This window comes from Capsicum annuum, chromosome 9, assembly GCF_002878395.1.
Source record: "Capsicum annuum cultivar UCD-10X-F1 chromosome 9, UCD10Xv1.1, whole genome shotgun sequence".
NCBI classification, from domain to species: domain Eukaryota; kingdom Viridiplantae; phylum Streptophyta; class Magnoliopsida; order Solanales; family Solanaceae; genus Capsicum; species Capsicum annuum.
The window spans coordinates 89,411,028-89,483,116 of NC_061119.1; the positions used below are offsets into that span (position 1 = coordinate 89,411,028).

Sequence of the window (72,089 nt, forward strand, 5' to 3'; positions counted from 1 at the left end):
TTTTGGTACCTCCTACACTCTGTGCTAGTATTGTTATTGTTTTTATTACTTGGGAGGTAATGCATTATTACTTTATACATGACTAGACTAGTATCATATAGATAGTGTTTCCTTTCTTATTATTCTTATTCGTTGGCCTAGACAGATAAAGCCTTTGGTTGATTCTCTCTTTTTAGTGGGGTTAGATAGAATATTGGGTGGTTTATGAACATGAAGAAAGGTTTGGCCTTCCATAGTATTGTTGTAGTTCTAGAGTGGGACATTCAGTTATAATGCCTATTTCTGATATTGAAATCCTAAGGCTCACTCATATAGTAGTTGGGATTCAAGTATTGGCTATATTTTTTATAGCCTATTTTTAAGGTTTACCAGTTTGGGATCCGTTCTTCCAATTTGTCTAGTTTATCTCCCGGTAGTGATCTTGATGTTGATGTCAAGAGGTCTTTGGTTTGCCTTTTTATTTTTTTGTGCTTATCTTCTCGTGATAATTTTTATCTTGGCATTGGTGTGGAGTTGAATACACCATTATTGTTGTGATGTGGTTCATGACCCAATCAAATTAAAGTGGAATATAGTGGAAGGATTCAGAAAATCCTTATTTTGACATTTTTTCAACCTAGTGTGACATTATGGGGTGATTATCATTAGTGATATATGCCTATGGGTATTCGTTGTCGTAAATTAAGTAATGGATTGACCAATTTCTAGCTAAGGTTTCATTTCTCTGAGTTTCTAGAGTTCTGGTTATCACTAGTACTGCTTGCATCCTTGGTGAGTTCTTAGGTATGCCTTGGTACATTATGCCATTCATCAGAAATAGAGTAGATTGTTTGTGTCATCAGCTAGTTGTTTTTCTCAGTTATGATTTTGCTCTTAGGAAACACTTTAGTTTCAAATCTTGTGAGAATCATTAAGGATATGTCTGACTGATGGGAGTGAGGTTGATTTAGGTGTTTGGCCTTGGTTCAAATTTATTGGCTCAAGTTTTGGTATTTAACTCTTTTGAATCGCGGCTTGAGGGTTATGATAGATTTTCGCATTTGGATGCTTAGTTGTCAACAAGATTGGTCTAGGTAGTTGAGATCAGTAGTTCAAACTCGGTGCTGAAATTTAAGCTATGAGTTGTAGAGCTTGGTTGTAGCCTCCATTTCCAGATTTATGTTTGTTGAGCATTCGTTAATGGAATAGATAAGCCTACTTATAACCTATCGATGTAGTTTTCTTCGGTTCGAAAAGGGTATGATTGATAGATGCTTGAATGATAGTCCATTTGCACAGGATACTATTTTTTACTGGTCTTAACCTTAATTCTGAATTTTTGTTGGAATTCAAGATTGTCTTCTCAGTAGAAGAAGTGTGCTTAAGTTGGACTTTACATGGTTTCACCTACAGTTCGTGGAATATTCTGGAGCAGATCATTCAATTTTGAGAGTTATAGCCTAACTATCAATTTTGAGGGTCATTCGGACTAGTTATAGCTTTGGAAAGAGATCGCGGGAATTGACCATAGCTATTTGTGTGTCCAAGTAGCACCTTATGGCTTCATTCTTTTGCTTGCCATTATGGATCTTTAGTGGATCAGCTCCATCTTTTTGAGGATAATGTGATGGGATTGTGAGGATAAGACTCAGATGACATTTTTTGCGGTGTGGAGTAAATAATTGGTTAAGGAAGGCAAAAATAAGGATTATATTTGGATATGGGAGTCGGTTGCATGATTCATGTCTTAGATTATCTTTAACGTGGTTGTCCTTGTATTGGTGTGATATCAGTGTGATGTAGTTTAGATTTGCATACATCAGCAGTTCTCAGTTCAGTTGGAGACCAGATGGTTAATGGGGTTGATTTCGGTTATTTGGAAAGTTAAGTAAGAAAGCTGGTTGAAAAAGCAATACCTATATCAAAATCCCTTTGAAGCATTGGTTTGCCTTAGAGGTTATCTGCGGAATCATGTTCTTTAAATGTGGACCAAGTACTTCATCATTTCGAGCTTCTGTGCTTTTTCTGTCCATTGACTTTTCCAAAAGAAAGTTCTTTTAGTAGTGTATATTATAATGACTCTCTTGGTCATTTCCTCAATTTTCATGCATTTTTGGCATGTCTAGCCTTCCCGCAATGGCTATAGGTCATTTATAACTTTTTGGAACTATTAGTTTGGTTATCGAGTAATTTATTTAGGTCTTAGGCTCATTTTTCTATTTTAGAGATATCATTTTTAAGGGATTGATCTCGTACCAAAACCCCTAGAAAACAACCTCGAATAAGAATTTTGATAACGTCATTCGCTCCAAAAGTTTGATTTTAGCTGGGGCACCCTTGGTTAAAGTCTTGAGGATTCTAGACTAGTTTGAGCTATTGGGTAGAATTTACTTAAAGCGGAACTATGGGTGTGGGTCCATAGTTAGTTGGAAGGACCTTAGAAGAAAATTTTGATGGTTTCTTTTAGTCTGGAATGTCAAATTTGGTATGGTAGCATAGTTATTTTCATGGACAGGGTTCCGAATGAATCTCGAACACCTGATCGGAGTCCATTTGGACTTAGAAAATTTGGTGCCCGTCATCATCTAGTACAATCACTTAAGATGACCTTTGGTTGCTTAAGAAATCAGGGGATCACTTTAGTAATTAGCCTTGGAACCCATCTAATCTCTTAATCGGAGGACTAATTGCTTAAGACGAAGTCGCTTAAGCGATACATGACCACTTAAGTAAAGATTGAATTTTCGTGAAGGATTGCTTAGCGATCATTTGACTGCTTAAGCAGTGATCGCTTAAGTGATCATTTGGTCTCTTCAGTGGCAACCGATGGTATTATATCTCCTTCTTCACCCATTTTCTCCCTTATTTCTAAACTTTTTTCCTCCATTTTTTAGGGCATGGGACATAGAAAAGTGTGGGAAATCATCCATTGAAACTACGGTAAGTTATCCCAACACTCCTTGGTCATTTTTAATTATTTTACCCATCAAATTCCATCTTTTTTCAATGTAAATTCTTAGAGCCTAGGTCTTAAAATCCTTAGAATATAGGGGCCGATTCGGTCCCTGAGTTATGCTCTGGTTTTTGCTCAACTTTTGAGTACACATTCCTTGTCTTACGAACGATCTCATGATGCATTCAATTTTTGGTTTCACTTTGTCAAGACCTAATTTATGAGTCATGATGGCACCTACTAAACCCCGCCAGTAGGTAAGCCAATATTATAACCCAGAGCTAAAGTGATGGGTTAGAGCGGTATCGAATGCCCAACCTAGGCCAAAATCAATGAACACAATTTATAAATAAGCAAAGTGTTCTAAATAAATAACTGAGTTAACACATGAATACCTATTCCATGACCTGGTAGAGCCATTACAAAAGTATCTAATATCAATAATACAACCCAAAAGACTCAGAATATAGTAAATACATCAGTCTCAACATAGAAGACTGAATAACAATAAGATAAATGGAAATGGGTAACTCTAAATTTCAAGAGCTCACCCTATTTCCGAAGGATCAACTCTATATGAACAACGGTCAACGACAAACGCTAGTAGTCGGATCTGCACCAAAAAGATACAGAAGTGTAGTATGAGTACAAAAACAATGGGTACTCGGTAGGAATAATCGTTTGATTGAGCCAAATCATGACATAAAGATAATATAATGTAAGATAATTATAACTAAGTCAATGTCCAAGATCGAACCTGAATCATCTCTATTACCATTGTACATAAGTAGCAAATAAACCGAAATAATAGCAATGACATAACGTTAAGAGATCAAACATAAGCAAACATAATTACAAAATTGGCTCCCATATGCCAATTGGTGCGAAAAGTAAAGTACCGATCACAGCATCCCATACTACTGGAGGTACAAAAAAAGATAGAATAATTACCGCATACAACATTTACACAAACCATCACCATAACTCAACCATCATCTCACAATTCAACATTATTCGACATTATACCATCAATTAGCAATTTACCAACAATATTCCACAATCCGCTAGTTAGCCATTAATTTCTCCAATCACTACCATATTTATCATCTAGCCACCATCCATACACTATTCACCATTTTTACCAACTAGGCATCCTCTATCATTAGCCATCATAATATTAACCAACATCGTTTTCAACATCATATTACAACAAGGACTACTTATCATCAATACAAAATGAAACTGGGAGAAAATATAATTAAGACTGAAAATTAAACCGGTCATAAGTATCATCAAGACTTAGAATAGAACAAGTCATAAATATCAACAACACTCAAAATTGAATCGGAGATAAATATCAACAAGACTCGAAATTAAACCGATCATAAATATCAACAAGACTCAAAATTCAACCGGTCATAAATATCAACAAGACTCTAAATTGAACTACTTATAAATATCAACAAAACTCAAAATTGAACCGGTCATAAATATCGCAAGACTCAGAATTGAATCAGTCAGAAATATCAATAAAACTTGAAATTGAATCGGTCATAAATATCATAACCATCATCTTTACAAATTCATTAACAGCATAAGTAACAAAGAAACAAATCCTCAAATCACCCACATAATGATTAAGCATCAACATTTCTTATTATTTTCTCAATAGGCCTTTTCAAGAGTCTAAAAAGCATAAAGGTTCACCAAAACTGGCATGCCATTGCCTAAGGTAGGTTAAGAGTCAACTCTAATCCCCAAATTCCAATTTAAGCAAATTTCTACCTGATTTAGGCTTCAGGTATATAATTTCACTTTTAGATGTTAAACTGTGCATGGTTCATACTATTGATATATTTTGTATCTAGGATAGATGTAGGGTCGGGGTATCCCCTGGTCTTCCTTGATACCCTTGGTTCATGCAGCTAACATGCACTGGGGCTATTTCAGCAAGGGGAACTAAAACCATATAGCCCGTGGGTGCCTATTTATGACAGTTGAGCTACACAGACCAAGATAATGTTTAACTACCATGCTAAAACTTGTTCTCTACCCTAGCATCGACTATATATATGTATGCAAAAATGTGAACATGAATAGTTAGTTTGAAATTGAACATTTGACTGACACTAGTTTATCCTTATCCTAAGTTACATGTTAGTGCTCACCCCACGAACCATCTTGGAACATTGTATTCTAATAAGATGCAGGATCTGAAGGAACTTTTACTTTTCCTGTGCAGTGATAGGTGATCTTAAAGTCAGTTGTTTATGGTGAAGAGGTAAGCTTCCATTCTCCAATAGGCTTGATCATTCCATCAGTTTTTCTTCCATAAATTATAATTGCGACTTCACATTGACTTTGTCATTGTCAAGGTCAGGGGCATATCTCAGCATATGTTTTTTTCTTGTATAGAGTCTTTGTGGATTACTGTGAACTGGATATTGGTTATTGACATTCTCAGACTTTGTGTTATAGTTTACTCTATCTTTTAATATGTTCGAAATACATCCGCTGACTAGTGTATTACGTTTTATTTAGATAGGCAAAAAGAGGTGTTCTTTGGTCCTCGGAGGACTTTAGATACCCGTCACAGATAGGTCCTAGTTTGGGTAGTGACAGGATCCTACTCAAATACTATCACTAAGTCCACTGGAACTAAGGAAACTTCATTAGAATAAGCATCTAAGGCCAATCTTCCCTAAAGCATGACTGACAAAATCACTCCCATCTAACTAGTGTAGTTGTAAGAATTCCTATATTAAGCATGAGACATTAAGTCTAATCCATTAAGGATCGAGAAACAAGCTAGGCATTTCACTATATGTGTCCAAATGACCAAAATGATTCAACTAACCATAAGTCTTGGAATCATCAACCAAAACCTAAAACCCCTCCCAATCTAACAAGATATCACAGTTATTCTATGACAAAGCTCATTCTAACAAGGGATAAACCTATCCTACCTCAAATCTACGAATGCTCATCAATCCGCTAAACCTTCATTTCCCATTACAAAAAGCCTCTTCAAGATATCAAGCTATCAAAAACATAATTTATTCATCAATACAAGTGTAAAAATACCAATATTGCACCATTATGCTTCGGGTCCAAAAAAATAACAAAAACCCTAAGTGGGTCCCACTTATGGAAAATACATTTCTAAGGTCAACCCAAAGTTCAGACACCATGAAGGAATCATAACCCTTGAGAAATAGGTGGAACTTGAGCTTATTTAGGGCTAAAATCAATCCCTCAAGCTATTTTGGGATTTTAATCAAATAATCAAGAAATTCAAGCTTGATATTGAAGGGTTCTTACCTTAAATCCGTTGTTAATAATGAAAATATATGTTAATCAAGGTTCCAAGTCACCTAGCAGGTCAATTTTGAGTTACCACACTTATTTTGAGGTTTCTGGGTCTCAAAGATGAAGGGAAAATGCCTCAAACGCATCTTGGGGTCCATATATAGCCCCTACAGGTAAGGTGATATCGCTATAGCGATCCTAGGGGTTGCTATCACACTAGGGCGATTGCCATAACCCTTATATTGATCACCATACGCCAGCACTAGCAAAGTCAAAACATGTTTTTGACCCTCAGAACTCATTCAAACTCTGATTTTCCCAAGTGAACTATGTAACCCCATTAAATTCGACATCCCAAAATCGTTGGTGAAGTAGGATTTTCCATTAGAGTTCGTTTAGACTAAATTTGGGTCCCATAGCCATCCTTACCATTTTTTCCACTTTCTGACCAATAGGTCAAAATGAGTTCAGATTCATTGGGACCCAAACGAAAGGTCTACCTAGCCTAAAATCAACATTCCAGATCTTTTGGTGCAATAAAAATTTACATTTGATATTGTTTTGATGAAGTTTTTGTTCGGTGGCCATTTTGAACCAACAAAGACTTTCATATAGGGAACTGATTCTAAAAATCAAATGAACTACTCGTAACCAAACTCTCAGTCCCAGGAAGTCATAAATGACTTGGGAGACTATGGGGAAGCTATAATAGCAGAAATAAGAAGAAATATGAAAAATGACCAGAAGGGTCATTACAATATCCACTACTAAAAGAACTTTAATCCCTAAAAGTCAAGGGATAGAAAGAATCTCAAAATCATGAAGGTATGAGGTACTGGGCCCGTATGCTCCGAGCCTGACTTCATAGATAACCTCAACAAAGAGAAAACACTTCTAAGGGATTTTTCCGTTGGCATCCCTTTTTCAACCAACACTCTCACTTAACTTTCAAATAAAAAAAACTTAACTTCAACCACAAACTGGCCTCCAACTAAAACGAAAAGGCTGATGCACACAAACTAAATCACAACACATTGATACCATCTCGATACTGACACAAATCAATAAAGACTCATCCAATCTAAAGCCAACCAAGACATTAGTCATACCACCGACTCCAAATCCAAATATAATCTTTCTTTACCATTCCACACCTGCTACCTACTCCTAACCAGGAGGAAAATCACCTGAGTCTAGGAACTGAAGTTGATCTGCTGAAAATCCATATGGGAAATATTAAAATAGGGTCATAAGGCATTTTTTGGCAACCCAAAAAGAGATAATCAAAGAATGTATTCTCCGCCAATATTATAGCTAGTCTAGATAGTTAGCAAACTGAGATCCAAAAGATCAAGGCTTAACTACCCATCACTAAACAATCTGCTCCAAGATGTCCCATCAACCAAGCATAAAGCCATATTATATCCAACTCAAGTATATTACTCCCACCAAGTATATCATCAAAAATTCTCAATGAAAATTGGAAACTCGAGGTTAAAAATGAAAGAACCAATATTGGGTCCATAGTCTATCATCCGAATAATTATCAACTATAATTCACCAAAAATTGAGAAGACCAAATAGGCAACCACGGAGTAGGCACAACCATCCTAAAAACAAAATCCGAACTGAAACCAGTCTAAAATGAAGTTCACACGCAAGCTCTATAGCACCAAGCTAATATCTTAAAACTAAGGAACTGCTCGATCTCAACTACCCAAATTGAACCTGTAAATGGGTAGGCATTCATACTCCAAATTTATCATAGCTTCTAAATTGCCATTCCAAGGCCCTAAGTCAAAGTTAAGCCAATAAGTATATATCAATGCCAACCACTCCAATTGACTTTATCATCTAAACCTGACATATCCAAGTTAAATCATACCAAGCCGCAATCTAGTCATAGCTGAAGAACAAAATCACAACACAGATAAACCATCGATTGAAAATATGACATCCAACTCTATATCAGCTAGAGTGCACGAAATGTAGCTACAAAATTGAAACCATGCCAAAGGCTAAATGACTGACTGAAAATGCAAATAACCCACTTCATACCACTAGAGGGCATGAACTATCAAAATATATTCAAAACTCCTCAAGACTGCAAACCACACTAAAAATGGAAAAAACTCTAGCAACTCATGGGAGTCGCAACTTATGAGGAACTAACCAGTCCACTACTTCATCTCAGCAAAGAATAGGCATATACACATATCATCAAGAAGAAACACTCCACCAAGCCTCATTAGGCCAAAAAAACTCTAAAATAGGGATTTCCTTAATCCACCCAAGAATCATATCATCGAAGAAAAAATATACCAATCTTAAAACCAAGGTCAAAGTCAAGACCACCACTAGAAAATCAACAACTCAAGATAAAGAACATCTAATTTGCAACCTCAAGAAGCGATCATAGGAAAGGCCACTTGCCTTTAACTTTCCAACTATACTTAAGACAAAACCATATCACAGCAAGAAAGAAATATCCAATTTCCATGCTAATAATAAGGGTAAACCATAACAACGGAACGAACCCAATAAATCGAAGAGATGAACTCAAGACCTCTCAATCTCAAATCAAAACCACTATCGGGTGATGCACTAGCCACGAATAAAGAACGAACATCAGACTATTCAATCTTACAAAGGGCTAAATAAGAAGAGATAGCCAACACAAAAGCTATCGCACCCAAGAGGCAAGTCTAGAACTCAATATCAGGCAATATGAATAAATTGCCAACTATAAATCTATATCAGAACTATAGAAGATCAACTTACCTTTGATATCATAATACATTCTCAAATCAATCTAACACAACTAACTAAGAGGGAAAACAATAAACCTCACCGCGCTATGGAAAAGAAATCATCCAATCGGGCAATATCTACTCAAGCCACCGAGTAAGAATCGCAAGGAGAAAAAAAATTACTTGATAACACTAGTCTATAAAGATACCTAGTAAGGATTAATTACATCAAGTAATAACATAAAATAATATCAACAACCTCAAGTAGTCATAGTAATAATGATAGTAACATCAACATTAATATAATGAATAGGAGGTACTAAAATGAACATCAATATCATGTACCTCTCTAGGGCCATAACAAGGCCAATGTGCCAAGTTAAATGGGACTCGAACCCAAAAGTTCCACCCATAGGAAGAAAAATATTAGTACAGATCTATCCCATCCACTGCTAATAGAAATAAACCACGAAGTAGTAATATAATCACGAATTCAATAATAAGGCACATAATAACCAACCTGAACTCATCAAGGTATCTAATCATCAAAGGGTATGAAAACCCCAATACACAAAATAAAAGATAAATTTAGGAAATAAAATCACACCTATCATAGTGAAATCTGAATAACATGCCTGATGGGTATAAGAAAGAGTAAATCTGAATGGGTCCAAATTTAGACCAACTGGCAGAATCATCAAGTGAGGCACTAAGCGCACTATCTCTAACTGAAGGTGCCACAATCATCATAAGGCTTATCAAAATAAGCTGAAAGACTAGCAATCCCATATCGGTTACACTCTCTATACCAATAATCGATCTCTCTATAATCGTAACAATCTTCTAAAGCCCAACATGGCGAGAACACAAACTGAGCTTGAATGGCTGGCCATCTGACACTGAGAGCACTTTCTACTACCAACGATCATCCTTCACACAATCATATCCTTTCTCAAAATCTCTAGGCTTGCAAGGAGTATATGCTAACTATGTCTGATCAATGAACTCATATTTGGGGCGTTATCTGGACCTAGTCTTATCTCGCCACACCCGAAATAAGATCTCAGACAAAATACCAATAGCATTATACTTATTGCATGGTCTCTTACCCCTATATCCATAAGTCTCAATACATTCTCTCTATAGGCCTCGCATTATCCATAACCTGAGAGAAAGGAAATTTTACTGCTATTAAGTGCTAGTATACCAAATGAAGTAGAAATGCTAAACCTCTAATGATTCCATGCACCATGTCATGCTCAGAATAATATAGCGTAAAAATATGATAGGCCCAATCCAGAACCCCAATCTCATACTTAGAAACTAGTCCAGAACCCTAATGAACACCAACAGGCCCAACTCTGGCCTGAGAACTGCTCAATAACATGAATGTTATCCATAACTGAGAGGGATCTACAATCATGACTTCGATCCTCAATAATGATCTGAAGTAGTCTAATGTTGACGCTGAAGATCTTTGATATCCATCTCTGACTCTTTAGTCCAATGCTACACCAAAACTTTGGTAATACGTGTTGAGATTTCATCTGCATCTGTCACCAACGTCGCCCATCTTACATCATTCATCGGGGACAGAATATAGTTAAAGAATGTGCTTGAGGTTCATAGCAATGTGGACACACAATAAGAAGTCAAGAAGAAAATTTTCTAAAATGTGTGTGTACCCTCCCGAAAATAGTTTACAAACGTCTTCGCACTGATCTGCCGGACTCTACTAAACACTTAGCCCTTGTACTAATACACCAGTAAAACCTAGCTCTGATACTAATTTGTCACGACCCATTTTCTTAGGTCATGATGGTGTCTACTATAACCCACTAGTAGGCAAGTCAAACCCGTAGTCTGGAATGGCTAATAACGGACTACTAAATATATAAAGAAAATAATTATGGAATAGATGAAATGATGAAGCAATTACATAATATAATCCCAAAAACTGGTGGTATCAGTTCAAGAGCTGCTAATAATACCAGAGTACAAATTGAAGTTCAATTGAATACACTAATATAATATATTTCAATATAATATACAGACTAGTCTAATATATAAGAGAGAGATAGGTAATACTTCTAATGTCAGGAGCTCACTCTAAGTCCCTGAACTATGGCTGCTTCACACAATGCACACATATCCACGGTGATAACTCGTACTATGATTTACAGGTTGTAGAAGTATAGTATGAGTACCAAAACAATGTGTGATTTGTAGGCATCATTGACCAACTAAGCTAAGTCATGACATATAGATAATATAATGCAGGATACTCATAAATAAGTCCAGGTATAGAATCGAACTTGAATCATCCCATTCATCATTGTATATAATAAGTAATCAGAATGGAATAACAGTATAATGTAAGGCATCCACACATGCCAATATCGCTATACATAACAAGTAATAAATATCAGAATAACAATATAACATAAGGCACCAATGCATGCCTATATCGCTATATATAAGAATTGGATAATTTGGAATAATAATAAATCATAAAGCAATAAAACAGGCAATTACAAGTACAAAGTTGACTCCCAAACACCAACTGATGCATAAAGTAAAGAACTCATCACAGTGTCCCAAACCACTAGAGAGTACACCCAATAGAAATGTAAAGGAATCTAATAAACAATATATCCAAACTCCATCGTTATGCAACCGTCAATCCACATTTACCATCAATCGATCAATTTATCAATATTCTATAATTATAATCAATATTCATAATTAAACGACGTGTGAAAATATATGCATAACCAGAACAATACCATCATTTAGACAACTATAGACTCAATACAAACTAATTGTTATTTATTAGCTAGCCAGTGGTTACTTACTAATCCAATTAATCACTAGTCATTATATACCTTCTAATTGTTATTTAAATACTATTCACCACATAATCACTATTCATGAGTCAACAACTCGTCATTCTTCACCAACTAATGTATAACTAGCACATAGGCAAAATTCATTACTAAGCCATGTTTATCAACTAAACGATATTTGTTTCTATCCATCACAAACTCACTAATCACCATTGATCTAATAACGATCACCAATTACTAACTATTTAATTTATTATCTAAACGCCATTTAGTAACTAGCATCACTAATCCACAAATCCTAGTTTGGAAACTAGTCATCATCATCAACTAAACATTACTATCAACTAAACATCTTTATTATAAGTCTTCATTTACTCTAAACATTATTATAGCTTAATCATCATAATTACTAGTCGTCAATACCACTAGTCCTTATTATTGCTAAGGTTCAACTATCCATAAGTCATTATTAACCTCTTAATTAATATTCACCACTAATCATTTTTTCAACCTTCAATTAACAACTATACCACTTTATACCTTCATCACTAGAAAACTAGGGACAACATCTCTAATATCAACACTATACCAAACTATACATGAGCACTAATAACATATAGTATCCATAAATAGGTATAGCCGGACTCGAATAGGTAGATGTACTCATAGGCACATCAATAATCATTATCCGGCCTTGTCGGGTATCATCATATTATCTTAGTATCCTCCGACCTTGCCGGGTATCATCAACTCATCACAATATCCTCCCGCTATACCAGGTATCATGACATCATCATAATATCCTTTGGCCTTGCTGGGTATCATAATATCATCATAATATCCACCGGCCTTGTCGTGTATCATTATAATATCCTCCAGCCTTATCGGATATCATCATATTATTATAATATCCTCCGTCTTTGTTGGACATCACTATATCATCATATTATCATCCGACCTTGCTGTGCATCATCATAATATCCACATTAATATCAATAATAAAGAGCAAGCCCCATGAGGGCTAAAGTAAAGAACAAGCCCTACGAGGGATAAAGTAAAGAAAATGCCCCACGAGGGCTAAAGTAAATAAACATAAAAAGAGAAGCAAGAAGAGCATACCTCCATATTTCCTCATTCATCATCAATGTCACATTATCAATAAGTGTATATATATATATATAACATGAATGTTACAAGCAATAAGTCAATAATCTAGTTCATTGGACCATAAGCGTAAGCATTAGAATTATCATGAGCATTGGGCCACAAGTAACCTATTCATTGGCCCACCATTAGCATAAAGAAAGTTTATCACTAACTTGAGCAATACCAAATCCATGTCATAATCTATAGCTTATTCATAGCATAGTCGATATCGTACTTTATAGATTATGCCATGCTACAGTCAAGGGCCCATTCAATAAGTTGTTCATTGGCCCAATCAATAGCCAAGCATTGGCCTAATCAATAGCCCGAGTAATAGCCACCTGTGGCTTAATGAATAACATGGTCATAGGCTTCTTTAATAGGATAAACAATAGCTTATTATGGTATCATCAATAAATTTACTACCAAGGTTCCTCAATATTTCCTCAAGGGGAATTTTCTAGGCATTTCATAAGCACCTATGGGTCTCATAAGTACTACCTAAATCTTGACTTAAGGTGGGTCAAGGCCCACTTCTAAATCCCCCAATATACCTTCTAAGTTTATTTTTACCCTGGACTAGGCTAAGGTATATAATTCAACCCTTAAATGTATAGCAAGACGCCATTAAATCCAAGGTAGGGATCCTACTCAAATCTATCACAAAGTCCATTGGAACTAAGGCAACTTCATTATAGTAAGCATCTAAGGCCAACTTTCCCTAAGCATGAGTGACAAGGTCACTCTTATCTAACTAGAGTAGTTCTAAGCATTCCAATATTAATCATGAGACATTAAGTCTAATCCATTAAGGTTTGAGACAACAAGCTAGGCATTTCACTATATGGGTCCAAATGGCCTAAAAGATCCAACTAACCATAAGTCTTGGAAAATCGTCAACCAACACCTAAAACCCTCCCAATCTAACAAGATATCACAATTATACTATGAAAGAGCTCATTTTAACAAGGGATAAACCTAACCTACCTCAATTCCGATGAATGCTCATCAATTCGCTAAGCCTTCATTTCCCCTTCCAAGAAGCCGCTTAAGATGTCAAGCTATCAAAACCATAATTTATTCATCAATACTAGCGTAACAATACCCATATTTCACCATTGTGTTTTGGGTTAAAAAATGATACCAAAAAACCCAAGTGGGTCCTACTTACAAAAAACATATTTTCAAGGTCAAACCAAAGTTTATACACCATCAAGGAATCATAACCCTCAAGAAATAGGTGGAAACTAAGCTTATTTGGGACAAAAATCAAGTCCTCAACCTATTTGGGGTTTCGGTTAAATAATCAAGAAATTCAAACTTGAAATTGAAAGATTCTTACCTTAAATCCAATGTTAATCACAAAAATATATGTTAATCAAGCTTTCAAGTCACCCTCAAGACTCAAGTTTGAGTTACCACACTCATTTTGAGGTTTGTAGGTCTCAAAGATAAAGGGAAAATGCCCCAAATAGGTCTTGGTTTCCATATATAGACCCTACAGGTAAGGATATATTACTTTCGTGGTCCTAGGGCTGACTATCATGCTAGGGAGATCTCCATAAGCATCATCGCGATCGCCATGCACAGGCACCAGAAAATTTAAAACTTATTTTTGACCCTCGAAACTTATTCAGACTCTGATTTTCACAAATAAACTGTGTAACTCCATTAAATTTGATGTTCCAAATGCATTGGTGAAGTCATATTTTCTATTGGAGGTCGTTTAGACCAAATATGGGGCCCACACCCATACTTACCATTTTTCATTTTTCCCACTTTTCGACCAATTGGTCAAAATAAGTCCAAGTGCATTGGTACCCAAAGCAAAGGTCTACCTACACTAAAATCAATATTACGAATATGCTGGCGCAGTCAAAATTTGTATGCGTGATTGTTTTATTAAAGTTTCTTCCTGATGGCTATTTTGAACCAACGACTTCTAAAAAGAAAATTATTTTTAAAAACCAAACAAACTACCCGATAACCAAATTTTCAATCCCAAAAAGTCATAAGTGGACTTAGGGAATCTATGGAGAAGCCCTAATAGCAAAAATAAGCGAAAATATTAAAAATGACCCGAAGGATCATTATAGGGTAACCGTAGAAGAAAACCACATGCTCTCAAATACTTGGTCTTCACCTACTGGCAACATAGGCTATGAGCTACAAAATTTGCTACATCCTTCCCTATACCACCCTTTATTAATATTGTCTCAGATCATGATACATCTTAGTCACTCCAGGATGAATGGAATACCTAGAATAGTGAGCCACTTCCAAAATCAATCTAATCCAATCACTCACTCTCGACACACAAACTTGGCCACTAATCCTCAAGACACCATCTAGATAAAGATAGGCATCCTTAGCCTCACTACTCAACTCCTTATCCTGAATCACTCTCAATCAAACATCATCAAATTGGTGAGCCCGAATCTGCTCCAACAAGGAAGACCTAGCCTCCACAAATGCCAAAATACACCCAGGAGTCAAAATATCAATCCTAACTATCTGGTTAGCCAAAGACTACATCTCTATGGACAAATTCCTCTCCAAGGTAAAAAGATGTGCCAAGATACCCATGCTAGTCGATGTTCAGGTCAAGGCATCTGCAACCATATTAGCCTTGCCCGGATGACAAATAATAGTCAAGACATAATCCTTAAGAAACTAAAGCTAATAGTGTTGTCTCATGTTAAGATCTTACTTGGTGGAGAAATACTGAATGCTATAATGATCCGAGAAAATCTCACAACAAACTCTATACAAGCAGTGCCTTCATAGCTTAAAAGCAAATACAATAACTCACAACTTCAAATCATGGGTAGGGTATTTTCTCTTATCGGCTTTCAAATGATAAGAAGCATAAGCAATTACCCTACCTTCCTACATCAACATAGCACCTAATCCAATACTAAAAGTATTAGAAAAAAAAGGAAAAACCGATGCCCTCCTTGGGCAGGGTCAAGATAGGAGCTAAAGTCAACCAATCCTTGAGCTTTTAGAAGCTCGCCTCATAATCATTGGACCACTGAAAGGAAATATTCTGCAAAGTCAACTTGGTCAATAAAGTTGCGATAGATGAAAAACCCTCAATAAAATGCAGATAGTAACCTTTTAAACTGACAGAACTCCAAATCTTGGTCGAAGAAGTAGGACAATCCCAATCATGAACTTCTGCAATCTTGGCTGAATTAACCATAATACCATTCTTGGTCACCATATGACCTAAAAAAGAGAGACTTAAACCAAAACTCCCACTTATAGAAATTAGCATACAACTTTTCATCCCTCAATCTCTAGAGCATAATCCATAAATGCTTCTCATGATAGGCCACATTCTTGGAATAAACCAAGATATCATCTTTAATAACAATAACAAAAGAGTCAAGATATGGTTCAAATACCTAGTTCATCAACTCCATGAATGTGGCAGGGGCATTGATCAACTCAAAAATTATAACCAAGAACTCATAATAAATGTATCAAGTTTGATAAGCTATCTTCAGAATATTTGAAGCTCTAATCCTCAACTGGTGATACTCAGACCTTAAATCAATATTTAAAAATACCGAAGCACCCAAAAGCTGGTCAAACAAATCATCAATATGAGGAAGATGTTACTTATTCTTAACTGTTACTTATTCAACTGTAGATAATAAATACACATATGTATCGACCCATCTTTTTTATTCACAAAAAAGATAAGATCACCCCAAGGTGATACTTTAGGTCAGATAAATCTCTTATCCAACAACTCCTACAATAGATCCATCAATTCTTTTAACTCTATTGCAGCCATCCTATAAGGAGAAATAGAAATGGGCTTGGTGCCCGACTCAAGATAAATAAAAAAGTTGATATTATGATTTAGAGACATACCAAGCCCATCCATTGATAAAACATCCATGAACTTACGTACAACTTGAACAGAATCCAAAGAAGAAGGTAAAGAAACACTAGTATCATGAATATGAGCCTAATAAGACAAGTACCCCCTCTCAACCAAGCGATGATTCTAAATAAAAGATACAACTCTCTAGGACCCAAATGAGGCACACCCTTCCAATCTATCCTTGACATATACGATGAAGCTAAATCACGATCTTAGCATAACAATCTAGGACAGCATGGTATAAAGCCAACCAACGCATACCCAAGATGATGTCAAAGTCAACTATATCTAAGATAAGCAAATCTACCCAACTCTCACACCCAACAAAATTCATAACATAAGATTGGTACACCCGATCCACTAAATTCATAACATAAGATTGGTACACCCGATCCACTACTAAAGAGTCTTCTACAGGCGTAGATACACTGATAAGAATGGCAAAAGGCTCACTAGCAAGATCTAAACCCAAAGAAAACTATGCAGATACATAAGATAAAATTGATCCTGAATCAAATAACATAGATGCAGATCTAAAAAAAAAATGGATGATACCTATGATGATGGCATCGGAAGCCTCTACCTTCAGCCTAGAAGGTAAGCATAGGCTAACCACATCCACCATCTAATTGGGTAGTCCCTCGACTACTACTATGGGCATCATTACCTCTCCCTTTTCCACCCCTAGTAGAACCTGTACCTCTCACAATCGATATAGGAGTAGCTCTAAAGATGCTGTAGGGATATTTCCTGGACAAATGGCTAATCTTATCACACATATAACCATGTGGCCCAGCTCAATAGAAGTAGGTACGGCTGAACTAGGACGGCCAGCTAAAGCTGTCAAACCAGAAGACCCACTACCTAAACTCTGTAAGTCTGTCTGCATTGGTCTACCATGGTACCCATGGAAGCTTTTAGAATCTCTACCTTAAGATATGTGACCTTTAAACTCACATTGACGATGCATCTTTTTGGTGCCTTCCTGAGATACTCAAAGAATACCTCAGTCATCTTAGCATAATCAATAATACTATGAACTGATGCTCCATATACTACCATCTGAGTTGTATCAAATTAAAGAAAAACATCCAACCCCTTCACAAACTTCTGAATCTTTGCTGACTCAGTGACAATACTGGCATAAGAATATTTAAACAAGGCATAGAATCATACCTATACTCTATAATAGTTATGGAACCCTACTCCAAGCGATCAAACTCATCTCTTATTTGATCTATCAAACTGAAAGGCATGAATTTATCCAAAAAGGCCGCTATAAAGTGATCCCAAGTTATCTCTAGAGAACCAAGAGGTCGGCAACCAATAAATGACTTCAACTAATCTCTAGTTGCATCTCTCAACTGGTAAGTAGTATAAGTAACCTCATGCGACTCAAGCAAACTGAGGTTATACAACTTCTCAAATTATCCACCAATAACTCATAGGCATCATTGCCTACAGCACTACTAAACCCTAGAAGGATCCAAAGGAATGAATCTCTCAAACCTCTTTCAATCCTCACAAGACATATCTACACTCGCAATAATAGGAGGAATAGTAAATATAGTTAGTTGAGAACCCATCTGAGGTCACATCATAGAAGAAGGTTGAACTCCTGACCATGGAATACTATACTCAGATTTCAGCACTAAAGGAAGAACCACACACAGGGTTTGTGGAGTACCATCAGAAGATATTAGTATAACAGATGGATCCATAATTAACACAGAGGAAAAACCATGAGTAAACTCTGGCATAGATGGAAGTATAATACTCAGAGTTAAAAGAACACCAAGTGCACTTAAAGGAGCACCGAGCCAACAAGCAAACTAGCAACTCCTCCAAGGCTAAGGTAGAAGAACTCGGTGGATCCAGAGTAGGACCTATATATGTAACATGCTCATCTTAAGGCGAGGGGAGATTCCCCTAATGCTATATTTGGATGGGGCAGATCATTGTGTCGAGCTTAGCCATGACTCACAACTGATGAGTGGTGAAATTACCACTCATTTACATCTAAAATTTGTGCACACTACTATAATTTAAAGGTATGAATGAGACAATTTTGTTAGTTAAATGCACTAATTTCCACATTTTCTAGGTACACAGGTGATGAGATAGGAAGATGTGGATTTGAGCTGAAAAAGAATCAAAAAGAATAGAAAACTGCACATCTGAAAACCCTACACACAATCAGGCCCAGTTACCTTGATCATGGTCTGAGGAACGCGATCGTAGCCAGTCAATATTTGTTATCCTCCAACACCATAATGATATGACCATGGTTGCAGTAGCCGCAATTGTGAACAAGTTGTAGCGATTGCAACCTGGCAAGTTTATGCCAGGCAATTCTATCATTTTACCTAGCCAACCCCAAATCCCTTGTAATGATAAAACCCTTTCCCATTGGATATCTTACACTTTCCCATTGGAGATCTTACACTTTGGACAATTGAATTTTTGCAACTTTATAACCCTACAAATTGGGGAAACTTTTGTTTTTGAATTCCTAATTGTATTTTGGTGAAATAGAAGTGTAGATTGAAGAATATTTTCATTCTCTATCATAATGGATTCTTTGAATGAACCTTATGGTATATTATTTCTCTTTACTTCATTAGTAGCTAAATGTCACGACCCAAGGCTACCCCCTAGTCGCAACAATGGTGAGCGCTGAGTAAAGTACTAATATAATACATGAGTGGAAGATAAACTAACAAGTTACTATAAAACTGAATATTAAAATATGCAAAAAGAATATGTCTGAAATATATGATAAAATATGGGAAATCAAACTAACTATCTGTGCAACTGATAAAACTAAAGAACTGACTGACTGTCTAACTGATTGTCTGATTGTCTGAAAGCCTTTAAACTTTCTAAGGAGTTAATGGGACAAGCCCCCAACTAACTTAGACTAACTGAATGAAAAGAAATACTGAAATAACTGAGAAAAACATATCACTCCCTTGAGGGATGAGGACTTACCACCACTGCTGCTGAGTAATGCTAAGCTGTCTAAGGACGATCGAGAAACTATGCATATGAACCTATGATATAAGACAACATAGCGCAAAGAAAAGTATGTGGTCAGTACTTTGAATGTACAGGTATATGAGATGAGGACTGGCTGAAATGTATGGGTAACTGAGCATGAAATCATTAACATGTAATTTTTGAGAATTCAATACCAAGTAAAAACATATTTCTGAAATGGTCTGTAAACTGAAAGACTGAAATATATGTAACCGATTAACTGGCAATCTGTACACTTGGTCAAGTAAACCTGAACTAAGATACACTGAAATACTAAATGAAACTATGGGAGCTATCATGTAATTGACATAAACCATTTGAGCTATCAGGAGTCCAATGTCTGACCCATGTTGAGAGGGATATTCTATCTTTACCATTGGAGTAGAACCTGAACTGGAGTGATGACTAAACTGAGCTCATATTGGGCAAGTGGAAACACTCTCTAGCAAGGCCCCTAAACCTATGGTGGCACATAGTTTCTTAGAAAGTAGGATGTTCTAAACCCATACTTCCCACTCGGTGCTAAATCCTACTCTTAACAGAAAGACTCTGAACTGCTAACTGGTGCATGCACTGATAACTAATAACTGACAAGCTCAGGTCACGGTATTCTAAAAATAACAGTGCATATGGATTCTGAGGCAATTATAAACATATAAATTGATAATGCTCAATATGATCGTGGAATTCTGAATATGATATTAAAACCATAGTCTGACTGACTTGTTACTTAAAAATGGAAATTATTTAAAACAAATAGGTATCGGGAGTTTAAAACCCGCCAGCACTGAATGACCATAAAATGCAATAACAAAGCTTAACTATAGTATGGGATCATGGTTCAAAGACACAAAACATAGACATTTCATCAAACATGTAAGAAGCATGAATTTGAACATAGGAATGTCCTAAATATAAGGAATCATCAGGATTACATGGCTAAATTCATAATTTGGGGATTTATCCAAAAACCAATTGAACATGACATGGGGATTGCAACACTCAATTCATGATATGACTCATTCAACTTGAAAACACATGTAACCATAACTTGTAATAGAATTGACAAGAGATTCATGGATTTATTTCATGATGAACATGGATAAACTTGTAAATTAAACCAAAAGAGGATTTTGATAGGTGGAAGGTACCTATGGATAAACATCCCACATACCTTAATAGATGATTTCTTGAAGATTCTTGAACTTGGGGAGCTTGAATTCTTGATTTCTTGGGGAAGAAAGAGTTGAATTTGTTCTTGGGAAAAGGGGAGGGTTTTCTTGAGAGAAATTTGAGTGAAAGAGGCAAATAATACCTTTTTGGAAGCAGTAAATTATGTTAATGACGGATTGGGTTGAGGTCAAATAACTCATATGCCCCTTAGATTAAAGTCCAAAAGGCTGGATGGAACAATATGGGTGCACCGCGAGCTCCAGACTGGTGGGGTAAGCCCCGCACAACGGGCTCTAGTCCGGCAGATAAGATAAGGCATTGCGGGCTCTGTCCCAGTGGACTAAACCAGGTTTTCCGAGCCTATCTTGGTGGATTTACTATTTTTGTCTTCCAAACACAGCCCTAAGCCTGTATAAAAATCTCAAAACTCAACCAATATGTACTTTTAACAACCCCAAACATAAATCAACTCAAAAATTAATGTCTCAAGGTCGGGAAGGCAAAATAAAAATCATCAAAGTTTTGGGGTCTTAAAAGTGACTAAGTCCTTAACACTTAGTGAAAATTTCAAGCCTTGGGCCCCTTAGGCAATGCAACTAGGAGCTGAAACAAGCTTAGAACATCACGGGGTATTACAATATCTCCCTCTTGGGAACATTCGTCCTCGAATAAGACTGGTTTAGCTGGGGATACTAAGGAAACTTAGATCATAATACTGAACATGCATGACTTATAACATGATTACCTAACTGAGTCTAAAGCATGATACATGAATTGAACTAATTTTGTGAATCCATGCAATGATGTGAGAATGGGTACATAGCTGAAACTGAGAACGGAAAACAGTCAATCTAAGGAAAAATCGTTACCTAAAGCTGAATCTAAGTTTGTAGAGAAAAGATGAGGGTACTTGGTTCGCATATCTTCTTCTACTTCCCAAGTATCTTCCTCAACAGACTGATTCACCAAAGGACTTTAACCAAGGGAACTTCTTTATTCCTTAGCATACAAATCTGATGATCAAGGATCGTAACTGGGACTTCTTCGTAGAAAAGGCTATCCTTGACGTCTTTATCTTCTAAAAGAACAACTATAGTTGAATCACCAATATATTTCTTTAACAAAGAAACATGGAATAGTAGATGTATGAACACCAAATCTACAGGCAACTCTAGCTCATAGGCTACCTTCCCAAAATGGTTTAAGATTCTATATGGGCTAACATAGCGGGTACTGAGTTTACCATTCTTGCCAAATCTCTTCACTCCCTTCATGGGAAAAATTTTCAAACAGACCATATCCCCAACCTCAAATTCAAGATCTCTTTACCTTACATCTGTATAAGATTTCTAATGGCTTTGGGCTATCTTCTTCCTCTATCGAATCAACTTAACCTTCTCCATCACCTCAGATACTTAATTTGGACCTATCAAAGCATCCTCACCTTCTTCAAACTAACCAATAGGAGATCAGTCATTTCTAACTCCACAAGATAAACTGAGTTAATTTTCTGAGATACTATGACTGAGAAATTTTTGTATACCCATCTGGATATAATAGATTTACCCACTGGGGTAGACACTGAGAAAGGATCTGCTAATGTTTTGGGACTAGCACTTAAATCTAGAGCTATATAAGGTAAGGAGTCATCAAGAAAAGTAAAGCTCTGGGATCTAATAGTGCAGAAACATACAGATGGAAAACCTGTAATATACCCATAACCATATCAGGAGAACTTTCCTGATCATGCCGAGTCTGGAGATTATACAGCCTATTCTGACACTGCCTACTTGTGGCATTGGAAGTGTCACCCTGTTGTGTCGGGTGACCGACTGGTACTGTTGAAGAAGTAGTTTGGCCCTGCTGGCAATTATTTTTGCCCCTCTGCATCACTACCGAACACTCTCGGATCTTGTGTCCTAGCTTGCCACATCCAAAACATACATCACTACCCATTCTACACTCACCCTGGTGGTTCCTACCATTTTTCTAACAAAGTAGATTAGCGCGCCTACTATTGACACTGCCCTGGGACTTAGATCCTGGTGCCCTATCCTGACGTCTTGCCTGAACTTAGGCACTAACACACTAGATGAAGATGGAGCTGGGGATAAAATTTCTAAAGGAACTGAGAATGGTTACCACTCTCTGACCTTGGATGAGAAAAGTTGAAACTATTTATTATGGCCCTCTTATTCCCACTCTTTCTCTCCTTGCTCTTCTCTTCCACAATCTGCTGATTATGAACCATAAGTATAGATAAGTCCATCTCCTTAATCAAAATAGTTATCCTACACTCCTTAACCACACTATCAGCTACACTAGATACAAACTTACTCATTCTAGACCTATTATCCGTCACCATGGTAAGAGCATACCTTGCCAACTAGTGAACTTAAGTGAGTACTCTTTCACAATCATACTACCTTTCTTCAAATTATTAAACTCCTACACCTTAGCTTACCTAAATCTAAGGGAAAGAACCTGTCTAAGAAAGTTATAGCAAAGTCCTCCCACTCTACCATCCCTACATCAACACCATGGTCCTTCTTCCACTGCTTAAACCAGGTGTGAGCCATATCATGCAACCGATATGCAGCTAAATCTACACTCTCACTAAAGGTGAAGCCCATGATATCAGTCACCTTCTGTACCATATTCATAAACTCTTGTGGATCCTTTTCTGACTTGGAACCTAAAAACAAAGGGGGATTCATTCGGGTGAAATCTCGAATCCTAGATGCAGCTGTATTTACCACTAGATTGGCTGGGGAAATTGCTTGTTGGTTATTTTGAGCATATAATGAATGATCCAAGGTCATAAAAGTGGCCCTGAATTTGACATGAGAGACATGCTTATTCAGGGGATCTTCTTATAAAGGCAGTGTTGCGGGATGATCCTAATTCTTTCTTCTGTTGTTTCTTTTGGGAGGCATTATCTAAAATTAGAATGAAGGGTAAGTTAGAAAGAGGGATTAAATTAAGTTCATTTTCCTTCATACAACATGAACACGAAAAGAAGGGAACTTTCCAAAAAATATCTCATAGCCTCTTGTCCAACAGTATGGCGTGCTTCACACCTATGTACAAGACTCTACTCAACGCGGATTTCACACTCCCTAGGAGACTTTAAAACCTTAGGATTTGATACAAAGTTTTTTTATGACCTGAGACTACCCCCTAGTTGCAAAAAAGTTAGTTACGACCACAAGGGTCATAAGCTAACCCATAAGCTGGTACCTACTGTAAGCACTGAGTAAAGTAGTAATATAATACATAAGCAGAAGATAAACTAACAAGTTACTATAAAACTGAATACTGAAATGCACAATAAGAACATGTCTAAAATATATGATAAAATAATGAAAATAAAACTATTTGTTTGAGTAACTGATAATACTGAAAGAACTGACTGACTGTCCAACTAATTGTCTGACTGTCTGAAAGCCTCTAAACTTCTTAAGGAGTTGATAGGAAAAGCCCCCAACTAACTCCGACTGACTAAACTTAAAGAAATACTGAAATAACTTAGAAAAAAATATATCATGCCCTCGATGGATAACGACTCACACTACTACTGCTGAGTAATGCTAAGATGTCTAAGGATAGTCGGGAAACTGTGTGTCTGAACTTATGTTATAAGATAACATAGTGTAAAGAAAAGTATGTGGTCAGTACTTTGAATGTACTAGTATATGAGATGAAGACTGGCTGAAATGCATGTAATATCTGAGAATGCAAGACCAAGTATAAATATATTTCTAAAATAGTCAGTAAACTATAAGACAGAAATTTGTATAACTGATTAACAAGAAATCTGTACACTTGGTCAAGTAAACCTGAACTAAGATACACTAAAATAATAACTGAAACTGTGAGAGCTATCATATCACCGTCATAAAACATGTGAGCTATCATGGATTCTAACGTCTGACCCACATTGAGGAGGGTTGTTCTATCCTTGCCATCAAAGTAGAACCTGAACTGGAGTGATCACTAAACTAGCCCAAATTGGGAAGGGGAATGACATGCCATAAAATTGGGCCATGTTGTGTGGGAATATCAAGCCCAACTTGGACCAGAGATCACCCCGTCAACCCAGTGTCACCATCTATTCAATTCATAAGTGTCAGATAAACTCTGACCAAATATTAATGTAGCAAAAAATAAAGCTAATAGCCAATACTTAGACAATATCTAATATTTTATTAATGGAAACAATCTAGCCAATAAACCCAAGTACACAGTCATCTACAAAACATCTAAAATCCAATGTCTAAAATATGTTGGAACATGCCCCCGACAAAAGCCAACACTAAGTCAAAATAAATCAATTGTATGACTTAAAGTAAAAGACTGTGAAATGTATGCCTTCCAGAGCATAGAAGCTCACCACTTTAATGTTAACTCATTATCCACCTGAACACTTCATCACTGCATAGAACAACAAGAAGAAGCTCTGTAACCTATGTTGCATCGGGACATAGTGTCCAGAGATGGTTAGCGATTGAAGCGCTAGCATGTATCTCGAGGATAAGGATAAAATAGTGCATTAGTTCAATCCAAGTCAAACCATCATATAAAATGACATTTATATTAGCATAGGTATATATGAATAGACACATACACATGTTTATATATAGCATACCAAGTCATGGAAGGAGTCATAGCAATCTTTCTTAAAGCATTCATTCATGAGACATAGAGTGAAGAACTTTTAACCTTTCCCCTTACCAATTCTAGAACATTAAACTTCTTTGTTAGATTAGTCAAGGGGATCCAAACCTCAAACCAACTCAACTAATTCAATTAAATTCCTTAGGCAAGGGACTCAAACCGCAAGCCATTCATTGGACTAGGGACTCAAACCACTAGTCATTTCATTGGGTGAGGGACTTGAACCATAAGCCATTTATTAGACTAGGGACTCAAACCACTAGTCATTTCATCGGGTGAGGGACTCGAACCACAAGCCATTTATTGGACTAGGGACTCAAACCATTAGTGATCTCATTGGGTAAGGGACTCAAACCACAAGCCATTCATTGGACTAGGGACTCGAACCACTAGTCATTTCATTTCCATTATTAGACGACATTTGGACTCTTAACACCTTATAGTTCATGCATTAACATCCATTCAATCCATTTCACATTTAAAGACTTAAAATATTTGCCCACATCAACACAATATGGGACCATAGGGTCTTTATGGGAGTATTCATCGATTAACCACTTTATTAGGTTAATGCCTTCATTCAAATCAACTTTCAATTCAAAGTATAGTCATCAAGACCCTTACAAGCCATTTAAGATTCATTAACCTTTATATATATATATATATATATATATATATATATATGTGTATATATATATATATATATGTATATAAAGAAAGAAAGGAGAGCGGTGGTAGTAGGTGGAGGATCGTCCTGCTTCCGCCGCTTCTTCTTTGTATAATTTTTTATTTTCTCCATTTTAATTTATTTTTCATGTTTTTTAATTGAATATGTACTTAAATAATACACAAAATTATTTTAAATTGCAATAATAGTGACTTAAAATATTTAACCACTTAAAAAAATTTAATTCATTCTCCAAATGCTATCACAGTTACATAATACAGAGGGAGTAACATATATTATTTGAAAATTAATTAGTATCAAGTACTATAATCACAATAATTAACAACTAAAAATATGTAAAAAAAAATATATATATATATAAAAATTGATTGATTTTCTTAATTCCACCAATGTCACATAACTGAGATAGAGAAAGTACCTTATATTATCTGTAAGTTATGTAGAAGTATCATAAATCACAATAATTAAATACTTCAAATTTTTAAAAGGCATGCAAAAATCTTAAAATTACATTAAAAAAATTGGTTAACTCTCCAAATTTTATTAGTGTCCCATAAATTAAAACAACAAGAGTAACATATCTTATCTAAAATCTATAAAAAAAAAAAAAAAAAGTATTATACATCATTATAATCAATATTTTAAAAAATAAAAATCATGAAAAATTAATTGACTCTCAAATATTTATATGTATCACAAAAAAGTAGCATATGTTGGGCTCTTATGTCTGGTGTGTATCTATATCTATAATCTATAATATATTAAATGTGTGAAGAGTTTAAAAATATTGTTTGAACTTCTTACCCTTCATTAAAAGTCTTTCCTTTAGACAAAAATGTCTTTTCACAATTTTTTCCTATTATTTATAAATTAAAAATTAATTAAATATATTATAGTAAAACCTTTCCTTATTAGAAGTTATTTACTTTTTAGAATTCTAAATCAATTAAATTTTATTTTTAAGAAGATTTGGAAAATCTAAAAATGATTATAAAAGTGTTAGAACAAAAAAAATTTAAGAAGTACCAAATTTTTAAGAGTATTAAATATGTAATAAGAATGTAATCAATGATAGTGTAAATATTTGACTTTAAAAATAAGGAAAGATTTTAAACAATAAAAAAAATTGTACCACAAATATGATTCAAATTGATGTGTCTCTTTTAGCCTCCGATAGCAAGGGAAAGAGGTACTGCATGGGAAACACAAAAGTGATGATCCATCAACCACTCGAAACTTCTAGTGGTAATATATATATATATACTAAAATATATTTTTATATTTACACCATCTATAATATATTAAAAGTGTGAGGGGCTTTAGAAATGTCGTTTAAACTTTTTGCCCTTCATTAAAAGTTTTTGCTTTAGACAAAAGTCCAAGTATGATCCCAATTGTTCAAATAAATACATCACAGTAGATTGCAACTTCATGAACACTGTCAGTAGTGTGCTAGTTGTGTATACATTGGATAATTCAATTCTTAATGCAGATGGAAAGGAATACTATCTGAATGAGTACATAAATGGATTTCGCATGCATGCTACAGTGCCATGGCATACAGTTAATCATCTTTTCATTCCTGTCAATGTAAAGGACAAACATATTGGGTTCTTGCTGTTTTATCTTTAATGATAGGTGCATGTACGTATATGATTCACTGTCATCTGTTGGTCATGATGTTGTGGTGCTTGCTAAAATTGAAAAGTTAGTTGAGGTTATATCATTATGTCTTGTGGCATGTAATTTCTACGAGAAGAAGGATATTGATATTGACAATTATCCAAATTACAAATTCAATGATAAGTTTGATCTATTTGATGTTTCTTTTGTGGATGATTTGCCTCAACAACCAAGTGGCAGCTTGTAAGTACTGAATATACATATTACATGTATATATGTATATATTCATTTCATAACAGATACTTATTTGTTGATAAATATATTTGCAGGGATTGTGGTTTATATATGGTAACATATGTGAGTGTCTTACTTTTGGAGAAGGTGTTTCATATGTTGACTTTGACCCAGATCTTCTTCGACGAGATATGCTTCACTTTTATGGTATTATGGTTCGAGAAAAGAAAAAAAGAAGGCACAAAGTGATGATGAAGCACCAATGAGGCCTCATAGAAAAATCGGGATAACAGAAGACACTGAAGTGCTTGAAATTTGATGTGGATTTTTAATTTATTGTATTTGATAACAGTTAACTTTAGGTGGAAAAAGATGTCGTTGAATATTTCTTAAGTTTCATATGTTGCTCTAATGTTGAAAGTTGATATTTTAATGTTTCTTTTTTGTTATATTTAGATTATTGATGTTCAATCTTCTAAAATAGAATTTTTTGTGGTTAGTTTATGTAACTATTAGTCATATGTCATTATGAATATGTATTTTTCCAATTTTTCATATGTATTTATGACTAGTTAATATGTATTTATCCAGATATGCATATACATTTTTAAATAATACATTTATTTTCTACTTATGCATATGTATTTATGATGTATATGTATTTATGAATAATACATATGTACTTTTCAGTATGCATATGTATTTATGACTAATGCATATTTATTTTTTCAGAAAGGCATAAGATTTATTTTATAAATAATACATATGGATTTTTTCTATTATGCATATGTATTTATGACTAATGCGTATGTATGTATGATTAACGCTTATGTATTTTCAGTTCCTCTTGGGTATTTAATATGTCTTTATATATATTTTTTCAATTTTTATTGATTACATGCATGTTAAGTTATTCTTAGTTTTTTTTAGATGGGCATATGTATTTATTAGATTCTTATATGTTTTGTTTTAGATTTAAATGTTTGCATGTGTAGTTTCCAGTATCTTAGTTTTAAATATGTATTTTGCAGAATAGTAGGTTTGTATACGTATATTTCAGGATTTGTAATTTTTTATTTATTTTATTATATTAATTGATTACATATATAATGACGTTATATCAATGATGTTATGTGTCTTGTACAATATGTATATATTTGTATCAATATATTCATAATGAACTAAATTAATTTTCAAGTTCAGTAAAATAAATGCAATAATTTAACTATAACAAATTCAATAACATGAAACATTTGTTTTAAAATTTAGAATCACATAATTGTCAATGAAAAAATTCAATAATTATTTTTTGACTGAATACACCAAAAGACTGTTCATATATTATATCTACTACATGAATGCCTATTGTGACCTTTAAATCCACATGAACTACAATAATTTTTATTTTTCATTTCGAACATATCTCTTCCTGATTTTCTACGATCCTTCTTTGGAGGTCTTTCAGGGGGCTACTTGTATTTTGGGGGCAGAACTATCTCCTCTAATATGTCCTGTGGAATTATCCAGTCATCTTTGTGTGGTAAAGAATAAACTAGAAGATCATACGTTCGCAAGACTATTTTTGTCTTGTATAGATTAGAACAATATGGTCCCTTCTTAAAATTCTTGCTATCAAGTACTGCACAAGCATGCACACACGGTATCTTGCCCAATTGAAATGTATGGAAAGAATATTTTCTTTCTTAAGGCAAACAATAAAATGTTTCTCCTTATGGTGGACTGTACAGACATACTCGGAAGCTGGTATAACCTAAAATTATTTAAACAAATAATTTGAAAAATAAAAATTATTTTGACATTTGTAATTTTCAGTTCATCAAATGTATTTTCCCAATTCAACATATGTATTTTACAGGTCTGAATATGTATTTTTCTGCTATGCATATGTATTTTCAGTACAACATATGTATTTTTTTAAAATTTTCATATGTATATATGCATATATATTTCATACAACATATGAAAACACATATTTATACATACCATAATTAGATGTATTTCATCATACCGTCATACGTGTATACTCTACTTCATTCTGTTGGAGAATTTTTTGAAATTTTTCAAAGTATACGAAGCCTCCTGTCTGTTTTCACAATTTTATCTATCAAACATCATTCTAACTTCCTCTATAAAATCGTATATTGGTAGTTCTCTAGCCGATATCAGTGCAACATTAATTGACTCAGCAATGTTTAATGTCAAAGTCCATATCTTATGAACTGTTGCATATGACCTAGCCCACTTATCGTATCCCGTCAATTCTAAGTAATTCTTCACTCTAATATCAACTGTCTCTACCTTGTCCATTAACTTGTGAAATTCAGACTTTGAATATGATTTTGCCATGGTATAGAAGATCTCCGATAATGCATCATGTGACTTTCTATAAATCTTTTTCATATTTCTTCATAGATGCCACATACATGCATAATGTGGTACATTATTGTACACATCACCAACAACTTTTATGATGCTCCCATTACAATCAGAAACAACACACATGTGTTTTCTTTCACAGTATGCTTCCTTTAGATTCTCAAAGAACCAAGCCCAAGATGCATCATTTTCTGAATCAAGCACACTATATGCCAAAGGAAATATATGTCCTGTATATAAAAAAAATACATATAATAAATGATCGAAATGGTAGACAACCCATCTCATATATTATAGTAAGAAAATGTATATGACACATTACAATAATTAAATATGTTACACATATTAAATTTGAGTTACAATACACACACATGTTTTAGACACATTAAAGTACCTAGCAATTGAACACATAAACATACTACATATGTATATTATAAATACATATAGTTGAAAGCCTATGTAAAGTCAAATGCATTTTTTGTATAACTTATGGGCTCCATCCATGGTATAGGCAGCTACAAAGTGCCAGTGTACATTCCTCTGAGATGACTTGCATCAACAACTATGATCGGTCCACAATATTTGAACCCTTTGATGAATGCAGTAAGATCTACAAATACATATTAAAACTCATTATCTTCATTCTTTTTCATTTTTATATGTGAACCTAGATTACTAGTGTTCAACACATGTACGTACGCAGGTAGTTTCCCGTATGATGCCGGCGGTTTCTCTCCCAACTCTTCTATCGCTTTTTTCTTTGCTCGCCAACACATAATATATGTCAAATTCATATCCAGGTCTTCCTTCATGTCACTTTTTTATTTCAGTTGTACTGTATTTGTGCTTGTGGCTTTTAAATTTTGGTTTGACTATACGGCCAATCAACTTACTTGTGGCGTGCAACTTAGGATAAATCTTATCTTTAATCGGACATATATGTTCTTGTAAAAATTCTCTAGTACTAAACATTCTAGATCTCTCGATATCAGATGCACGGAATAAAAAATAACAATTATGAAATTTGCACAATAATGTGTAACTGCATACAAAAAAATTAAATATGATTAAATACAATAAACCAATATGAACAAGAAAAATATATGCATAATGCACTTATCAAGTTTTACTTGATCTTACAGATCGTGATTGGAACTTCTCCTGAATTGTATAATCCTTCACGGCCGTCTTTAAAACATATTTCGAGATATAAATATGTTCTAGCTCAATATGTTTATGATGTGGGTCTGAGATAATCACTTTAGTCGTATCCAATTCAAATGCATCTAAACATTCTTCTAAAGTAGGAACTATTAATGCTCTTTCAGTAGATGTATTTACCACGTTACGCGATATGACAGACAGATTTACACTTTCAGCATTACACAATGATGAACTTACAAATGTACTGAAAGTATCTTTTTTTAAAACACTTACATACAAAGGCAAACTACTTATATCCTTTATCTCCTTTTTCTGCAGTATATAGACCTTCAAACTCATGTCATTATTTATACATATTTACTCTGCAATATCTATTAATTGATTCAATTTAAATGCATTTGCAAGTCAAATTTACATTAATATGAGAATCCAGTAGTGTGTAGAGTTGTTTATATGAAGAGTTTATGCTTAACAATATAGCATCACTGATGTAATATTCATATTTTTGTTCATATGTCCATCTACCAGAGTGCTTAACAAAAACATCCCATTGTCAATCTCCAGAACACTACTAAATATTTAAAAAAAATCAAATACATACTTTATACAATCACTCAGAATATTTTTTTTCATATTATATACAAAACTGCAAAACGCATTCCAGTGAAAATAAATTTTTATTCGAATAAGAGTTATGCTCGAATAAAATTTAAATTTAATGTATAACAATTGTATTTCAATTTTCAAATTACATAACGAGAAGAAAACTTTGAACTTGCAAAAAAAATTCACACAAAACATTGTATGCTAGAATTGATGAAATCCATAACAAAGTCAAATTTTGATTTCTATGACTGTAATCACAATGTTGTTACAAGTTTTTCAGCAATTTTGTAAAAAATATTTATGAAATTCAAAACAGAATCAAGTTTAGTTATCGATACCTGTATTTATAACGTCATCTTTTTAAAAAAAATCAAAATTTTAGACGATCATCAATAATATTTTTGTCTCTCTATTTTTTGAAATTGCTTTGAGTTGCAGATTATGAAAAACGTTTTTGAAAAAAGAGTCATATAAGGAAAAGAAATCTTTATAATTAAATGTAGCATGAATTAAGGGACGGATTCTTCCCTTATTTAACTTTAACTGATTAGAGATAAGGAACTAATATTCAATATGTATATGTATTTATATAGCAATATTTTACTTAAATACAAAATACAATTTGCTATTTTTCATAATTATGAAACTGTTGCTATAAATGTTATAATTATAGCTATAGAGTTGCTACTTCTGAAATTTTTCCATTTTTTAACTAGATATTCAGGGGTTCGTACTAGCATGGGCCCAATATGTGTTTTTTTGTCTCAATTTATGTGACACAAATAGAATTTAGACAATCAATGATATTTTAAATATGTTTTTAGATATTTCAAGTTGTTAATTATTTTAATTTATAATACTATTTATATAACTTTCAAATAATATATGTTACTCTCCTTGTTCGAAATTTTGCAGCGTTAATAGTCAATTTTATTTTAAAAATAATTTAATTTTTTTATTATTGCGATTTATAATACTTTTACGACTATTTTAATATATAGCAAAATTGCTATAAAAAATACTTGTAAAAAAAACTTAAGTTGACCTCATATAAGATGTCAAGTTAACTTTAAAAAGCAAGAGTTAATTTATCATTTTAAGTCTATTTTATTTTTCTATTAAATATTATTAATTTTTAATACTTAGATGACTTATAATAATTAATTAGGTATTATAGTAAAATTACGATTGAAATAGCTAAAGCAGATATGTTATAAATGTCTATTTTATTTTTTTAATTAAATATTATTAATTTTTTAATACGTAAATGATAGATAATAATTAACTAGGAGTGATATAGTAAAATCATGGAGCAAGCAGACATGTCAACGAAAACGTACGGTTGAAATTGCTGAAACAGAAATGTCATTATTATTTATTTTACATTTTTATTAAATATTATTAATTTTCTAATACGTAAATGTTATATATGTATAATTACTTTGCAGACCGAAGTTAAGGGTACAAAATGGGCGTGCCTGCTTCTTCGCATTTGTATATATGTATAATTTTCTAGACCGAAGTTAACGGTAGAAAATGGGCGATCTGTCCGATTTAATACATTTTTTAATGGAGTGTGTCCGTTTTGTTATGTTTTGTTAGAAAAATTTTCCCTCTCAATGCCGGACTCATCTTCTCAATTAACAGACCGTGAATTAGCTTCTCCTTCCTCGAGTTAATCTCCTAGATTGACCATCTTCATCTTAGTGCATCAACCATCGTATATGTTAAGTTGCTATTTAGTTTAGCTTTTTTTTCTTTTAAATGAATTGCAGTTAAAATAACAATTTTCAACAGAGTTTTCTCGTGAGACTAGCAGACGTTGTTTAGCGGCAAAAATTATAAATACATAATAGGGTAATTTCTAACTTAACGCAAACTAATTGCTACATTCATGGATTCCTAATTCTCACCTTCTTCCCTCTTTGTTTGTTGTGGAAACTACTAACCCCAAGTGCCGGATCAAAAGGTCCCCTCCTTTCAATGTTACAGGTCCAGATGAAATGGATTTCAGACTCACACTTGCTGGGTTTTAACGGAAGCTGGTCCATTTTGATCTAGCACTTCTGTAAAATGGTATCTTGCAGTGGTTCCAAAAACAATTCTACTAAACCTGATGAATGCAGTCATAAAAGCCTTCAGTCCATTGGTTTAAAATTTTAAGCAGAATATTATGTTTGTTCGTTGTTATGATCGAGTGGGACCAAAACAATCATAAATATCAAATCTTAAACGAAAGAAAACAACAAACAGGAAACAAAAAGGGGAAAGACAGATGTAGTGAAGTAATAGTAAAATCTAGAGAAACCAAAAATAACACATTATCGCATTAGAATCTTAAAACTGCCTTTACATATATTACCGGGAGTAACTAGCTTTTCCTGAAAAACGGAAAAGTTAAAACTTTTCAAGTGGGAGAAAGCAACTACCAAGGGTCTGGGATAGAGACAGATACTTCTGTGTACAATGATTACAACAAAATAACCTAATTCTAAAAGATACAACAATAAACAATTGTAGAAGGATCAACAAAATTACAGGAATATATGCACAAAGAAACTTAACATGCAGAAATGCTATTGACGGCATTTGTACATAAGAACACATACCTGACTAAAAAATCAGTCTATAGTTATTTTAGCTGGAAAGTAAATTCCAGGAACTTGGTCTTCTACAGCAATTCCTTGACACTGAACTAATCTTATGACGCCATCATCAGTATGTCCGAACCTGCTTCGGACTTCCATAAAGCTCCTGCGGAGAACCTTCTCCACCCAATCCTCAACAGCTTCCTTTCTGTCTGATAACCAAGCAGCGGCAAGTATCTGTACCATTACTTCTGAGTCAATCTCCAGCTTAATATCTACTCCAACAATCTCCTGGAGGTTTATGTTGATTTCCTTTAAGATTTTCTCAGCAAGAGCTCCAAAATCAAATGGCTTGAAGACCACATTATTGTCCATTTGCTCCAAGATTTCTTCCAACCATGCTTTTGAACCTTCAGAGCCAGAGTCACTTTCACATTCATCACGTTGATTCTCCTCCTCCATCTCTTCCACAGGCAAATTCAAATCAAGAGAAGATTTTGGGATAGTGCACACACGTTTGGGCATTTGAAACAAGTTATCATTGTTTGAGTCACTGTTGTCTGTCTGCTTTCTTTTATATGCAGGGGAAGATTCTGATGTTCTGTCCCCTGAAGTAATCCACAAATTTGTATTCTTCACTTCAATCCTATTTTGATTGCCAGATCCAATTGCTATCTGCATCTGCAAGTTCTTGGCTGCTAGTATCTTTTCTTCTGAAAACTCAAGAGATTCTTTACTGGAAAGGAAATCTTTAGTAACTTTTGCAGATTTTGAGGTAATCACGAAAATCATGTTATTGACGCTGATTTCCTTCCCGTGCAAGTTCAAAAATTTACCAGTTCTGATAGAGCGAGACAAGCTATTCCGAACAAGAAAATCAGCCTTTTCTATGTTTTCGAGAAGCACAATAGAACAGCGCTTCTTGCTTAACTCCTCTGCAATGTAGTCAACGACCGTCTTTCCCCTTAGATTCACATGACCATTTCTTATATTTTGATGGATAAGCAGAGAATTTGAGCAGCTACTCCCATCACTAGAGCTCAGATCCACAGAGAGTAAGCTATCGCAGCTACCAAAGACATTCTCAGCAAGAGCTTTGGCAATTTTTTGTTTCCCCACTTTGTCAGGCCCAAGGAAGCTGAGCCAGATATTTCCTTTGCTAGAGCCATGACTCCTTCCATTACCACTTCTGCAACGGGAGACAGTATGACTAATGGCATTAATGGCTTCCTCTTGCCAATATACATGTTCAGAAAGAGCTTTATAAAGGTTCTTAAAGTCTTTGGCATCCAACACCTTGTCTAACTGAGGAACAGAAGAAGAAACTGATCCAGAAAAGTAATGAAGGGGATCCTGATTCGCCTGAAAATTAGGTTTCCACAGCTCTCTTACAGTGGATATGTAAATGGTTCCCAACCCCAGGTCCGTGCTAACGGAAGCATTTGAGGCTGATGATGCTCGATCGAGGGGAAGGCGCGAATGACGGGGAACATGATGGTCAGAGGTCCACATATTTTCCATCTTCATCTGCTGAGTTTCTAAACTCTGAGCCGGTACTTCAGCGTGGGAATCAGAATCACCTTCAGACATGACTGATTTTGACATGGTTTTTTTGGTCAAGGAGGCATTCTGCAAGTCTGATGACATAGAACTTTGATTAGTAAATCTTTCATCCAACAATAAATCTTTGTTTCTGCCTTCGCCCCCTGCAGCAGAACTCTGAAGGATGCCAAAACTGGGAGGATGTGACCTGGCTTGCAAAACATCTGGTTGAAATGGATGTATGCGATGAAGACGCTGGCATATATCGTTCCACTTCTTTTGCAATCCCGCCATTCTGGCATTTAATAAACTGTGGTCTTCATCGGCCTGCACTGAATTGATTGAGCACAACTTTACTGAAAGAGTTACAAGGTAATCATCCACAAACTCAGTTAACCATAAAATAACTAAAATGACAGAAAAGGTGAAAGAATTCGACTTTGAATGACTCACCTCTACCGCAACTAGTCTAGTGCTTGGACCGCATTCAGCTTTTTGTAACCAAGAAGATATATGTGGTTCATGCTGATCAGTGACTAAACCACTGGCTCCTCTAAGCACAGTTGAAACTTCTTGCTCATACTTTTCATTACAAAGGTTACATCGAGCTATAGATTCATTTCTGTTTATCCATGAGTTTTCAAACTCAGGTGCTGCAGAAAAGAACCCGCCAAATGGAACAAATGACCCCATCAAGCTGCAAATGTCAGTACCAGACCGTGAGAGCCAATGAACACAGAAAGTCAGAAGCTAAGATGCAATGAGATGCACAATATAGACCTCTTGGCATATTCCCTGAATAGGCAACAACAATTAAGAACTCCCAGGAGGGGTTTTACTGTCATACACACCAGAATAAAGCATTTTGTTGTGTGTGAGATAAACTATAGGAGCAATGTTTTCAATGTGACAAAACACTCGATGACTCGAGCTGTGGTTAAAGTTTCAATGAAGGTTAAACTTGAGCCACACAGTTAAGCAATTCAAGACATCAGGGTGCAAAAAGCTGTAACTTAGGCACATGCTTCTATTATGTACCACACAAACATGGACTAGACACTGCAACAGATCAACTAAAAGGAGACAATGTGACAAATCAACAAAAAGTAAACACTAAGAGGACAGTCTATGGTGTTCTAAGTAATGAAATTATCCCTTGGATGCTGAAGCCTCTTCTCTAGATATGCTAAACAAAGTCATCACATATGTGCTCCATTACTGTAGGTCTGAAACCAGACCACCGAGTGCACATCATAAGTATAATAAAAAAATATGCTTGATTATTTTATCAGTCTTGTGCAATATTATGTGCCATGTGACCCGGAGGTCACGGGTTCAAGCCTTGGAAACAGACTCTGGCAGAAATGCAAGGTCAGCTGGGTACAATACACCCTTGTGGTGGGGCCCTTCCTCCGACCCTGCGCATAGCGGGAACTTTAGTGCACCGGGCTGTCCTTTTATTTTTTTTCTTGTGCAATATTAAACCAACACCAATAACAACATACCCGGTGTATTCCCACAAAGTGGGGTCTGGGAAGGCTAAAGTGTACGCAGTCCATACCACCACTATCTCAGATGAAGTAGAAAGGTTGTTTCCGATAGACCCCCGACTCAGGACATATAACAATATATCAAACAAAACACAAAAGCATACAACATGATGGAATAAGATGCTGCTAGATAATAAAGGAAATAAGACACCCACACAGTACTACTATAAACTATCTATCCAAAATCACAGACATCACCGAAACACCATGAACAAGAAACTCCAGGCGCAGATACAAATACCATATACATGTATTCATCAACGCCAAAATGAAAAGTTTAAAGTTATATTATTTCTAAATAAAGTAAAAGTAAAAAGGCCAGCCTATTGCACTAAGCTTCTGTTACATGCGGGTTCGGGAAGGGCCGTACGACAAAGGTGCACTGCAACATTACCGTTACGCCAATGCTCCCCTTTTGATAGCATAAAAGTACGACACATAAATTGAGACAATGTAAAAGTACGACACATAAATTGAGACAACGTAAAAGTACGACACATAAATTGAGACAACGTAAAAGTACGACACATAAATTGAAATACATACAATAATCAAAAACAAGAGTGTTAAAAAAGTACCATGATACTGAGAATTGACACATAAACTGAAACAATGTAAAAGCATAACACATAAATTGAGACAACGTAAAAGTATGACACATAAATTGAAACACAAAATAATCAACAACAACAGTGTTAAAAAAGTATCATGATACTGAGAATTGACACATAAATTGACACAACGTAAAAGTATGACACATAAATTGAGACAACGTGAAAAAGATGACACATAAATTGAAACACATAAAATAATCAACAACAAGAGTGATAAAAAAGTAACATGATACTGAGAATTAACAACACTATCAGAGGTAGATAATTAGGAGACAATATTATTATTATTATTATTATTATTATTATTATTATTATTATTATTATTAATGTTGTTGTTGTTGTTGTTATTTTCTGCCAATAACTTCTTTCTCCTGACAGCTTTTCTTTTTTTTTGGGACCTGATGGCATAATATATATATATACACATATATATATATATATATACACACACACCAAAAAGGATCCTTTTAATTGAAACAATCTGTTTTTCACAATTGGCTAAGGAGGATTTTTGATAACAACAACAAATAATACAAATGAATCGAAGGAAAGAAATTAACAAATAATAATAAAATCGGAATCAAGGCAAAGAAAATAACAGATAATAATAAAATCGGAGAAAGAGTACAGATTTGGTGGGGGAAACGTTGTGCAATATTAAACAATTATACAAATTAAACTTTTTCAAGAAGGGAAGTGATGGAGCATAGTCTGCCCGATACATACTTTGCAGCAAATAAAGGGAAATGTATAATATTTAAGAAAAATCAATATATTAAAAACAAGGGAAAAAGATAGTACACACGATTTTATGCACTAAGTTAGTTGTCCAAAATAAAAGCAGCTCGTATATCTTACACTCAAAGGAAAAAAGATAGGATAAGATTGTTTTAAATCTCATATAGTCCTTTCCTATGCTTCCGTTATTCTTCGACAGACTGCTCTTGAAATTATGCAACATGTAAAAGAGCCTACAGATTTATAATCCATTAAAGGAAGTGCTTGAAGTCATTTACGGCCAGCAGCCACCCCACCTTTCCTGACTATACAGATTACTTTCAATAGAGAAAATCAGACATGCTTTGACATTTATTCTGTGTCTGCACTGTATGTCTTACACTATTAACCACTTCTCAATAATAGGATCTTTGCTTCTGATACTTGAATTTTTAAAGAAGAGAAAGATGATGGAGACGTATATCTACTTATTCAATAAGAAAAATTGGAAAGAGCCTTCCCCATGCTTCCTTTATTCTTCGACAGACTGCTCTTGCAATTATGCAACATGTAAAAGATCCAAGAGTTATAATCCACTAAGGGAAACGCTTAAATCATTTATGTCCTGTTGCATCCCCCATTTCCTGACTATATAGGTAACTTCCAATAGGGGAAATCAGACATGCTTTTACATTTATTCTGAGTCTGCACTGTATTATGTTTTACACTATTAGCCACTTTTCAACAATAGGATGTTTGCTCCTGATACTTGACTTTTTAAAGGCGTGAAAAGTTATGGAGACATATATCTACTTATTCAATAAGAAAAATCGGAAAGAGAGTTAAGAGACATAATGTTCAATGTTGACACCAGTAACAATGCTAAAACATATAACCACCCCACCCCCACCCCCAACCCCCACCCCACACCCCCTTTTAAATGGAACAAAAAAACTTTCAAGTCATCCTACTTTGACTTCTCAAGGGATGTGATGCAACTAACATAGTATTAACAAATCTCTGGTGAGGCTGAAAGAAGCAGTAAAAACATCCAAATAGATTCTGTAGTTACAAGGGATGTCTAAAGAAATCATGTTCTTGCACTAGATGAGGTTATACACGGCAAAATCCATCTAGAAATAGAGCTACACCTCATAAATTGTGCTAGTGAATAAAATAACTCTGAGGTACCTTCTAATAAATTTTATCTCAAAAAAAGGTATGTTCTAATAAATTTATTTGTGCTTCCACCAGCAGCAACACCGAAAAACCTGTACCTGCTTCAAGTATGAGAGATATTTGGAACTAGTAAAGCATTATAATTAAAAAAACATTAGTTTAGAATCGGAGCAAGGATTTCGAGTTTATGGGTTGTTGATAAAATACATCTTAAGCGGATCTTGTAGCAAAAATACAACGCCTGCGACAAAGATACTGTTTTCTGCCAAATCCGTAGTCGGCTAGCTCCGTCCCTGATTATTTGGTAAGTTAAAGAATCATTCTATTAAAGTTGGTATCAAAATTATTTGCATATACTGCATAAAGCATCCAAAAAAGCAAAACTACATTGGCAATCACCAATCGGAAGAGACAATTACACAAATAAAGAATATTTTTTATTCATGGTTCTCAAGCAACTCGTCCAGAGTCCCAAATGAGAAAATTTCACTGTATACTTCTGAAGATTACACAAATAATGTTGGTTCAAAGTTACGACATTTCAAACTCTGTTTAGGTACAAGCATATTTAAATGTTTAAAGTCAAGCGTATAAAAGCACTCGAGACCTTGTCATATTCAGATAAAATAAAATAAAATCAGCACTCATAGGTCATATGCTGTAAAGCATTATAATAATATCTCCTACAGAAAATACAATAGAATACCAAAATAAAAAAAAATAAAAAATAATCCCACCTGGATCTGGAAGGTAGTCCTCCAATTGGAGGAGTAGATGAAGTAATGGGCAGGAGATGTAAATCCCAGTCCTTTTGAGTTGTAGGGAACCGAGCCAAAAACTTCATATAAATATCATAACTTGCTGCTGCTCCAATCAACCACAATTTCCCGCAATGAGCTTCCACCAATTTAGTGATCCTAGAAACGATATAGCTCACCGATTCCACTAATTCATCATCATCATCATCAATAAACACCTTCAATGCACCATAACTGACAATAATTCCAGCCCCTGTACAACATTCTACAGCATCACTCACTTCCTTAAACTTCAACCTGATCATTTCTTCACTCCCACCACCCCCAACGAACTCAGAAATTTCTTTTTCAATAGAAATTACATTCAACCCTTTAATTTCATCAGGCAAGACACCACCTTTACCTTTCTGTACACAAGCAGTGAAGCTATAAAGTGCATCAGTTGCACAAATTCCGATCAACAACGGGTTTCTACAGCTTTTCTTCACAAGAATCTCACCGATCCTTCTCGAGTTCTCATCAATATTTCCCTTTCCGGAAACGTCAGAAAATGGGAAGTTAAACCCACGTTTGTTAAGCTCCGAATCGGTTAAATTACAAAGAAACAGAGGTGGACAACGAGTTTTGGAAAACCTAGAAATAGCGGGTGGATTGAGAAGTGCAAGCTTTATATCACAGCTCCGGAAACCCGCTTCCCCGAAAACTCGGCTCACAATCGGGTCATCCAGAATGGATAGTATAAAATGCTTCAGTTCAACTTTTAGAGTAGAAATCGAGAAGTTAGAGGAATTCTGCTGTTGAAGTTGTTGATAGATGTGGAAAGTATCAGGATGCCTTCTTTGGTTAGCTTGTGAACGCTTGATTGCTGCCATGAGAGAGTTCGAAATAGGCGGCTCGTCTAGGGTTTTGGCCGTGGGCAAACGATCAAGAGAAACGCTGACGCTCAGTTCCAAAGCTCTGAATTGCAGCCGCGGTGAGTAGGCACAGCTACGAGCACGTGCACACGCGTCGCGAAGGGTAGATGATGGAAGTGCAAGAAGCGCAGAAACGGCGTGGAGAGATGTAGTCTGCGCGTGGCTCCGGCGACGAGCCACAGCCACTGCATCGTCTAGAGCACGCGCCGCCTCCTCCGTCAAGCATTGCTTCGCAGTGCTCACCGGCGTTGGCATCGCCGGTAAGCCTAGCAAACTCCTATTATGTAGTACAGTAGTATATTGTTGAAAAAATAGTCACCAGTTTGTTAAAATAAAAATATTTTCTTTTCCTTGAAGGAAATACTAGTAAAGACTCCAAGAGTGTACATTTCAGAAACTTTTGGAAATATTTATTGAAGCAACTTTTAGTGAGAGGAATTTCTATTCTTTTTCGCGTAGCAATATTATGAGGGTGGGCCTAATTATTGATAATGGAACAAACACTGTAACAAAAAAGTCGTGGGGGAGGGAGATGGGTATAAATTCTAATTCTTCCGTTTAAAAAAGAATAAATTAACTATTTTAATTTGATTAAAGTTTAAAAAAATTTAAATTTTATAATTTTAAATTAAAAAAATATATGTTATAATTTTAAATATGTCATGTAAAAAATTAAAATTAAAATATTATAAAAAAAATATTTAAATAAATTAAAAAGAAAAATAAATTATTCTTTTTTTAAATGAAAGGAAGATTTAACATTTCAAAAGAAGAAATATCTTTTCCACTGCTTTTATAGATTTATTGTTATTCACTGCATAGAATTTGGTTAACATTCATAGTGATAAGGGGTGGGGGTAGGCGGGGGAGACATGAGATGCCGTGTCCATTAGATTAGAGAAATGGGACCATGAACACAATATAACAGCAGCACCAACGTCACATCAAGCTTTTCAAACAAAGATAGAGGGGGTCAGTAGTGGAAAGAGGTCAATTCTTACGTCCTGCTCTGTTCGCTCCTTTTTGGTTATTCTCTCGTTTTTAGTAAATTAATTTAATTAAATTTTATAATTAAATTAGATTTAATTTAAATTTAAATATTTAAAAATTATATTAAAAAATATTAAATATTATATATATTTTTAATTTAATTAAAAATATATTTTAAAATATTAACTAAAACTTAATTCATTTGACTTTAAAAGAAAATATTAATTTTAAAAAATGGATGGAGAATTTGCTAACGATTTCATTTGATAAGGTGGAAGGGAAAAAAACGATGAATGATGAGAATGATGAATTGACACCATCTTTTGCTATACTTTTCTTCTAACCAGTTTTTGGACTTATGGATCTGTCACAACAATTAAAATTCTATAAAAATACTTATGTAATAAGTAATAAAAGGTACTCTCTTCGCTTCAAAAAAAATAATTTACTTTCCTTTTTAATTTATTTCAAAAAGAATGATTCTTTTTTTTTTTTTGCAATACTTTAATTTCAACTTTTCACGTGGTATGTCTAGGACCACAAGATTAAATGACATTTTGGTATATTTGACATAACTTTAATTTAAGGTCATAAAATTCAAAAGTCTTTTTTATTTTCTTAAACTTTGTGTCAAGTCAAAGTAGGTTATTCTTTTTTAAACGGAGGGAGTAATAATTATAAGTAAACTCTTAAAAGTTACAAGAAACACAAATAAAGGGCATATTTTAATATTTAAAATTAATTATCTTAATCTCATAGTAGTGCATCATATCAGAGTCGGTAGTTGGAAACACCAAATAGTATACTGAAGATATCAAATACGCCAGGGCTAATGAACTCAGCAAAGGCACATACAAACATGCCACGGTCACTGAAAAATAGAAAATCAGAAAATACATTGATGAAGCAAAATATATATTAACATAAATAAAAATACAATTTAATTGTAACATACTTAGATTGAGGGTCCTGCTAGGCTGTATCCTTCACAATGACATACTTCAAAGTTTGTTCATGGACTTATTAATGTATGCGGATTTACAATATCAATCAATATCTGATCATTTTTCGTAAAAATCAGTGGCAGCAAAAAATATAGGTATCATGGTAGAAAGAGATCAAACATAATCAATAATATTCTTTGAATGCACAGCACCTCCCATCATTGAATCATAAACATACAAACACCTATGTATAATTCGAAAAACAACCAATATCCAATGAAATGACTCACTAACATTCACAGGAATGATGATATTATCAACAGAATCCCAGGGAACATTGGCAGGCATTTTGTAACCCCCTAATGTACTAGCTAACATAGTGTTCAGGAGTGATACACCTCATGTCTTTATTCAAATTCAATCATTGTTGCTCAATTGAACGTATCCATTTAGCGAAGAAGACATCAATAGTGGTGTATCTAATCGATTTCATCACACTGTACTTTGATTTTTTTCGCAAATAATACATTATCACATGTATATGCTGATTAAACATAAATTAAATTAGAATAAAGCAAACACATAAGCAAAACTGTTTTCAAATAAATAGTAAAAAAAATTCAAAATTCCTCATTAAGCAAAACTGTTTTCAAATAAATAGTCAAAAAGACTACAACAATTCAAAATTCCAAATTTCTCAATCATTCCACTACACATACAAACTTCGCAACAAATAGATTCACCAAAATTTATACCGCATACAAATTTTACAGCAATGCAGACTAGTTCAATAACTTTTACACAAAAAGATTTCACCAAATTCATAATTTCTCAGTCAAAATTTCACTACAACTAAACAAGTTGCGTGATATTTATACCGCATACCGATTATCAGTACTCGAAAAACCACCAACAATGCTATGATAGCTTACTATATGAAAGACAGTAAGGTGTTATGACATGAGAGAATGCTATGACAGTTGCCGCTAATAGAGTTTATAGTATTCATTTATTTTCTATAATATAAATATTATATTATATGATCCTGAAACGAAAATTGTCATAACTAACATTACTATTGTAATGGGTTGTGTCAAAGCATCTAAAGTTCTCCTTCCTATTTGTGAAAAAAAGATTTATCAATTATTTGATAACAACAAGCGTCTTATATTTAACTCATCAAGTGATGATCAATTTGTTGGTTTCCTTTTTGCAGAATTTTCAGAATCCTTAATGAAAATATTTTTGACATACATAGAAACAGAAACATGTTTAAAATAATTTTTTAATGGCATACATAGAAACATGTTATCTCCATACACATGAACATCAAGAAATAATTCAAAACTAAAGAAAATACAAAAAATAAACCTCATCATTTCATAGTCGTCTAGTATGAATCAAGGTGTGGAATCAATTTTTTTCTTCAATTTTATGTCAGCCAATATATATATAGGAATTATCTTGTTCTGTAAAGCAGTTTTTGCAACACTCCTACATACATTTTTGAAAGATAATAAATATTTTTTTTGATTGAACCGTAAATAAAAGTAATTTCAAATTCAGAAACAACACCTATTTCGTCTTGAGTTCGAATTTGGATAACACCAATCAGTAAACTGCTGGATCAACAATTTCAGAGTCTCAAACCCAATATATTTCTCAAACGGATGCTTGCTCTTGAAGTACAATGGACATCTTTGGGAGCTTGTATCAGGTTGGTTATACATTACTACTAGCGATTTGTTAAATATAAGAGGCGAAGTGATATGAGTTTTATCTTTTGGTGTTTTCAATACTCTAAATGTTGGTTCGAGATCAACTAATTGACACTCAGTAAAAAAAAATAAAAATTCATCCAACTAATGGATTATTCTCAACTTGAATGTTAGAAACTGTGAATGAAACATAAGAACTCATGAAGAAAATTTCAATAATGTACAATCTTGTTATTATAGAAATAAAATGTAATATGAAAGAATAGAAATATTACCATTCAATCGGACAGAAACATTATCATCAAAAGAATATTTTTCAATGATTGGATCAACAAGGAATTCATTTTGCTTTTTGCTTGTACTTGGTGTTTGTAATCTAATGTCCACATTCTTAGGACAAATATAGTGTTTTAATAACAGTTAATAATGAGAAAAATGATAACCAATCAAAATAAGTAAAATATGACAAGATTATAAATCCTTAATAAACAAAAAAAACTATAAACAAATGAGAACAACATTAAATAATAGTTCAATGCAATAAAAATTAAACCTCTTTTTCAATAAATTCAGATGGCTATTATTTAACCGATCTTAATTCATTCAATTCAACTTCACAGATTCAGCAACAAATTCCCTCATCCCATTGAATTACCTAGCAACCTGAAAAAAATGAAAAGATATATCAAAAACTAAACCATATTAATAATATAATGATAAAACTACAGATTAAACATACCTTCTTATGATATTCTATCCTTTCTTTGAAAACCTATACATATATAAATGTAAAGTACATAGTTAATAGTGCAACTGAAAAATATAACCCTACGAAATGAATCCACAAATATGTTATATTGGAAAGATGATGTGCATTATAACGTTTTACATATATTTCAAAATAAATTCTGAAATAACGACATATCATGATAGACCTGCGCATAGACATACAAAAATATCAAAGATATGTTTATTGAATATTAAAAAAATAGTGAATATGTACTTGAAGATTAATTTATATTAGAAACATACAATAGCTATTTTATTCTTTAAGACAAGAAATGCATCTTCAGTTATGAATGGTTCAGAATAGTCTGAATTATTATGATGGTCATGACCTAAGTTGTTCTGCCGAATAGCTTCAAAATTGAATTCCACCTTCTCTTCATCGGTAAACATAATGTCTCTAAACTCATACTGAATTTTGAACAAACAGTTAGATTTAAAATTAAACACTGATATGCCTAAAATAAGTTACTGCATACCAATAATATACATATGAAATATGAAGAAAAATTTCTGTTACTCAAAATAATTAACCAATAAAATATTGTTAGAATATTACCATTACCCCATTGTTGTAACGCTTGAACATTGTACTCTGAAGATAGTCATAAAAAATGAGTTCTTCATATGACTTTTCATTTAAAATTTTAAAATTTTGGGATCCAGCACGATTAACAACACACTTATCAAGGTCCAAACAACACTTATAGACTTAGATTTGAAGCGCAAGATGAAATTCTCAAAAAGTAAAAAAGTAAAAGAAGATTTTATTTTCATCTTATGACTACATATTTTTTCAAGACTTGAAAACACTCACCTCCCCAATCATACTTCAAGTAATGGCTTGATTTTAACAAGTAAAAAATCAAACTTCTTACTGAACTTTTTTGGTTACTCAGATTGAAGAAATTGACTTATGAAGTATAATATTTCAATTTTGTACAAATATTCATCTCGAAAAGCGATCTTCTTCTAAACAAAATCATCATAAAAACAGACCTCATGACCTTATTCATATTCGGATAATATCTATCCATTAATTTATTTTTTTCTTTAGGGTCGAAAACAAAATTAAATTTCTTAAATCATTTCAACCCACTAACTACACAAAATTCTCTCTTTTTAAAATGCAGTTCGTTACTATTGATACTGAAGATGAATAAATCATTGATATCGTTATTCGCTTCAGCAAGCAATAGACTACGAAGAAGCTACGATTGAACTTTCAAATACTGCATATTCAAAAAATGCCCAAATGAAGATTTCTTAAACCTTTTGAAATTCTTTTTGTTCTATCTCTGTTTGAGATCCTCAAACACATTAACTTTTATGTGTGCTGACCAGTGAGTATACTGTTTTTTATTATGAAAAAAAAGATATAAGGCATACATTAATTTTCATAGAATACATTAACAAAAGACGTCATAGAGCATATATATTAATACTATTTCAAGACTAGTGTGTGTAAAGTATAGGCTGTGGGAATGTTCTGTTTTCTTGTTGATACAATGTGTTAAGAAGAAAAGAAAATCTTAAGAGATTAGCTATACTCTTGTTCACCTACTGTAATAACTATGTGAGATGTATATGTATTATATGTGAGAACTGCTGGTACAATGATCTATTCTTAAAGCTTTTCAGACCATAATTTCATCATATGCATAGTATACTTAGTAAGCTAATTACTATATTTTCCCTGTCTTTCTTATGGTTTGCAATTTACTGCCGACTTATTGTATGATGAGGAGATGTTATTTTAAATACTTGTTTAAAAGGAAAATATAGAAAATAATACTTATGTTGTTGATAAGGATACCTTATGTATGAATCCCAGTAGAGGTCACACTATATTTTCATCTGTCTAAGCCTTGGTAGAGAGAAAGGGGGTGGTAGCACACACTCGATTGATTATTCGAGGTGCATACAAACTTCTTTGACACCACCACATAAGGAGAATCTAAACCGCAACATCTTAATTGTGAAATTATGCACATTAGCTAGGAGAAAATTCTTACAGTTATGAAATTAAAAACAAAAAGTATTTCTAGTAAATTAATATAAGACAAACTTCATACACAACATAAACAATTCACAAAACTTTTGCCATGAAGCTAAAAAAACATAATGCACCAACTTGTTTCAGAGTTAGAAGTTATATTTCAACTTTCAATCACTAACAACAACAAAAGTGATATTTCAATCTTTAACCACTAACAATAACAAAAGTGATATTTTGACTTAATCCAAACACTAACAACATCAAAAGTTATATTTCAACTTTCAATTACAAACACACAAAATTTATGAAGTCTAATTTATATGCATGTCATTAAAAATTAAAAAAAAATGATTCAATATCAATTTTATACCAATTTAATACAGAAATGAAAAAAATCAAAATTAGATTATACTAATCTTACAAACTTTTCCTGATTTGTTCGAGTCAACCTTCTTATCATCAACTTTGCCAACACTCACATTAGCCTTGGACCTTGTAACTCTAGCATTTTCATGATTTTTCATTTCTGATTTCTTCGTTTTATGAGCAAAAATTTCATATTCAAAATCTGAATCTTGTTCACCAACAACATTTTTTCTCTTATCAACCATCTTATATTTAGAAATAACAACCTTTTTTGACACTAAATAGCTTTGTATGTTGAGTTGCAGCTGCTTCAAGGATGGTGAATTTTTTGAAAAGCCGATTTTGATCAATAAAATTTTACTTTGATTATGTGAAATAGAATCACCTTCAACTACCTTGTTCTTGTTCTTTGATTGTGGAGATGGGGTAAAGCACCCCAAATCAAATGAGGGTCTAGATAGAATAATCGAATTATTTTGTTGTATTAATCTAGGGCTTTTTCTATTAGGGATAGAATCAAATTTGTTTTTTTCGGACATGTCTCAAGAAAAAAAATTTAAATTGAAAACTCTTAATCCAAGCTCTTGCATATGAATGTTGAAAAACCAAGTATCATACTCAAAAGAAGGCAAAAAAAGTTGAAAAGGGTAAAAGAGTAAAGAGTTTTATGGGTAATGATATATCGTAAAACGTAAAAAATTGTAGAAAAAAATTAAAAGAAGGGAAAAAAGTTGAAAAAGGTAAAGAGTTAAGTCTTTTATAGATAATGAAAATTGTAAAACGTGCAAAAGTGTGGAAGTAAGTTAATTATTAAAGTTAATAAAAAGTACAAAATCAAGTCTTAACTTTAAAAAATATATTTACCATATATGACTCCTTAAATTATGAATAAACTTTAATACTTGATTGTTAAAGTAAAAAAAAATCATAAATACCAATAATATAACTTTCCATAATTATCCAAAGATTTAATTAAGAGTGTTAAATGTTAAATGCTAAAAATAAGGAAATAATATAATATTAAAAAAAGATTTTTGGATATTTAATTAAAAAAATTTTTTCTAAAAAGTTGCTAGAACTTGAAATTATTTCTTTAATCTAGTAATTATTGAAAAGTTTTTCTATAACTTGTAATAAATAATCTAATAAGTTTTTTTTAGGATAATTTTCACTAAAAAAAATTACTAAATGATAGAGTTATCAATACGAGTTGGCCCAATCCATTCAGGATTTGAAATTTGACGGATCAGGGCAGGCTAGCCTATCAAGATGATGTAATGCCCCGCAAAATCCTCTTCCAGTCTGAGCCTTAAAGTGTATTTGGTAAAGCGAAAATTCGAGTCAAAATATTTTGAAAATATCCTCCCAAGTATGAAATAATTTGAATTGTGTGGGAATCTATTTGAGCATGAATTAAGATCATAGAGGTCTCCTAACTTATGGACGAGTTGAAAACTTTCCTATCGTTTAAGTTTTAGTGACCGTCAAAATTTGGGTCAACTTCAATCTACCTTAAATCGTTGTATATGAATAATTGGGTGGATTTATATATATCAAATGAAATATATTTTAATTAGCTTTCCAACGATACTAATTTTGCCTAAATCTGATATCGGAGCAAAGAGTTATGCCCATTTTACTCCAGCATGTCAAGCTGGAAAACGATGACGACGTTTCTGACGGGCTATCACGTTTCTGACGACCTTTTTGACTACGTCGTCATATTTTCATGACATTTCTGATAATATCGTCAGCCCTAGGCAAAAAATCAAGAATTGGACCCCTTTTGTGATGACCATTCGTGACGGCCTATAACGGACCTGACGGCCTGTCACAGATGCCGTCAAGAACATTTTTTCTAGCAATTCAAGGGCATTTTTACAAGGGTATTTTGTCCAATTCCCACTTTTTTGAGCCTCTATAAATATGAGGAACCCTTATTCAAACCCTAATTTCTCCATTTCTCGTCTAATTCTCTAAAGAGAGAAAATCTAGGGTTTCAATTCAAGAACCTTAATCCTCCCAAAATTCATTAATAAATCTTCAAGCTTTCTTCAAGAATCAAGTTCCTCATAGTGTGGGCTTCAATAATTTATTTATTTCAAGTGTGGATAAGGTTTGAAGTACTAACGTTCATTCAATTTCAAAGGTTAAGGTATGTAGATGTTGATTCTTGGGTCCCTTTCATCCAAGAAGCTCAAGAACCCTTTTTAAAACTAAAATATTTTTATGTTTATGAGTTGTTAATGATTTGTATGAGTTGAAATGGATGTTTAATGTGTTGTTGAGTTTTGATTTATGTTTACCTATAAAATATATGAGCTTTGACCCTAGTATGTGGAATTCATGTGATGTTTGTGATAGACCCTCTTGAAGTTATTTTTTCATGTGATGTGTTCATGACTTTTGGGTATAGAAATGGTTGAACAAGTGAAGAACGTTCCCCATAGGTTTGATAAAGAGCTTAGGTGAAGCATAAGGGCCACTATAGTATGTTGAATAGGAAACCCCAAATTGTGAGCTAGTCCATGCATGCTTTAATGAGTGAAATGTGCCAAGATAGCATGAAATCCCCAAGTAGGTGTAAAATTGGTCGTGTCTAATGGTTGTTGAAAGACCCTAGTGAAGAAGTTCAGATATGATGGTTGTAAATTCCCCAATTTTGTGCTCTTTGATATATGCTAAGCTTTTAATACATGTCAAGTGGTTAGCAAGTAAATAGTAATGTGCTAGTATGAAGTTCCCCCCAAATTAAATGTATCCAAATACATGACAAGACCAATATAGGTATGAAGTACTTGATGTAAGATCTCGTTGAATGGGGTATAATCTAATAGCATGTCTTCCCTAGGCTAGTATATGATTGTGAACCGATGTTGATGATCCTTAATGGTTTGAAGTGACCCTTTGGTGGTTGTGATGATTAATAGAGGTCTATGTTTCCCAAATTCTTAATGCGATGTCCTAAGGATCTTGAGAGGGAAAGTATGTTATGATGCCCAACTACTTGAAGTGATTATTTAATGATTGTGATAATACATGAATCATTGTAATGATGAATGAATGCTTGTAATGATGAATAAATGATTGTAGTGATGCATGGATGACCATGATGATGCATGAATGATTTCTGATGAAGAATGATTATGTCTTACTTTTATGTTGTTGAGTCCTGGGGTATTTATACCCAAAAATAGAGCTATTGTCTAGAGCCCGTATCAGTTTCTCGATAATTCCAATCGAGCCATGATTCTCAGAACTCAGTGAACTATATAACTCTGTATCCTCAGACAAGTGCGAATCTTAATAAAGCTCAGTAATCTTAGTTATCTCTGTAATCTCTATATCGCTAGTAATCTAGCCTCATACCTGTAATCAACTCAGTTTTAATTGTATACAAGTCATTCAATCCTAATCTCAGAAGCGATTTGAGTAATCTATTCAAGCTCTGTATCGTCATTCAGATACCATGATTCGATATCTTTTTCGTCAGATACGGAACCAAATAATCTTAGCGTAACTCAGTCAGATCTTTTGAGTAATATGATCAGTGTAAGATTCAGTTCAGCCTGTGTTCAGTTGAGAATTCAGGTCTGAGTCTTTCAGTTGGGAGTAGAAACTAGCACCGAGCGAGCTCAAGGATGGGATCTCACTTACTAGTAGAGGGTGAGATTCTTAGAAGTAATCGTTCTGCTCCAGAACTACGTAGCCAGCATAGGTTGAGACATTACACCTGTTAGTTGAGGGTGGATGAGAGACATCATACCTGTTAGATGAGGGTAGATAAGGTGGCTTGACCTACTAGATGAGGGCTCTACCGTTCTCGTTTGAGGACCTGCTAGATGAGCGTCATATAGAGTTGTTTTTACCAGTGGCGCGGTAATGACACCCTTTCAACTGGGGCACAGGTTGGACCCCACCTGTGGTAGGTCAGGGCATGTCGGTTAAGTTACTACTTCCCACAGTTTCAGTTTTAGATTCAATCTTAGTTTCAGAATCAGTCTTCAGAAATTAAGACTGTCAGATACAGTCATCTATCATTGAGAGGAACTCAGCTAGTTCTATTGATTTATGGACCATCCCATCAGATAGACTTGGTCTCACATACAGTTATTTGATATCATATTCAGAGATATGCCGTCAGATAGGCTTGATCACAGTATTAGATTTCTATTGAATATTCTGGTTGTCAGATTCAGATATAATCATATTCTTTATCATTGATAAAGTTTCTGAAATCATCTGTTAGAAAGGTTGATCTCTAATCCTATTAGTCAAAAGCAGTAAGTCTAAGAATTCAGTCATTGATATAAGCACATCCAGATCCTCAGTTATCAGTATCAGATGAGTCAGTGATTTAGTATCTCAGTGTCAGTAGTGAGTTCAGTCTGTAGTAAAGTGGTATCTGAGTTTCAGTATCTAGAGTTGCGATAATTGTGTTTATGTTCTGTGCATTCATGTATGTGTTCTCATGCGACATTTTCATGATTATTCAGTTTAGATATTGCACATGCATGAACCCTTGAATTAGCCTACCCCGTCTACATACTCGATACATTTTTGTACTGACACTTTTGCGCTATGGTGTTTTATTTGACACCATAGGTTCAGAGGCATAGGATCCAGTTTATCCTCAGCAATTTGGTCCCAGTCAGCAGCAGTAGTAGTGAGTCCTCTTCTTTCGAGGACAAGTCTCAGTTTACTACTATTATTTTAGACTTTGTTTATTTTCTATTGACGAAGTTAGTTGGGGACATGTCCCATCAACTCCACAGTTCAGATAGTTAGAGGCTTTTCAGATATATGTATTAGTATTCAGTTTTCAGCTTTGAGTATGTATAGATGTGTTGAATCTTATGGCAAGTTTCCATATTTTTTTTAGATATTATGCATTATACAGGTTCAGATATCAAAAGAGGGTTGACGTATGGTCCTTCGGGTTCATAAGCACCGTGTGATGTCTCGGGATAGGATCTAGGGGTGTTACAAACTTGGTATCAGAACCTAAGGTTCAATAGTGTCCTAGGGAGTCTGAAAAGCCGCATCTAGTAGAGTATTGTGCATGGGTGTGTAGCCCGTCATATTTATTTACAAGAGGCTACGGGATGTACTTAGGAGTAGTTTCCCTTCTTTCAGTATTCAGATCGTGCGAGTAAGCATGAGCTCAAGTTGATCCTCAGTCTAATCTATTTGTTTCTTCCAATTACAGAGTATGCCTTCTCGCAGAGATTTTTTCCTTGGGGTAGATGACCAGCTCCAACAGCCAGTAAATCCTAAGAATGAGGGTGTGTCGTATGTAGAGTTCAGAGCTGCATTCACTACCTTATCCCAGGCAATAGCTGCTCAGAACAGTTTGTAGAACATTTTCCTATCTAGGCTTTTAGCTGAAACTCAACAGAATGAGGGAGATAGCGTAGGATGGATCAGAGGACTAGAACCAATAATTCTATGCTAAGATTAAGGAGTCGTAACCGTTCCTAATTCCATCTGAGATCCTCAACACCAGTTTTGCTATCAGTCCAGGCACCGGTACCTAAACCTAAGAATGTTAGTCGAGAGGAAGCATCAAACTCTAAGTCACTAGGTCATTGGAAGAGTGTTCTTACCTACCCGTGTTGCAAAAAGTATGGTAGGCAACACAAGGGTGTATGTAGAGCCGACAGTAGGGGGTGTTTTGGATGTGGTAGGCTAGGCCACAAGTTGCGAGAGTGTAGAATACTAGCTCAGAGGGTTAGAGATTCATGCCAGCAGGAAGCGACTTCCAGTACTAATAGTGGTGTTCATACCCATCCGCATTGTGGAGAGTATGGCAGGAGCCACCAAGGTGTGTGTACAGTCAATAGCGATGTGTGTTTCGAATGCGGTGAATCAGACCATAGAATATGAGAATGTAGAGTGATGAATCAAAGGGGTAGACTTCAGGCGCTTTAGAATCGCCTTGATCGAGAAGGATTCCCTGAAATAGACCTGGGTAAGTTATGAGCCCTTCTTCTTTATGATATGCATTTTTAGGTCCTTTGCTTCCATTTTGAGCTTATATGTTAGCATGAGTCATACATAAGTTTCAAATCTTGATCGGTCAATCATGACCCAGTTATAGGTGCCCCTCACACCGCCCCAGTATTTCAGCGAAGTGTGTTTAGTGGGATATAGAGCCCCAAGGGGGAGATACCCCATAGTATTATGATGTTGTATGCCATTAGATTCATCCAGATGCATGTTCAAATCTTCTTTATAAAAGTAGCATCAGTTGTAACTACATTGTCAATCATTATTGCATTATCAGTCGTGCTATCAAAAGTCAACTTAGCAGGACATTCATGCATTAGATATGCATATTCAGTAGAAAGAGTTCAGCTTGTCAGCATATGTTTAGTCATTGATTCATGAGATCATCCCAGTTATGAGTCCATGCATCAGATATGCATGTGTATTATGAGAATTCAGCTATAAGTATCATCAGTCGAGTATTCCATGGATCATAGCTGCATGCCCAGTTTGAGAACTCTATATGTCAGTCGTTCCAGTTGCGTAGTCCTGATCTGAGATATTTCCATTTCTTTAGTAAGTTCTGTTGATCCATATTCTCATTCTATCAAGCGACATTCGAGGACGAATGTTCTCAAGGGGGAGATAATGTAACGCCCCGCAAAATCCTCTTTTAGTCTGAGCCTTAAAGCGTATTTGATAGAACAAAAATCCGAATCAAAATGTTTTGAAAATATCCTCCCAAGTATGAAATACTTTGAATCATGTGGGAATTTTTTTGAGCATGAATAAGATCATAGAGGTCCCCTAACTTATGGACAAGTTGAAAACTTTCCTATCGTTCAAGTTTTAGTGACCGTCAAAATTTGGGTCAACTTTAATCGACCATAACTCATTGTATATGAAGAACTACGTGGCTTTCTATAAATCAAATGAAATATATTTTAATTATCTTTTCAATGATACCAATTTTGCTTAAATCCGATATCGGAGCAAAGAGTTATGCCCATTTTACTCTAGCATGTCAAGCTGGAAAACGATGACGACGTTTCTGACGGGCTATCATGTTTCTGACAACCTTTTTAATGACATCATCACATTTTGACGACATTTCTGATGAATTCATCAGCCCTGGGCAGAAAATCAAGAATTGGACCCCTTTTATGACGACTATTCATGAAGGCCTATCACGTACCTGCCGGCCTGTCACGGATGGCATCAAGAACATTTTTTGCAGCAATTCAAGGGCATTTTTACAAGGGTATTTTGGTCATTTTCCACTTTTTTGAGCCTTTAAAAATATGAGGAACCCTTATTCAAACCCTAATTTCTCGATTTCTCTTCTAATTCTCTAAAGAGAGAATATCTAGGGTTTCAATTCAAGAACCTTAATCCTCCAAAAATTCATCCATAAATCTTCAAGCTTTCTTTAAGAATCAAGTTCCTCATAGTGTGAGCTTTAATAATTTATTTATTTCAAGTGTGTATAAAGTTTCAAGGACTAAAGTTCATCCAATTTCAAAGGTTAAGGTATGTAGATGTTGATTCTTGGGTCCCTTTCATCCAAGAAGCTCAAGAACCCTTTTTAAAACTAAAATATTTTTATGTTTATGAGTTGTTAATGATTTGTATGAGTTGAAATGGATGCTTAATCTGTTGTTGAGTTTTGATTTATGTTTTCCTACAAAGTTTATGAGCTTTGACCCTAGTATGTGGAATTCATGTGATGTTTATGATAGACTCTCTTGAAGTTGTTTTTTCATGTGATGTGTTCATGACTTTTGGGTGTAGAAATGGTTGAATAAGTGAAGAACGTTCCCCATAGGTTTGATAAAGAGCTTAGGTGAAGCATAAGGGCCACTATAGTATGTTGAATAGGAAACCCCAAATTGTGAGCTAGTCCATGCATGCCTTAGTGAGTCAAATGTGCCAAGATAGTATGAAATCCCCAAGATGTATTAGTATTCAGTTTTCAGCTTTGAGTATGTATAGATGTGTTGAACATTATGGCAAGTTTCCACATTTTTTCAGATATTATGCAATGTATAGATACAGATATAAAAAAAGGGTTAGCTTATGGTCCTTCGGGTCCATAAGCACCGTATGACGTCTCGGGATGGGATCTGGGGGTGTTACAGATGACAAGCCAGAAAACAACAAGCTCAAACCATCGCTCTGTGGGCTTCCAGTCTCCATGGGCCATTCCACCTTTTCAAATATATTATTTTTATAATTTAATTTAAATTTTAAAATACTAATAATATAAATATTTATAATATAATATTACATATTGTTACTATTTGTTAATTAAGTCTCAAATTTTAAAAGAAAATCCTAATAATCTATGAAACGAAATAACTTTTGACATGATACAATTCAAATCAAGTAGAGACATTGATAACCAAACTAAATAGTTAATGAGTGACAATATAGCTAATTAAATAACAATATTAACACAATATACCACTACATTATCTTTATCAAGGATAGTTGATTCCTTAAAAATTTTGTATTTTAATTATTTATATATATATATATATATATATATATATTATAAGCATAATTAATATTTAAATACTTATGATGTTTTAAGTAGACTTTGAGTTTGGGCTCCTCTTATTATTCTTAGTACTCTATTCTATTTTTAAAATTTTTTTGGTCCTCGGGTCGGCCCAACTCATATTGCTCAAGCCCCACGAGCCAACGGGCTTATTCGGGCTTGATTATAAAGCCCTGATCTTAAATAAAATACAAAAATTGTAGCTCAACCATATCAAATTACAAGTCAGGTCAAGTAAGGCCAATGGGCCTGAACCATATTGACAACTCTACTAGACGATACCAAATATACAATATAGTCTTAGAATATACAAAAAGACTATCCAACAATAGTAGAAGAAGGCGGATCATCTCTGAACTCTAAAAGCTCACTCTATCTCTGAACAACAACATAACGTGAGGATAATGTCAGCATTGGTGACTCGTATTATTATCCACATAAGGAAAAAGATGCAGAACTGTAGTATGACTATCAAAACAATGGATATTCGGTAGGAATCATCGATCGACTAAGCTAAAATACAATAAAAGAATAAATAAAGTGTGAGAATGTAAACTAAAGATAGAAATAACGGGCCAGAAATGAAAATAGTAGATTATGTCAAGTGGATGCGATATATATATGTGTGTGTGTGTGTGGAAATAAATGTAACTATAACCTAACTAGGCCCTCATAAGTCCAGAAGACACAATCAAAAAGGAAAAATAACCTAATTGAGCCCCATAAACCCCGTGGGTACAAGCAAATAGTAACACTAATATAAAGATAGTATAAGACAATAACAAACGAAAAATTAACCAACATGTGATAAGCATACTTGATACTCCATTTTAGTCTTAATTTCAAGTCTTACCACTCCTTATTGGATTTCAGATCCTAAATTAGTATCTATATAAATCGTAAAATATCAGACTTTAACCAAAACTAGAGAGAGATATCATGATAGTAACATGTAGGACTCAAATCACAACTAATAAATAATAGTAAATCCGCTAAGTGTCGGACTTGAATTGAAACTGATAAATAATAATGATATAGAAATAGTTGGACTCGAACCAAAATTGATAAGCAAGATAAAATTAGCACTAGTCTAGGAACGTAACTATAACTAAGTCTAACTATTCATAAACTGAAGCTCACGTGGGCAAGTTTCTAAAGGCAATAGGGGTTCTAATTATAAGGCCAAAAAGTGAAGGTTACGGTCAAATACTACCCTACCTAGGGTAATAAAGCTAAAAAGGCTCCTAAAACTCATTAAGTCATCTTAAACTCAAGATTTAGCCTAAGGTAGCAAATAGAGGCCATTTAGGTCAACAAAAAGCTATTCCAGGCATCCTTCCTAAAAAAATGGGAAGTGGGGCCCACTACTAATCCTAAAAACCTAACATAAGGCAAGCATCAACCCACCTAGTCTAAGGCTTTTCAATCCCATCCCAAGGCATTAAGTATACTAAAACTAGTTTCAAGGGATAATCATAAACTAATAAAAGGGAAGACGGGGTTGAATTCTACCAAAAAGCAATCAGCTAAATTAATTAATAAATTCTAAACTAATAACCAAGTCTTAAGTACCCACCCATAGATAGAACAATATTACACTAATACTATAATGAAGTACAGTTTAGATAAAAAATAAGCCTAGCCTACCTGAACGCCATAAAAGCTCGAATAATCTTCTATTCCGGAGCCTTTTCCTTTTGAGAAGCCTCCAACCACTACTAGGCTATCAAAATAAGGTTTTACACTTCAAGATAAGAATATTGATATCAATATTGCGTATACATGCTTTGTGCCAGAAATTAGACTAAAAAATGTCACATGGAGTCCGTTTGTGGAATCAAAAAATTAAAGCTATCATAGTGTCCCCCTCTGGCTCAAGGATTATTTTTCCTCAAAAATTGATATAATTTGAGCTCAAATCAGTCCCCACAATTGATGAGGAAAATAAGAACTAAACTGGAGAATTAAATGATGGAATAACCAAAAACTTACGAGAATAACAACAAGGGATAATCACGATACCAATCTTGAACTAATCCTAGCTCTATTTATGTTTTGATAACCAAATTTAAGCCCCACAACTCTAATGATGGTTTATACTTGTTAAATAAGCTAAAAAAAATAGTTAAGGACATTTATATATAACTACTAGTAATGACAGCTTTACCGGCTAAATAACTGCTAAAGCAGTGAGGAGGGTGCTAAAGCAACCCATCCTCAGTTGGCAAACAACTGCTCAAGTGGTCCTCAATCTCTTAAGTGGCTATTGCTAAGTCATTTCCAAGCCGCTAAAGTGGTATCTAGGCTGCTAAAATGGATACACTAGCCAAATTTGCTAAGTCCTCATGGACTTCGACTAGGTTCTTGAGATTGGTTTGATATTCCGTGCACACAAATGACTATGCTAGCCTATCACATTATGGACTTAATGAAACCATCAAAACTTCCATCTGAGGTTGTTTCAATAAAATATGAGTCCCACACTCAAGGTTTCAATTTTTAGCAAAATCCACCCAAAAGCCCATAGTAAGTCAAAAAGACTCGGGATAAGGACCAAGGGTACCCCTAGCTTAAAATTGATATTTTGGAGCAGATAAAACTGTTAAAATTGGCATCCGAGGTCATTTACCTAAGTTTCTCTCTGAGATTTATTTCTCAACTTCAAAAGCTCAAAAATAGGGAAATGGCTCTAAAAAACCAAGTGACTACTCAATAACCGAATAATCAGTAGCAGCAAGTATATGAAAGCTATAGGAAGGCTCTAAATATAGAAAGGACAAAAATACAGGAAATGATCTGGAGGGTCATTACAACATCCACAACTAAAAAGACTTTCGAAGATTTTCATCCATAAAAGTAAAGGATTTAGAAGTACATGAAGGCTTGAATAGGTAACCTTACTGGGTATGCATCTCATGCTTGGTCTACTATGTAGACTCCTCAACTGGATGGTGTCTCTACTAAATCTTAACCACAGAAATATCTTTTGAATGCAATCGTTTGACATCCCTGGCTAGGATAGATATTGGCTCCTCAATAAAGGTTAACTTTCAACTAACTGAATCTAGTCCCACCAAAGAACGTGAGAATCATTCGGAAAATAATTCCACAACATGGATACATGATAAATATCATGGATAGCTGAAGGTAAAGCCAACTTATAAGCTACTTTAGAAACTATCTGAAAGATCATAAATGGTCCAATGTACTTATGCCCGAGCTTGCCCCTCTTCCCAAACACCCTAAAGCCCTTTATGGGAGATATTAAAGAAAGGCCTGGTCACCAATTCTGAATCTCAAGGCACGAATCCTGCCATCAGCATAACCCTTTTGCCTGCTTTGCGCTTCTCCTAACCTATCCTAAATCACACAAACCCTATTCAAAGACTCTTAAAGAAAATTAGTACCACAGGTCCTAACCTCTGGAGTCTCAAACCAAATAACTGGAGTTTAGCAACACCTCAAATGGTGTTATCTAAATACTCGAATGGTAGCTGTTATTATAGGAAAACTTTGCTAAGGCTAAAAACTACTCCAACTGACCCCTAAAGTACATAACAAAGCACAAAGCATATTCTACAAAACCTGAATAACCTTCTCCATTTGCCTGTCAATTTGGGGGTCAAAAGTGGTGCTATGATCAACCTGAGTACCTAACTCCACCTAAAATTTCCTCAAGATGCTAGAATTAAACGAAGATCCTCTATCTAAAATAATAAACAAGGGCACCTCGTGAAGATGAACCATCTCTTGAACATAAATATGAGGCAATCTCTTGGCACTGTAGAAAGTCAGTATAGGGATGAAATGGGTAGACTTGGTAAACCATTCTACAATGACCCAAATTCTATCAAAACCATGAGAAGTGTGAGGCAACCCACCCACAAAATCTATAATAATTTGCTCCCATTTCTACTTAGAAATGTGTAGTGTTTGAAGTAGTCCACCAGGTCTCAATTGCTGAGCATTCACCTGCTAACAAAACAGACACCAAGCCACAAAGTCCACTATATCTATTCTCATACAACTCCACAAATAATATTGTCTTAGATCTCTATACATCTTAGCTACCCTGGGATGATTAAAATATCTGGATATATGAGCCTTTTAAAGTTTCAACTAAATTAAACCTCCAATCCTTAGAACACAAGTGCGATAGTCGTATCTCAAAATGCCCTCTGTATCTAAGGCATCCCTCTTGGACTTACTTTACAACACTTGATATCGAGTGCCACACAACCTACTTTCCTCAAACTGGAGACCCCTGAATCTGCTTCAACAATGTAGATCTAGCCTTTATACTTGCAAGAATCCCCCTGAGGTTCGTAATATCAAGTCGAATCATTATGTTGGCTAAGGACTGCATGTTCAAGGCCAATAATGCACAGAAACTAAAATCAAGGACAAGTAACTCACACCACTTTCTAGCTTAAGGCATCTTTTACCATCTTCGTTTTACTCGGATAATATAGAATAGAGATATAATAGTCCTTCAATAACTTAATCCATATGTACTATCTTTAGTTAAGCTCCCTTTGATTCATAATGTACTAAAGGCTATGGTGGCCGGTTAAAATCTTGTAGCGAACACCATACATGTAATGCCTCCAAATCTTTAGTGCAAAAATTATTGCTGCTAACTCCAAGTCATGATTAGGGTAGTTTCACTCGTGCACCTTAAGCTATCTCAAAAAATATGTCTTAACTTGGCCCTGCTACATCAGAGAACACCCCAAACTAACCCAGAATCATTACAATAAATCGTAAACCCATGCCCTCAACTGGATGAGTCAATATAGGGGTTGATGTAAGCAAGTACTTGAGCTTAAGAAAGCTCGCATCACAACCATCGGACCACTTAAAATAAACCATAGTCCTAGTCAATCTAGTTATAGGTGATGTAATAGTAGCAAATCTCTCTATAAACTACCTGTAGTATCTTGTAAACCCAATAAAACTATGAACCCTAATTAGAGACTTAGGCCTAGCCCAATCATGGTTAGACTCAATCTTCACCTGGTCCACCATAATATCATCCTTGGACACCACATGCCCTAAGAAAGACATAAAATCGAGCCAGAACTTGTATTTTGATAATTTGGCATAAAGCCTATGATCTCTTAAAGTGTGAAGCACAGTCCTCTAATGTTGTTCATAATCCTCCCTACTCCTCGAACATAAAAGGATATCATCGATAAATAAAATGATGAAGGAGTTTAAATAAAGCCTAAAAATATGGTTCATCAAGTCCATAAATGTTAATTGGTCAACCTAAAAGACATCACTAGGAACTCTTAATGGATGTAGTGAGTCTTGAAGGTTGTCTTAGGGATGTGTTCCACTTGAATTCCAACTAATGGTACCCAAGCCTCAAATCAATCTATGAAAACACCGTTGCACCCTGAAGTTTAACAAAGGCATAAGTCATCGCCAGACACCTAAAGTTGTCCTAAAAATTCACTTAGACCCCTCAAATAAGACTTGTACCTATCAAGCCCCTAACCCACTCAAATTTGACCCGATCAAGCCTTTTTTGCCTACATGACACTTCGCGTGTTGTCCACTCAATAGGGGCGCACGAGGCACAATTTTTTTGAATAAATAGCGAATTGAAATGTGCCAAGTGGCACTGAGGGCCCCAAAATTTTTTTAATAAAATATTTTTTTTTTAAAAAAGGCTCCCACCCCCACCCAATCCGATACCCCCTTCCCCTCTTCATCCTCTTTCCCACTCTCTTCCTTATTTTTTTCTTAAATTTAATTTACCTTCCATTTTTCTACTTTTTCTACTTTTTTGTTCTTAATTTTGAATTTATGTTTGAATTTGATTTGAATTTTTTCGTTCTTAGTTTGATCTTATTCTTAATTCTTTTCCACCATAAGTTTTTAAAAAAAAATTGAACTTTGCCGAAAAAAATAAAACTTTGTCAGAAAAAATGAAACTTTGCTGGAAAAAATAGAACTTTGCTGAAAAAATGTAAATTCATTTTTTTCCACAAATCAACAAAATTGTAAATTTAATTAAAAAAAATAAAAAATTCTATTTTCATAAATCAATAAGCTATTTCATCTTCATCAATCCATTTTGAGTTTTCTCCATTACATTTATCATTATAGAAGAGGAAGAATTTTATCAAAAAAAATGGAGCTACGCCGGAGGATTTTTGAGTACAAGATGTGGAAGAGAAGGGTGGGGGGAGGGAGGCGGGGAGGGGCAGGGGGTTTAGTTTTTTTCTTTAAAAAAAGTTATAATTTTTTTAATTATAATTTAATTTAGTTATGGAATATTTTTTAATTAATTTTGAATTCAATGCCAAGTGTCCTCGTTTAATTCATCGTTTGTGTCATGTAAGGCGAGTGTAACACACTCTTTAGATACCTTTTGCTGATTAAGTAAAAAACCTTGATTGGATCAAAATACGGGTGGGTTAGGGGCCTGATAGGTACAGGCCTTAGTTGATGAGTTTAAGTAAATTTTCGGAATAACTTTGAGTGTCTGTCGATGACTTAAGCCTTACACAAATAAATCATTGATATGAGGTTAGGATACATATTCGTCATTGGCACCTTATTCAGCTGCCTATAATCGATACACATATGTATAGAATAATCCTTTTATTTATGAATAGAATTGGAGCATCCTGAGGTAATACATTTGGCCTAATAAAACCTTTACCTATAAGATCCTGAAGATGATTTTTTATCTCCTTTAGCTCAGTAGGAGTCATACAAATAAATCAGGTGCTTGGCTCGAGTTTAATAACAAGCTTAATATCACGCTTAGGAAAAAAGCCAGGTATGTCGGTAGGAAAAACATTAGGAAAGTCATAGACTATAGGAATAGAATTAAACAAGGGACTTTTCTTACTAATATCGTGAACATAAGAAAGGTAAGACACACAACCCCTTGATATCTATCTCCTAGCTCGAATATAAAATATATCCCTATCAGCATGTAGCTAAAATAACTATGCCATATAATCATCGGTATGCCAGAGATGGCTAAAGTAATGATCTTGGCAACTTAATCCAAGATCGCATAGTAGGGGGAAATCTATAGACTCGATCTATTATTAAAAAATCATACACTAGAGTAGCTACACACAACAACACAAATAATGGCTCCCAAGACAACCCTTACTAAGGTGCATAATAAGTAGAAACATAAGAATATGTAGAGACCAAATCAAATAAAGCTAAAGCTAGTTGATGGCATACTAAAATCATACTTGTGATCACTTCATCCAAAGTCTTAGCCTACGACCTACCATAACCAATATATAAGTGACCTCGTCTATCTTTAGTATGGATGTCTATTGTACCACCTGCCTGACCTATATGAGGAGCTTCTTTAAAAACCTAAGGACCACCCTTGAGACCTTGTGCACCCCCTTCCCCTAGCTAAAGGTGGCACAAATATGATTTTTGTGGACACTTCACATTGAAGGCTTAATTACCCCACATCGGGGACACTCTTTGGCAAAATAGCCTATAATATTACAATCATAACATGCCCGAGGAACTCTACCTTATCAAAAAGGTCTGGCTGACCTAGATTGGCCACCTTGTCCTCAAGTCCCCAACTGTACACCCCTTGAAGGCTGGCCACTACTCTTCCCACTAATATCACTATAACTAAGCCGACCCTTATATGAAATCTGAAGCACTACTTGGATGGTCCTACTAGACTAACCCTAATGCTAATAAAGTTGACGCTGGTGGTACCTAACTAGAAAACCTCTACCTCTAAATTGTGAGCCGCTACGACTTTCACTATAACTACCCTGCTGATGCTGCCTTTTATCACTACTACCTTGGGCCTCATGATGTATCTTTTCTATAGTCTGGGTATAGTAAAAAATATCCATAAAAGATTTGCTTTGCCACAACCAAAGTCTAGGTATCCATCAAAGTGGAAGTTTCAATTCCCCGACAAAACACTGAATTTGCTCATACTCAGTCCATAGAATTAGAGTGGCATGCCTGAACAACTTATAGAACTTTACCCCATACTCTACTACAGTCGTAGAGCCTTGCTTTAGTGAAATAAACTAATCTCTCAAACGCTTGAATAGGTCGAGAGGCATATAGTGATACAACAACGAATACGAAACACAAAAAAACCAAGAACAATTAGGAAAACCAAGAACAAGATACAACAAAAATAATGACAGCAACAAAAAACACACGATAATAGAAATAAGACGACAAATGCAAAAGATAAAGATAGTTAGTTTGACATAGAAAGATTACAAAACCTAAGAACCAAGACGTGTCTCAAATGTTAAGAGCCTTAAATACCAAAATAACTAACAACAAATACTTACATGGAGACAATAGGGACGTCAATCTCCTCAAGTACCAATGTTTCTAAGCCAAAATGCAACACTAATGATTCCACGCTAAGTGCTACCCTAGTTATGGTTACAACCTAAAAAATAAGCCTAAGAAATCTACTTATAGACTATTATTAAATGAAGATAAAATGACCAACACTCCCTTAATGAAAGGGACATTTATGGAGTGTCAAAGGGGGACATAAAATAACCAAGACACCCTTACTAAAGGGGCGGTCTTTATGTGTTAAGACAGTAATGAATGGATGCCTCTTCAATGGTCCAAACCGTGGGTAGTTTTTACTTCAACACGTATAGCTCTCGGGTATCAAGGCATGCCCCAATGCAACCTTTCACAAATGGGATTGCTCTATTGAGTGCCCATAATGGCTTCCCCATACATACTCTCGGGCCTTCAATGTGTCCAAAATTAGATTCTCCATGTATTGGCCTCGAATGATGGCATCAAAGGTTAAGATGACCATTTGGATCATATAATTCTCCCATTCTTTAAAAAGATAAGACCTCGAAGCCCTACCTTACAAAACCAAAGAAAGGACAAACAAGCATAACATTCTCATAGCATAAGAGTTAGGGTTAGTACAATAAATAACATCATCATGCCACGGTGGTACACACTTCAAATATAGCCAAGGATCCTTTATGTCAAACATTAGAAATATATTGAAAAATGCACGAAGGAGTTGGCTATGGAAGCCACCATCTCTATATACACATATAAGAAAGGTATCACACAAATAAGGTTGATCCGATGTAGTTTCAAGAGAAGACTCTCTTCTTGACCTACAAGCGATAAAACCTTGGTCAAGAATGGAAACACACAATAGTGAACCCTCTTGGAGCCTTTCATGACTCCCCCTTTTTAACCCTTTATCTTGGTTGGAATTCTTTCCCTTGCACAATATGGGCCCCTCAAGTGGATTATGAATCCCCAAGAAAGACTTTCCATTATAGGGAAGGATACCAACATCCTCATTTAAGCCTTTCTTATTGTGTATACTAAGAAACAAGTTAGATGTAAACAATCTCCATACCCCAAGAGATTACTGGGGTCAAACTGGAGAAGTAGGCAAGGGCTTAGGTCTCGACCCTTCTTACTTTTCCCTGAGGTTCCATCCTTAAAATTAGGCATACCCTCTTTATCACCATTGGAAATATCATAAGAAAAAAGAGGGTTGAGAAAGGTGTTCCACAAGTCATCTTCAAATATAGGGTTCTCATGTATGCACTTACTACTAGTTTCAAGATCTCCACTAGAAGTATGTCCAATATAAGAAACACATAGAGAAGACGTAGATGGAATTTCTAAACACACACCATATTCTCTTTCACAAGAGTAATCCTCACATAGATACAAACCACCACGGGCAGCAAATGGATCACAATCAAATCCATCTTCACAAGAATAATCACAATTCGGGTTTCCTAAATATTCAAGAAAATCAAGGTCATCTTCACCCGATTAATCATTTTGCATACCCTCACTAGTTGTTGGCAACTCACATACCAACGTAGACTCACCTTAGTTTTTAGAAGGGTCAACTAGTGTGTGAATACTCTTATTACTCAGCAATAGAACCTCATCCATGTTACAAGTGCTAGCACCAGGTGGACACAAATCATTCTTATAAGAAGAATCAATTTTGTCATCTCTAAGATCAACTAGTACTTTCTTACTTACAACAAGAATTGGATATTTTTGCAACCTAGAAATATCAAGAGTATCACAAATGGAAGTCTCATTCCATTCTCCTCTAGGCAAACCACCAACTATATTCACTTTGTTCTAGTAGCCACATCACAATATTCTAAGTTTATAGGAGTATAGGAGATAAAATTTTTACCTTGTAGCTCACATGAGTGTTGGCCTTCACTTTGGAGTGTGTTATGGCATCCTTTTCTCCTTTGAGGAGCTCTTATCACAAGGGATTTTCCGATTAAGTAGCGCTTGGACAAAAGGAATTGGATTTGGTGGTCTAAGTGTGGATATCAAATGGCGTAACTTTTCAAGGTTCCGTTTAAAATCTTCACAAGTGGCCTTGAAAGTATCACCCATGATACCTAAGTAAGACAACAACAAAGAAAAATAACAAACTAGTTAGCTCAAAAGTATCCTCATACTCTCCTCACTTTGGATACCTCACACTTGGTCTCACAAGTGTTGTAAGTTAGTTTTTACTTCGTGAGACATTGAGGGGTGAGTTCTACTTATGTTTAGAGTGGATTTACCTTTGAAAGATTCAAATGAAATCTGGTTAACACTTCAGCCATGGATTTACAATAGATCAAAAAGATAAAAAACACACAAGGAATTGACAACGCCCAAGCGCACATGCAAGTGTGCGTGGTCTTATCAAGTAGTAAAGTGGCCTTCAAGAAGCCAAGTATCGATCCCACAGAGAGTTGATTTGACAAAAATTCTATTTTAGTTCACAATTTGATTCACTTGATGCGAGCGCAGCCAATAAAAGAGTTTGGAATTTATAACTAGAGAAAAGTAAACAATGCGTAATGTAAAGATTTTGAAACAATCAATAAGAGAAAACCTAGGGTTGAAGCACTTTGAACAATCATACTATGTTGTTGAACTTTATTCATTAACTTTCTTATCTTAGTTGTAGATTCATAGGGTTATTTGCATGATTATTATTTCCCAACCTCTAATCCTTTACCTAAGTTGAACCTTACAACTACATTGTTGAGCGGGGATGTAATGATCCAATTAGGTTATTTAAGCTATCATCCTATGTTTGAATTAAGTTCGGCTCCTAAGTACATCCCTGTCCTAGGTGCTAAGTTTAATTCTTTATTTCATAAAAGAATAAAAACCCAAACTTTGTTCATCTCCTTATTCTATCCCCTATTTCCTCTCCCGAGATCAAAAAGTAGAAAATTGATATATTATAAGGGTCAAAAATCCTAAAAATAGTTAAATCAAAGATGAACACACAACCAATATTGATAAGTAAAGTGAAACAAACTTAATTCAAAATAAAAGTAATCATGTTCTTGGCTTCAACCTCGAAAAAGGGCGTTTACCCACGCATAGTCATAATCGTAATCACAAGGTTTTAATTAACTACTAAAAACATGTATGAACTAAATAAAAACAATAAAAACTAATTATGAAGTTTTATCAGCCCCTTGATATCCAAAATATGTCAAAAATATGTAAAAACGTGATGCAATATGTATTTATAGCATAAGGGTAAGCCAAGTCCATGTAGAAGTTGATTTAGCTTGAAACGCCCAGGGGTGGAGTAGACCATGCATAGCATCCTATATTATTATTTAATGGATCATGTGACGCACCCTATATTCCATAGGAATAGCGCATGCGATGCACGCAAATTGCATGGTGCTGCTAGAAGTTGTCCTCCAATTTTTGGTTAAGTGTTGGTCCTTCCTCCTTTCATCCCTTGTCTTGTGGTGCCTTTCCAATGATTTTAAAGCCTTTATATCATCCATATATCATCATATTAAGGTTAAAAAAAGATCCTAAAAGAACACACAACATGAATTAGAAGTACAAACACACAATATCCATCACGATGAATCAAAATAAGAGCTTAGACTAGGCAAATTTCCATGATCTTTCACTTCAAGTTTCAAATATTTCCTTGACTCATTTGAAATTGTACACTCATAACAACTTGTTCCACATATAATAACACATTTAAAACCATAAGTAACACATAGAAAACAATAGAATTCAACAAGATAGACTAGACAAGCAACTAGCTTAAGCTAGAAAGACTAGTTTCTCCGATTGAACTCTAATTGACTCTTTGAAGTACCAACTTACTTAGAATTCACTTTGAACCTTATAAACACATGATTTGAGAATTTTATACACATTTATTTCATTATAAACCCATATAGCATAGAGTCATCCTCAAAACAAGGCTAAAATAACTAGAATAGTGACACTAGAATGCATAAATACACCTAACATCACCACCCCACACTTAAAGACTTGTTCGTGCTCAAATAATTATTAAATATAATCATCATCAACTAAGGCGACTCTATACTTCTACTAAATGCAAGACACCCAAGCTAGTACTACAATGTCTACATAGAATCCAAGTTACTACACTAAGCATGTTACTTACACAATAGAAAGTTCATGAACACTATTCCAAAACATCCTAGCCTCAAGAATTGACTCACCTAGTTGGCAAACTCATGCTTATCATTCAATCAAGGACATCTTACAAATCACCCATATTCATCAAACATATGCCCCTCATAACAAAAGAGTTACCCATAATCACTCACAATAATACAATTCACAATATGATGGGCATAAGAATCAAATTATGCTCACTCTCACAAAGAATTCAAAAGTTACACACAATAAATCATAGGCTTGCCCTTCATGTAATGCTTTGCTAATATCAGAATGTAAAGCTTAGGATCAGTTAGGACCTTTTCAGGTTATAATGTAGGCTAAGAGACGGGTAGGACTATTTTGGGAATGGTGACTAACCTCTATAAACGCTTTAATACACTACATTAAACATTTAAAACCACTCTCCACTAACCAAATTTCACATTTCATCCCTCCAAATCTTTTGTTTTTGCCCCATCTCTTTCAAGTATTTTCACAAACAAATGGTGGGCATATAGTTTACTACCATATGAATTAATTTTTCTCTTTTTCACAACCATGACAATATTTTTAGCATAAATTATATCACACCCATCCACCTTCCATCAATTATAGACACTAATAACTATTACCTTAGGGCATCAACTTCACCTTTTTCATCTTCAATTTCTCACACTCCTTACTAATTTAATTTTTCATTAAAGCACTTTGGAGTATTTTGGATCAAATTGTGGTCTATCAAAGAAGGGATTAGGTTACTTATGAGGTTGCCAAAGAAAAAGCTAAAGGCTCAATGGGGTTTTACTAGGATAATGCACTAGAGTAGGACAAATAGAAGGTATAAAACAAGGCTATCAAAGAAATGCCTATATCATCTCCTAAACCCACATTCTTTATTTCGCTTCACATATATATCGGGAAAGTTCTAGACATCACATGCGACAAGGAATATACAAAATTCTCACACGTACATGGCACATGCTCAACTCAATAGGATCATTATAGACTCTCAACCAAATAATAGCATAAATTCACAATTAAGTCAACAAGTATAAGAGTCATAAACATGAGCTTAGGATTTTCAAAAGTAGCAATTCACTCAATCAATATGCTTTTACAAACAAATCCATTTGCATCATGTAATATAAAATAGCACCAATAAAGAATATCTTACACACTTTTTTTTTAAAATTAAGCCAAAATTTAGGAATTTCCCTACCCACACTTAAAAATTTACTTTGTCCCCGAAGTTGAATTTAAAGGTAAGAGATAGAAATAGTCCCTGAGGCCTTTAGGCCTAGCTAGTAGCATCTTAACATATAAAGGAGACCCGTAGGACCCCACACTTAGTTTTTCCTATGCTTCTTAGCTCAAGTTTATGGTACTTAGACTTCCTATTAACTTGTGACTCAACCAAAAACAAAAACTATATGAAATACAAACTAAAAAGTGAAAATAAAACATACCTAATTAACTTGGGTTGCCTCCCAAGCAACCCTGATTTAGTGTCGCGGAACGAACCAACTCAACTCAACCATATTCCTTCACCCTTTTACTCACATTTGGAAGCTATTTTTCATTCATTTCTGACCTCTTGAGTTTTCACTCTCAAGGTCAAAATCTCTTTTAAATTCAACCTTCATCATATTGGGAAATGGTGGATTCAACTTGGGCCGCTCAATCAGGTAATCCAAAAAGGTCTTTGGTGGATTAACCACCCCACACTTTTCCTTTTCAATAGCATTGATCATACACAAATCTTTTATTTGGAAATTCAAAATGGGTGTTATAGATATCACATACAACTTCTTCATTATCTACCCTCATTTTGAGCATGCCTTCTCTAACATCAATCAAGGCCCCTCCAGTTGCTAAGAATGGATGCCCTAAGGTAATTGGTATTTGTTAATCTGCTTCAAAATC

General features: G+C 34.6%; 1 protein-coding gene across 2 annotated transcripts; it reads right to left on the reverse strand.

Moving 5' to 3' along the window:
* Nucleotides 1-34,205: 34,205 nt before the first annotated feature.
* LOC107842584 (protein SMAX1-LIKE 6) lies at nucleotides 34,206-42,850 on the reverse strand. 2 transcript variants are annotated; one of them, XM_016686515.2, is made up of 4 exons: nucleotides 41,410-42,842; nucleotides 37,066-37,309; nucleotides 35,092-36,939; nucleotides 34,206-34,595 (listed from the first exon to the last, which is right to left on the reverse strand). In XM_016686515.2, the coding sequence occupies exons 1-3, from the start codon at nucleotides 42,597-42,599 to the stop codon at nucleotides 35,104-35,106; spliced, it is 3,270 nt and encodes a 1,089-aa protein (XP_016542001.1). In that variant the 5' UTR covers nucleotides 42,600-42,842; the 3' UTR covers nucleotides 34,206-34,595; nucleotides 35,092-35,103. The 2 variants fall into 2 exon arrangements, with proteins under 2 accessions (XP_016542001.1, XP_016542000.1); XM_016686514.2 differs by lacking the exon at nucleotides 34,206-34,595 and having other exon boundaries at nucleotides 34,788-36,939; nucleotides 41,410-42,850.
* Between the last annotated feature and the right edge of the window lie 29,239 nt (nucleotides 42,851-72,089).

Bases quoted from the DNA above. Each gene is read 5' to 3' on its own strand.
- LOC107842584 (XM_016686515.2), bottom strand. From the start codon at position 42,599: ATGCCAACGCCGGTGAGCACTGCGAAGCAATGCTTGACGGAGGAGGCG. The intron at 37,310-41,409 runs GTGGGATTATTT...TGACATTTGCAG, and splicing joins GGACTACCTTCCAGATCCAG to CTTGATGGGGTCATTTGTTC. The intron at 36,940-37,065 runs GTGAGTCATTCA...AATTCAGTGCAG, and splicing joins CTAGACTAGTTGCGGTAGAG to GCCGATGAAGACCACAGTTT.